Source organism: Nicotiana tabacum, chromosome 3 (genome assembly GCF_000715075.1).
Source record: "Nicotiana tabacum cultivar K326 chromosome 3, ASM71507v2, whole genome shotgun sequence".
Classification (NCBI taxonomy): domain Eukaryota; kingdom Viridiplantae; phylum Streptophyta; class Magnoliopsida; order Solanales; family Solanaceae; genus Nicotiana; species Nicotiana tabacum.
This window is the reverse complement of record NC_134082.1, coordinates 64,290,773-64,362,207: the sequence shown is the minus strand read 5'-3', so window position 1 is coordinate 64,362,207 and position 71,435 is coordinate 64,290,773. Positions and strand designations below refer to the sequence as shown.

At 36.8% G+C, this 71,435-nt stretch overlaps 4 protein-coding genes and 2 non-coding genes across 7 annotated transcripts; 4 read left to right on the top strand and 2 right to left on the bottom strand.

Moving 5' to 3' along the window:
• Positions 1-215: 215 nt before the first annotated feature.
• On the bottom strand, positions 216-288 carry TRNAE-CUC (transfer RNA glutamic acid (anticodon CUC)). Its single transcript has one exon. It is a non-coding gene; the product is annotated as a tRNA-Glu (tRNA).
• A 92-nt stretch (positions 289-380) lies between these two features.
• On the top strand, positions 381-4,865 carry LOC107823485 (protein CHAPERONE-LIKE PROTEIN OF POR1, chloroplastic). 2 transcript variants are annotated; one of them, XM_016650129.2, is made up of 5 exons: positions 381-534; positions 2,461-2,610; positions 2,721-2,824; positions 3,680-4,124; positions 4,525-4,865. In XM_016650129.2, the coding sequence occupies exons 2-5, from the start codon at positions 2,498-2,500 to the stop codon at positions 4,673-4,675; spliced, it is 813 nt and encodes a 270-aa protein (XP_016505615.1). In that variant the 5' UTR covers positions 381-534; positions 2,461-2,497; the 3' UTR covers positions 4,676-4,865. The 2 variants fall into 2 exon arrangements, with proteins under 2 accessions (XP_016505615.1, XP_016505616.1); XM_016650130.2 differs by having other exon boundaries at positions 395-534; positions 2,724-2,824.
• Positions 4,866-8,791: 3,926 nt separating this feature from the next.
• LOC107823486 (fructose-bisphosphate aldolase 1, chloroplastic) lies at positions 8,792-11,899 on the top strand. The gene is made up of 6 exons (XM_016650131.2): positions 8,792-9,214; positions 10,029-10,298; positions 10,422-10,531; positions 10,771-10,861; positions 10,960-11,229; positions 11,332-11,899. The coding sequence occupies exons 1-6, from the start codon at positions 9,047-9,049 to the stop codon at positions 11,608-11,610; spliced, it is 1,188 nt and encodes a 395-aa protein (XP_016505617.1). The 5' UTR covers positions 8,792-9,046; the 3' UTR covers positions 11,611-11,899.
• Positions 11,900-19,885: 7,986 nt separating this feature from the next.
• LOC142179725 (U5 spliceosomal RNA) lies at positions 19,886-19,996 on the top strand. Its single transcript, XR_012708265.1, has one exon. It is a non-coding gene; the product is annotated as a U5 spliceosomal RNA (small nuclear RNA).
• A 5,894-nt stretch (positions 19,997-25,890) lies between these two features.
• Positions 25,891-32,120, top strand: LOC107823487 (kinesin-like protein KIN-7F). Its single transcript, XM_016650133.2, has 13 exons — positions 25,891-26,554; positions 27,055-27,144; positions 27,242-27,342; positions 27,423-27,536; positions 27,625-27,706; positions 27,776-27,843; positions 27,924-27,989; positions 28,087-28,211; positions 28,493-28,829; positions 29,381-29,476; positions 29,566-30,666; positions 30,770-31,089; positions 31,560-32,120. Exons 1-13 carry the CDS (start codon positions 26,350-26,352, stop codon positions 31,870-31,872), a joined length of 3,018 nt encoding a protein of 1,005 aa, XP_016505619.1. The 5' UTR covers positions 25,891-26,349; the 3' UTR covers positions 31,873-32,120.
• Positions 32,121-34,163: 2,043 nt separating this feature from the next.
• LOC142179446 (uncharacterized) lies at positions 34,164-37,431 on the bottom strand. The gene is made up of 4 exons (XM_075249500.1): positions 37,059-37,431; positions 35,050-36,755; positions 34,842-34,960; positions 34,164-34,742 (listed from the first exon to the last, which is right to left on the bottom strand). The coding sequence occupies exons 2-4, from the start codon at positions 36,743-36,745 to the stop codon at positions 34,284-34,286; spliced, it is 2,274 nt and encodes a 757-aa protein (XP_075105601.1). The 5' UTR covers positions 36,746-36,755; positions 37,059-37,431; the 3' UTR covers positions 34,164-34,283.
• Between the last annotated feature and the right edge of the window lie 34,004 nt (positions 37,432-71,435).

Below are 71,435 nucleotides of genomic sequence, written 5' to 3'. Positions count from 1 at the left end.
TGGCTGATGCAAAAAGCTCCTATATAATTGCGCTTTATTTGATCCGGCACAAATCTTCCACTTTGGTCCCTAGAAGTAAGAACAAAGGAAAAAAGAGTGAGTAATTAGTAGTGGAATTTTAAAGAATAATTTCGTATTTTCGTAAGATGAGTATAGAGTATGAAGTAAAGTAAAATGGGTGCAAAACTTTATGAAATTGAAAAATAAAAAAGAATTTCCGTTGCCGGGACTTGAACCCGGGTCTCTCGGGTGAGAGCCGAGTATCCTAACCACCTAGACTACAACGGATTTGTTATTATCTTCTATAAATATTCAATAATGTCTCTGAATAGATTCACATGTACGAACAAAAATGGACCCAAAACCCTCATTCCCTGCTTCGACAATACAATTAGCCTGTTTCGTCTACTCCTATCCATTGGGGAGCTCGAAATATACTTCAAATGCCTGTCGCCTAAAGAATTAGCTGCCACAGAGTTCACTTTTTTCATTCTACAAGAACAAGAAGAACGCAGCAAAGTGTTTAACCACCAGGTAGGATTTTCTAAGCTTACTTCTATGTTATCCATTTCCATTTCTTCTTTTTCTGTTTCAATATGTTAAAATAGCTCCAATCAGTTAAAAGATTTGATCTTTAGCGAATTTTGGGTAGTGGGGTTTCATTTATGCTGTAAAACTAATGTACATCTGGAATGTGCTTTAGTCATGCGGCTGCAAAAGCTTGATATTCAATGAAAAAAATGAAAAATTGAGTAACTGAAGTAAGCATACCAGGTAGCAACTGCTCACTAGTCACTAGTCAGTAGGCATGATACTTTGTCAATTGAGATTGAGAAAAATATAATTCAAGAAAAGAGAAAAAGGGATGAACAATCAGAATGTTGAGTTGACTAACCTGTGAGGCCCATTTTACTATTGGACCAAAGTGGGCAAAACCTCACAAGTGTATAAGGATCAGACTGCTACTTGTTTTAGTATGGACTTGTAAAAAAGAAAAGCCAATAATGAATTAATTTGCTAAATGGACATACAAGAAGATTGTATCATGGGTTCAAATCCCGTTTGTTCCAACATTGAAATGAGATGGGAGGGAAAATTTATGTGAGAGAAAGAACCTATTTGTTGGAGTCCTGCTTCCTAGAGGTCAAGATAGCACTTCTTAGTGACTAGGAGCTAGAGCTCGTTGCGCCTTGTTTTTCTTTGATTGGTTCTTGAGCATGTTGGTGGATTAGGAGGCGGTTGAAAGAGCTACTTGAAAGCTTTATGAACAAGGGGAAAAAATATTATCTACTCTATTTTCTTAGTTTAGTAAAAGACTTTTCCCTTACTAGTAAAGTGGTAAGGTAGGATGCTATCTGATGAAGAAAACAGACTTTGGGACAGTGTTGTCAAAAGCGAAAAGCTCTAAAAAGCGCTCTAGGTCGATTGAGGCTTTAAGCGCAAAGCGGAACTAAAGTGCATGCTTTAGTTAAAAAAGGCGCAACTAAGGGAAAAAATAAAATTTATATGTAATTCAAGAAAGAAGAAACTGACCCATTCCTAATGTCTTTGTCAACAACTAATATACTTATTTCCTGATAATATTTGTTGTTTAGCACCACTCGATTCAAGATAGAACTCATGGGCAATGAGGCGCACACTTAGTGCTTTGCCTACATTGAAGCGCAATTTAAGCAAGGCGAAGCGCCCTCGCTGAGATTTTCTGAGCTTCAGGGCTTAAGCGCGCCTTAAATGAGCCCTTGACAACACTGCTTTGGGAAAATAGTTTAGGTAGCTCAGTTGAATACAGGTATACAACTCAAACCTACAGTCTGATAACAGGAAATAATGTTATTAAGTTGTCTTTTAGGCTCTAACTTAATGGTGCATATGGTACTATTCTTGAAACAGAATTTCTTTCTTTTCCTTAATGTTTTCTTTAGTAGATCAAGTTATTAATTGTTCTTTGACATCTAATGTCATGGCGTGAAGCCGTTGGAGTGGTAATCTAAATCACAGTTCTACTTTCTTTCCAGCTCTCATATGATTGATGCTTTCTGTAATGGTCTTAGCACAGTTGGGTACGGTGCTCTCAGATATTTAACTGTTATAGTTAGTTGAATCTGCTGAATGAAACGTTGTATAATCAATGTTTTACGATCGCAAGTTACCTTTATGTTAACTACGCGTTTGGCTGCTTTTCCAATTTCTATCTTCTTCCCTTTTCTTTCCCTCCTTACATGTGCTTCTGGCGATACGGAGTTTCACGCTATATCTTCACTACATAATTCCGTTTCAAGGGTCGGGCTTTCTTCTTCAGTATGCAACATTGGAAATTATTCTTTTTCATTGTATGATTTGATTCTTTGCAGAGAATCTGCTTCTAAGTTTTTAATTACATACATCACTTAGAATTGGATTTCTAAGGAAGATTTGTTTTAGTTGGGTCTTCTGATTTGTTCTTGCTGAAATTATATGCAGTTTCACAGTTTTTCAACAAATACCAAGGTGTGGTACAATGACAACATCAGGATTAGCTGCTAGTCCAATAAAATACTGTCTTCATTTACCTGTTCAATGTCCAAGATTGGCTGCGAAGAGAGTTTCAGCTTCTAACTTAAGGAGATCAAGGTATATGCTCTATCAAAAACAGTTTTGATAGGTTTACTTTTTGAAGGAGTTGGGTCAAATTTAGAACATTTTCTGATTGATTGCTTTCATTTTGTATGGTCATTATGAAGAAGTCTCTGGGCTGGTTCTACGCAGAAATGTCAGCCAAGAAGAATACCCTTAGTCAAATGTGCAATGGAAGCTTCTTTTGGCGATTCTGCAGATAATTCTGCTGGTAAATTAGATGGCTATTCTCATAATTTAACATTTTCGCAATTTGCAGATGCTATGCTTGAATTACATGGTTGTTGAGATGCATATAGACTGCTTTTCTGAGGTTCAACGGTGATGGCTTTTTTTTTTTGGGCATCATTCCTTTAGGTATCTTTATATTTGATGTGTTGTAAGCAAAATAAGATTTCCATTGATTATCATCAGTGATATATAAGACGTATAAGAGATATCATGTCTGGTATGTGTTTGCCACTTTGCCTCTTCTTTGCCCTTTTATTTTATGGTGGGTCCACGGAATTTTGATCACATCATTTAGCAGATCAAGATGCTGCACTTATTGCCACGATCTATTTCCTTAGGTGTATTATATTAATAGACGTATTCAATTCTGGAAAAGCCTAAATTATTGAAGATTTCTATACTAAATGGCTTTGTATGGATTCAAATTAACACAATTCCTCTAGTTAGATAACCACACCTTCAGAAAGTGTAATGTATCAGCTTTAAATAGATGACCTTTTCTCCTGGAGTTGTTTCTAACTGAAGTTCTGCAAACATCATCTTTGTATATCAGATAGAAGTATTTGCCTCTTAGCCTTGTTTTTTGTGCATTTCAAGACATTTTCTAATTATAGCTTCTTGGGGCTTCTGAAGTCTTTGGGACATTTTATATGCACACAACAGCAGAGAGCTTGCTATTACTGTCTATGGTTCTTTCTGTTCTTTTTCATACTGTATTTGCATCTGTTTCGGCTTCTTAATTGTCTTTCAGTTCAATTGCCCTGGTTTCTATTACTTTTGCTTCTGTAGTTGCTCATACATTTTGTTCTCTCTGTGCATTGCTTATCAATTGCAGCTATCTTTCCGAGAATCAATGTTGGGGACCCATACAAACGACTTGGTATTAGCAGGGAAGCTTCGGAGGATGAAATCCAAGCTGCTAGGAACTTCTTAATACAAAGATATGCTGGTCATAAACCAAGTGTGGATGCAATTGAAGCAGCTCATGATAAAATAATAATGCAGAAATTCTATGATAGGAAAAACCCAAAAATTGACTTTAAGAAGAAAGTCAGGGACATAAAACAATCTCGTGTTATGCTGGCTGTCACTAGCAGGTTCAGAACACCAGCTACAAATTTCATTGTGAAAACTTCTATCGCTTTCATAGTCCTTGGAGCTCTCACTGTTCTCTTTCCTACTGAAGAAGGTCCAACGCTTCAAGTTGCCATTTCCCTGATCACTGCCATATATTTCATTCATGATCGGTTAAAGAGCAAACTTCGAGCTTTTCTATATGGGTATGCTTTTTAATATTCCTCTCACTTGACAAAGAAAACTGAATTTTGATACCTATGTTACATAGTCTCTTAAGATGACCTTGATGTATTCATATCAAATGTGTCGGAGAATGGGAATGGTAATTTTTAAGTTCTTCAAAATACTCTGGATACCTGCAGAAGAAATTGAACATACACGGGTCTTCCATCCTCTTCATACTTGAATCTAGTACTAGTATCAGACATGTACAGCTTAATAAAGCACTTGCTCAAAATTAGTTGTAGTCACTAAAGTTAGTCATTGAATTAAGTCTCTGAGTTCTTTAATTCATAGACTTCTTAGATATATTGCTTACTATTTGATAGTCCAGGTGTTCTCGTCTTTATTGCTAAATTGTTTCTGGATTTTATTGTGGTGCAGAGCTGGTGCTTTTATTTTCTCTTGGCTTTTGGGGACATTCTTGATGGTGTCTGTGATTCCTCCTATACTTAAAGGGCCAACGAGTTTGGAGGTGACAACTTCATTGATTACGTATGTACTTTTGTGGGTTTCTTCTACTTACCTCATATAGGACCGTGGCATCATCTCAATTTTGGTAGGGAAGTACATTAGTTTCTCAATACTAAAAGGGAGGAAGATTATTGAAACTCAGGCCGAGTGCCATGATTGTCTGTTACAGCTTTTATTGCTAAGTTCTTGTGAAGTTTTTGACACGAGGAAGTGTAGATTTATGAAATAAAACCTTCTTCTCTACATAGAAATTGGTGGTTCCTAAGACTAAATGCTGTTTATTCCGAGGCCGAAGAGTAGCTATCCTTATTGTTAGCACTGCTGTTTTGGCTAAATGTACTGTTTGCTTCACATTACTTGTCACGTATCTCCCATACATCAATGCTTGATGAGGAAAAAGTTTGCCGCTGCAGGTGTTTGAACGAGACCAATAGAATGCATGCCATTCCTTTTTAAACCAAAATTTTATCACTTGACCATGATTAACTAATGCTTGAAGTTGTGACTATTGTTCCTCTTAAGGAAAAAACTGGTTTAGTGCAAACATCGAGTGAATTAGTGTAGATTACCTACAACATTCTGCGCATTGGCACGGGTGGGCTTGTCCTAAGACATATGTACACCTAGTTTTCTTTGATATACACACCACGATGTATACTCTGAATGTTGTGGTTGTACAAGATTTGCAATCTCCTTTTGCGTGGATGGGTATGCATAAGCACAATCTCAGCTGTAACAGTTGAGGAAGAAACAAAGAAAAGGAAATATGATTACAACTGTGGTGTAGTGGTCGTTTGTCATGGGGTTGTGTTCCAAGCAGTTGAGTGGCTCATGAGTGACGACATTATTTCTGAAAATTTCATGGGCCATTATTGAATTAAAGCCGTTAACCTGAAACTGGATTGATGTGATGTATGTGCTCACCTTTTCTTGATTAGAGTGGTAGATCTTTTGCGCATTAACATTGAGGGGTGTGGCGGGATAGATAAATATAATCGAACGAAGAACGCTTATCCCGTCAGTGGGCTTTAATTAACGCGAATTTAGATTAGTTAGACGATGACTAAGCAAAAACAAAAGGATCTTCAAATACTGGAGGATCTTTTCGCATGAAATGTTCACCTAGTAAGTTATCTCCATATACCTGTCACTTTATTTCTTGAGATGTCACAAGGAAAAGAGGAATAAATTCTTACGTTTGGTTAACTGCCAAATTGCTTCAGCATCTTTTTGGCATGTCAAAAGGAAAACGTTGGCATCCCTCAATTGTCCAAATAAAATCAAGTAGGTAGGACCTGCCAATATCATCACATCAACCTTTCCATGTAAGGTTGTTAATCTCCCTCTTCCAATGAAACTAAGATCGAGGACTTACAATCGACCATCCATTTTTTTTTCTGAAAAGGAGAAATTCACTGCATTAGAAATTCTATTCTTGCGCTTTAGAATTATCAGAGCCCCAAATCAACTATTGCTTGATAGTTTGTACTTTATCCCTTCTAGCAACTAGATTTTACGCTACTGCTAATATTCGAAGGAACTAATTGGTGTTATTTAGTTGCAGAGTTCCAAACAATATCTACACCTCTAATATTTAACTATACCAGTTACAAATTAGAGTGTGAATACATGACTTAACTTATAAGGGGTTGATTGGTAGGATGCATAAAAATAATGCAAAATAAGGTGTATTAGTAATGTATGGATTAGTAATACATAGGTTTTGGCCAAGCTGCAAAAATCAGCTTATTTTGAGAAGTGCTTTTTTTCAAAAGTGCTTTTCTCAAAAGTACTTTTGGTGAGAAGCAGTTTGTGTTTGGCTAATTAGTTTGAAAAACACTTCTGAGCAGCAATTAGTGTTTGACCAAGCTTTAAAAAACTGCTTCTAAGTGTATTTTTCTCAAAAGTGCTTCTCAAAAAAGTGCTTTTGGAGAGAAGCTACTTTTTTTCTGCTTCTCCAAAACTGCTTCTGCTTCTCCTCAAAAACACTTTTTTCCTTCCAAAAGCTTGGCCAAACATCTCAATTTTGTAAAAATGGCACGGGATAGCCACTATTTAAGGTGATATTTATTTTTTATCCAGCAATTCTAATGTTGAGCAAAAATAGCCACTACTCTATTAAAATTAATATGAAAAGACATTTTTACCCTTTCTTCCATTGCTTTTCTTCTCCAACCCTCGCTTCTCACTCTGCATCGAATACATGGGCTCTGGTTTCTTGATTAAGAACTAAACAAGCTGGGCGTGGCTCTTGCAGAGGAAGTTAGTTATTTAATCTATAATTTTTAGCTGGAAAATACAAGAAAAGGAAAAGGAAAACACAAACAAGTGTTTCTCTTTTCTCTGTTTGAGATATTCACAAATAAAAATTAGTGCAAATGGGGTATTTGTTGAAAGAGGTTTTGAAGACACTTTGTGGAGTGAATTAATGGTCTTACGCTATTTTTTGGAAGTGGAAGATCAGTTGCCAGAATACCAATTGAGTTTTCATATTTCAATGAATCAAATTCTCTCTTTTTTTTATGTGGGTCCTGAACTTAGAGTTAGAAGTTCTAAAATTAAGGACATTTGGTCCTTAACTTAGAGTTACAAGCATAGAAATTAAGAACAAGACAATCCTTAACTTAGAGTTACAAGTTCAAAAGTTAAGGACACTTGGTCCTGAACTTATACTAACAAGCTCAAAAGTTAAGGACTATAGGTCCTGAACTTACAGTTATAAGTTCAAAAGTTAAGGACAATAGGTCCTGAAGTTTGAGTTCCAAGTTCAAAAGTTAAGGATAATAGGTCTTTAACTTTGAATTCCAAGTTCAAAATTTAAGGACACTTGGTCCTTAACTTTGAGTTACAAGTTAAAAAGTTAAGGACACTTGGTCCTAAACTTCAAGTTTCAAGTTCAAAAGTTTAACTTTGAGTTCTAAGTTCAAAAGTTAAGGACACTTGGTCCTAAACTTTGACTTACAAGTTCCAAAAGTTAAGGACACTTAGTCCTTAACTTTGAATTCCAAGTTCAAAAGTTAAGGACACTTGGTCCAATACTTAGACTTACAAGTTTAAAAGTTAAGGACACTTGGTCCTGAACTTAGACTAACAAGTTCAAAAGTTAAGGACAGACAGTCCTTAACTTACAGTTACAAGATCAAAAGTTAAGGACAATAGGTTCTTAACTTTGACTTACAAGTTCAAAAGTTAAGGACGTTTGGTCCTGAAGTTTGAGTTCCAGGTTCAAAAGTTAAGGACATGTAGTCCTGAAATCCTGAAGTTAAGTTCAAAAGTTAATGACATGTAGTCCTAAACTTAGAGTTCTAAGTTCAAAAGTTAAGGACATATAGTCTTGAAGTCCTTAAATTAAGTTCAAAAGTTAAGGACGTGAGCAGAAGGGTATTTTCGTCCGGGCAGTTAAAGTTTATTAAAGTAGTGGCTAAAGACTAAAGACATTTTAAACAGTGGCTTAAAAGTAAATACATGTGTTATTAGTGGCTAACCGTGCACTTCCCCCCTCAATTTTTGGCCAAAAGTGCTTTTGGCCCCAAAAAGCACTTTTGGCCAAAAAGAAGCTTGGCCAAACAGGCTATTAGTAATGCAAACATTAGTTATGCAAATATTATTTCTTATCTACTGTTTGGTATAGTGTATTAAAATTGTAATGCATTGCATAATTTTTAAGAAAAATAGTTATTTACAACAATGCCATCCACATTCTCTAGCTTTAAAGGGACTTTAAGGACAATTTTGTCTTTAACCATACAATGCATGTATTAATAGCCTTGTATTACTAAATGCATGGTTTTCTTTGCATTACTTATACATAGAATAATACCAAATATGATGTATAACTAATACAAGTGTTAGTTATATACATGTTGGAAAAATGTACCAACCAAAGTATTAATAATGCATAGAGCTAATACTTGCATTATTTTCTCTAATAGCTCCTACCACCCTTAAATGTGTACAAAACTATTCATTTATTTGATGGAAATATAGGATGGACAAGTTTCTTTTTTGTTAGGCATCCATCTTTTTATTTCCATTCTCTCCATGGTTCTCCGGGTAAACATTGAAATTTGGACACGTGTCAGCTCTTCAATCTAACGGTCCACATTTGTTTGATTAAAAATTATTCTTAACCACAAATCTCCATCTCTTTAACCATCTCCAAGAGGAAGCTCTGGTTGGACACACTTCTCCTCTTGTCAGCGCAGCGTCATGCAATTCCTAGTTTTGCCCAAGCCCAGTCAGCAAGTTATCAAGCCACTTGGCACTTGTTGCTTGGTCAATGTATTATGGCCTCAAATGACATATCTCCCTTGAACTATATAAATGTACTGAGCATTGGGCTCTCTACTCTATTATTAAACACAGAAAGCAAACAACCAAAAGGATAACAAATTTGTAGCTGAGGAGAGAAAGATAAGGAAAGAAAAAAAAAATGGCATCAGCATCTCTCCTCAAGACATCACCAGCCATTGGCAAAACTGACTTCATAAAAGGTCAGGCCCTTCGCCAGTCATCAGTCTCCGTCCGGTGCCACCCTGCTCCTCCTTCCGGACTCACTGTCCGCGCCAGCTCTTACGCTGATGAGCTCGTCAAAACCGCGGTACGTGCTAAAACTGCGCTAGTGTATGTATTACTCATTCATGAATTTTGCTTTTTTACACTATCGGTGTATTTTAACGTGTTTGTAATAGGTAAATAGATTGATTTAATTCAAGTAAATTATTGCTCTAGTACTTACTAAGTTGCTTCACTTGAGTCTTGCAAGATTGCAACTTTAATTACCATATCACTGTCCTTTCCACTGCTTACTATCATCTCATCAACTTCTTTTTTACTCCTGTCAAACAATTAAAGCATGGTCTGGTTACATGTACTAGCAAATACTCTCCTGTCTCAATTTATGTGGCACCATTTGACTTGGCATTGACATTTTTGATAGAAATGATAACTTTTAAAATTTGTGGTCTAAAACGAGCCTTAAATATTTGTGTGGCTTTAAATGATCTCATCAAGTGTACAATTTGAACTTTTATGTTAAATTGTTTCTAAATATAGAAAGGTGACATTCTTATTAGAACATACTAAAAAGGAAAGAGTGTCACATAAATCAGGACAAGGGAGTAGTTTAATTCCTAACCACTAGTTGCATTCCCTATAGAAGAGTTGTATCATGTGAATGATCAAGCTGACAAAAGAAAACCCATTAAAATGTTTGTTTTTCCTCCTTTAAAAGGTTGTACTGTGATATGTCTGGTTTATGCACAAGCTTCTAGGGAAGCATGTGAATATATCATAACTGCTACTCAAGATTAATGAGAATTTTCGAATAGTATTAGTGGTTAAACCACTGTATGAAATATCCTCAAGGTGAATGAAGCATATAGCTGATATAAACTAATGGTTGATTAATGTAGAAAACCGTGGCATCTCCTGGCCGTGGAATTTTGGCCATGGATGAGTCAAATGCTACCTGTGGGAAGCGTTTAGCTTCAATCGGACTGGAGAACACTGAAGCGAATCGCCAGGCATACAGGACCCTTCTTGTTTCAGCTCCAGGACTTGGTCAGTACATTTCAGGTGCCATCCTATTTGAGGAGACACTTTACCAGTCCACCGTTGATGGAAAGAAAATCGTTGATGTACTTCATGAGCAGAACATTGTTCCTGGCATTAAGGTTGACAAGGTAAAGATCATACTATGTGAACTAGTCTTAAATTCTTGATTTAGTTAGGTGGTGAAGAAGTTTAAGAATATTTTGATTGCCATGTTTTAACAAGTTTTAATTATCGTTTAACGAAAACTACAGGGTCTGGTTCCCTTGGCTGGCTCAAACGATGAATCCTGGTGCCAAGGTCTTGATGGCCTTGCTTCGCGCTCTGCTGCTTACTACCAACAAGGCGCTCGTTTTGCTAAATGGTAGCCTACCATTCTACTCTTGTATATAAATTGAATGGTATTTAACTTTATATCCATTGACAAACTCATTGAATTTTCACACAATTCTAACCTGTTTTAGAAGGCTACTTACTTTAATTACCTTTAGTTACTTTTTAAGTGACCTGATAGTATAAAAAGGATTTTGCATTATCAGTGGAAGTTAAACTCAATGTGCTTGCTTGAAGCCCGTCTTATCTTCTTTATTATGAATCTTACAGGCGTACTGTGGTGAGCATTCCCAATGGTCCTTCTGCACTTGCAGTAAAGGAAGCAGCCTGGGGTCTCGCTCGCTATGCTGCAATTTCTCAGGTAAGTTGGCATACAGGAAATCGAGACCACAATAAATGTGATGTAATTGTCTATTCTTTTGTGGTTTCAACAGAAGAGTTTTTTGTCACTTATTGCAGGACAATGGGTTGGTACCAATTGTGGAGCCAGAGATATTGCTTGATGGTGAACACAATATCGACAGGACCTTCGAGGTTGCCCAGAAGGTGTGGGCTGAAGTTTTCTTCTACCTTGCCGAAAACAATGTCATGTTTGAAGGTATCCTCTTGAAGCCTAGCATGGTCACCCCTGGAGCCGAGTGCAAGGAAAGAGCTACCCCTGATCAAGTTGCTGATTATACCCTCAAGCTCCTCCAGCGAAGAATTCCCCCCGCTGTCCCTGGTATCATGGTAATTACCTAAACGTCCTATTATATAAAGAGTTTAACTTCTATATACAGACAGTGCCAAAATAATCTGACTACTAATTATTCATCTTTTTGCTATGTATAGTTTTTGTCAGGTGGACAATCTGAAGTGGAGGCTACTCTTAACTTGAATGCCATGAACCAATCTCCCAATCCATGGCACGTGTCGTTCTCATACGCCAGAGCCCTTCAGAACACATGCCTCAAGACATGGGGCGGAAGACCAGAAAATGTGCAGGCAGCTCAAGAAGCTTTGCTTATTAGAGCCAAGGCCAACTCTCTTGCCCAGCTTGGCAAATACACTGGCGAAGGTGAATCTGAGGAGGCCAAGAAGGGAATGTTCGTGAAGGGATACGTTTACTAAGTCATTTTCGACGAAAGCCTTCACATGTTTCATGATGAAGCTTGTGATGTGACCAAGATGAAGTGCATAAAAGCTTATAGCTCCTCAAGAATACTGTCTTGTTCATATAACATGTACCTTTAGCAATTAATGACATTCATGCTACTGAGTTCAGCTTTACGCTATTCTTCAAATTCTTCTCCAGATTAAGATGCACTGTGCCAAATGCCATACAATCAATTTCTCTGGTGCATACTTGTAAACACATTATTATTTGCCTATCTATATAATCCGAGTTTTCTACTGAAAATTTTGACTATACCGAGTTTTCTACTTATTCTAGCAAAATGTAGATGAACAGAGTTTTGAAAGATATCTTTCGAAGTAAGCTCCAAAGTAGAGCATGCAACTCTTCAGGTATACCATGAACAGAGGCAGAGCCATGATTTGAAGCTTATGAGTTTGAGATTCAAAACCTAAATTATTGGTTTCTAAACTAATAACTTTTATATATTTCAATGAATTTTTTAAGACAAGTACATGGTTTTTGAACCAAAGTTACTGGGTTCGGCCAAACCCTTAGCTAGGGGTGTACAAATGAAACCGATAAACCGCACCAACCCGAAAATCCGAGTCAAACCGAGAAAAAAAATCCGACTATAGTTTGGTTTGGTTTGATTTGGTATTGGGAAAAAAACCCGACCATAATTGGTTTGGTTTGGTTTTAACTAAAAAAAGCAAACCGAAATCAAACCAACCCGACATTATAAGTATATAAGTTTTAAATATATTTAATACATAAAGATATTTATTGTAGTGTAGTTTATAAATATTTCTTAAGTTTTTTCATAGTTTTATCTTTTAATGTATTATTTCAAGCTTGGACTTATAATTTTTGGATGCTCCAATAAGTTTCATAGTCCATAAATGTTAGTAACTCAAATAAATCCTAAACCAAAATCAAATCAATATTTTTATTTTTATTTTTTTTGGTAATTAAACTTTGTATTACCAGGGAAAATATTTACAAGTAAGTCAAAAAAATCCTTACAAGATAACCTTCTTTCCTATACTTCACCCCCTCCCCATATCCTGTTATATACACTTATATCTAACTATTACACTGGGTACCAATCTAGTCTATGTAGTATCCCCGCTGTATGTTTGGTACTTCGACAATGTATCTCTTGAATGATCTTCTTATTCATTGCTTCCCAACCTGTCACCTTTGCTTGAAAAATTCTAGTATTCCTTTCTTTCCATACATGGTATACTGTTGCTGCTACTGCCATTTTATACAACTCTGCAGCAACTGTATTTCTTTTAGTCTTCTTTTCAACCCATCGTAATACCTCATCCCAACCAGCTACAGGTCTTCTAATTCCTTGCCATGTTAACAGCGCGCTCCACAATGCTTTTGCATATGTGCATTCAAAAAACAAGTGTTGTATAGTTTCATTGGCTTGGTTGCACAATACACACTTCATAGCTCAATATTAATGCTAATAAAAGACATTCAATTCAATTGTACTATGAATGAAAATAGTGTTGGATATTTATTTTTTAGTTTTTTCATGGTTTAGATAAAATGCATCTTATTTTTCTTTTTGTATTTAGTCATGTAAATAATAGTACTTATTAGTCGTACTTATTTTAGCAACTTAGTAATTTTAAATTATGCTTGTTTTTGTTATGGCATATTAATAATGTATATTTTATGTGATTTTATTATCTTATTGTTGAATATTTTAAATAATACCATGACTCATCTCATATTTATGCATGTTATTTTATTGAAAACACATCACATAGTTTTGTCTTACTAGGATTAAAGAAATATTTGGATATGAAAAAAACTCGAAAAAAACCCTAAAATCCAAAAAAAAAAACCCGAAAAAAACGAGATTAAAAAAACCGACTTCTTAGGTTTGGTTTGGTTTTTAGATTTAATAACCCGACAATTGGTTTAGTTTGGTAATTGAAAAATTCGAACCAACCTGACTTATGTACACTCCTACCCTTAGCTTCTACTCTCCCTTCGCTCCTGCCTGTTTAGACCAAAATAGGGAAATACTTAGTGTGTCAAACTGCAACTTCTAGCATGAAATATGTGTTAGGTTTCGTGAATGGGAAATGGAAGAGGCACCTTTTGAATTGCACCTCTTCATCTCACCCTTTCACTATCTATAAATTTAGAGGCTTAGCCTCATTTTTCAAACATGGAAAATCTGAAAATTTCTCCCATCTTTTCTATATTTGTTGCATTGTTTTTCCAAAATAACATAAGTGCCAATTGTGATTTGCTCCGTTTGTTGAGTTCGCTGAAGTTGTGTGATTTGTAGTGCCGCTATCACAAAATAGTTATTCCGTTCTATCCAGGGAGGAATTAATCCAAAACCTTGGGTAACAGTGAGGGGATTAAATTCTTTAATGACACACAAGCAACTTGTGGTCTTGAAATTACTTTATATATTATTTATTAAACTAACATTTTTTACTTCTTGTAACGACCCGACCAGTCGTTTTGAACTTTAGTGATCCGTTTAGTGGTTCAGGGTCTTGAATGACTTCACATTTGTGCATTATGACTTGCGAGCATGGTCGGATTTGATTTTCAGATGATTCAAAATGAATTTGGATGAGTATTCTCAATTTAGAAGCTTAAGTTGAAAATGTTGACCGGGGTTTGACTTTTACGAAAACGACCTCAGAATGGTGTTTTGATGACTACGATAGGTTCGGATCGTAATTTTGGACTTAGGTGTATGCCCAGAATCAAATTCGGAGGTCCGTAGGTTGATTTGTGTTGTTTTGCCGAAAGTTGAAAATTTAAAGGCTTAGAATTTTTATAAATTTGACCGTAGGTTGACTTCAGAGCTATTGTATTTGGATTTCTATCTCGAGACTTGGAATAGGTCCGTTTGTCATTTGAAACTTTCTGTAAAGTTTGGCGTCATTCAGGAGTTGATTTGCTAGGAATCAGACGCGCAATTGTGTTTTTAGAAGTTCTTGAGTTTCATGTTGATTTCATGTGTTTTGGAGGTCCGATTCGTGGTTTCAGATGTTATTTTGATGATTTGATCATGCGAGTGAGTTCGCGTTATGGTTTTAGATTTGTGTTAATGTTTGGTTTGGAGCCCCGAAGGCTCGGGTGAGTTTCGGACGCGTAGCAGAGTGTTTGATAGAGTTTAAGTACTATTGGTTTTTGCACAGAAGCCTTAGGTCTCGTATTTGCGAGATATGGATTGCAATTGCGATATTAAACGTTGTCTGCTAGGTTCGCATTTACGAACACAAAGTTCGCATTTGTGATAGGGTAGCCTGGGTGAGTTGGTTCGCATTTGCGATCTCTAAGGTCGCATTTGCGAAGTGTCCCATGTTCGCAATTGTGAACTATTCATCGTATTTGCGATAATAGCAGAGACGTGAGGTTCTTCGCTTTTGTGATTGTTTCTACACATTTGTGGGGTTCGCATTTGCGACACCTGCGACTGGACAAAAAGAGGGACGAAATTTTTAGTCTCATTTCCATATTTTGGAATCCTTTAATCAGTAGGAGGCGATTTTAAAAAGGGATTTTCATCTACAATAATTGGGTAAGTGATTTTGTTCAATTCTTAATTAGTTTACATGATTATATGTGAGTTTTAATGTCAAAACTGTGAGAATCAAAGTGAAAATTTGTCAAGTTTTTTGAAAAATAAGAGTTTGAATTTTGAGAGTCGATTTAGACTCGGATTTTGAAACAAAACATATGTACAGACTCGTGGGGTTATGGGTAGCCGGAATCTACCCTTAGACCCAGGTTTTGAACAGGCGGGCCCGGGTTGACTTTTATTGACTTTTGAGAAATTGTGTAAAGATCATAGCCTTATTTATTGGAATTGATTTCTCTTGCATTATTTGATGTTATTAAGTCGATTTTGGTTAGATTTGTGCCGAGCGGAGGTGAATTGTAAAGGAAAAGCTATTTTTGAGCATTGATTGAGGGCTTTTGAGGTAAGTATCTTGCCTAACGTTGTGTGGGGGAAAATATCCCGTATGGATTGGTTTGTTTGCTCTATTTGAACTACGTGAAAGACGTATACACGAGGTAACGAGCGCGTACACAGCTTATATGTGGAAATTTGACCGACCTAGACTCTTAGGTTCTCATGTACGTTAAAATGAAGTCGTCTCATCATATTATATCCTCCATTTCTCAATTTATCCTTACATATCTTATTTGAAATTGATTTATTCATGTTTTACCCTTGTTGCCAAATATACTTTTATATGCCTTTGTTGAAGTTATTTCCTCTTTTATTACCATGTTATCTCTTCCGTAATTAGTTATCCTTAATTGAAGTTATTGTTATCTCTTCCATGGTTGACTTATCCTTATCGAAGTCATTGTTATATGGTACCTCTTCTACTATTGGCTTATCCTTATTTGAGGTCGTTGTTACATGTTATCTTTCTTATTGTTGAGTTATTCTTATTTGAAATCATTGTTACATGTTGTCTCTCTTATTGTTGAGTTACTCTTATTTGATATCATTGTTATACACTATCTCTATTATTGTTGATTTATTCTTGTTTGAAACCATTATTACTTGTTATGCGTTTCATTGTGAGCTCATTCTTCCGTTTCTTTGTGTTTTATAATTCTTGTGTTGATTTACTTGTCGTACTCTCGTGTTATTGTTGTTGTTGTTGTTGTTGTTGTTGTTGTTGTTGTTATACTCAGTGTTGCTGAGCCGAGGGCTATGTGTGGTTGTGGTATTGGAATCATTTTGAGAAAATTTTGTGGCATATGGGCACATATGGTGTGAGTTGTTATATTGTATTGTTATGTCTTTTTGGCACACGTAATATTGTTGAGAGAATTGTCGGAGTGTTCGCACGTGAGTTGTTCGTGCTATTGTTATTATTGATATTTGCACATGCGGCGTGAAGCGAGCTATATATATATATATGGGTTTGCGCATGTGGCGAGACAAGACGGGAATATTATTATGTGCGTACGACGAAACAAGGCAGGCATTTACTTTATTATTGCGCATGTGGAGAGACAAGGGGGCTATGACGGGGATGATTTGTCATGACTTGTGATAACCTGGGGACATTGTTGTTGATAATATCTGTGTAGTGGTGTGACTACTTTGTGTGAGTTATGCATTTTATGTTTTGTTGTGTTGTTTCCTATGTACCATTCATTGTCTCTAATCTTACTCGTTGATTCGAGTTGTGATAGAATACTTGCACAAGCATACACCATAGTTAGTCAGTCATACCAGTCTAAGAAGATGAACCTTGATGTTTATTGATCATTTACTTGTATTGTGTGTGGGTTGTACTATTGACACATGAGTTGTTCGTGTGGTTATGAGAATTCGAAGGTCCGTAGGTTGATTTATGTTGTTTTGCCGAAAGTTGAAAATTTAAAGTCTTAGAATTTTTATAAGTTTGACCTTAGGATGACGTCATAGCTATCGTGTTTGGATTTCTGTTTCGGGACTTGAAATAGGTCCGTTTTGTCATTTGGAACTTGTCCGCAAAATTTGGCGTCATTCCGAGTTGATTTGAAAAGAATCGGACGCACGGTTATTTTTTAGAAATTCTTGAGTTTCATGTTGATTTCATGTGTTTTGGAGGTCCTATTCATGGGTTCGGATATTATTTTGATGATTTGATCGTGCAAGAGAGTTTGTGTTATGTTTTTAGACTTGTGTTGATGTTTGGTTTGGAGCCACGAGGGCTCGGATGAGTTTCTGATGCATTGCGGAGTGTTTGATAGAGTTTAGGTACTGTTGATTCTTGCACAGAAGCCTTAGGACTCGCATTTGCGAGATATGGATCGCAATTGCGATATTAGCTATAGTGTTCTAGGTCCGTATTTGCGAACACAGAGTTCGCATTAATTTGCATGGGATGACCTGGGTGAGCTGGTTCGCATTTGCGATCTTTATGGTTGCATTTGCGAAGTGTCCCATTGTTCGCAATTGTGAACTATTCATCGCATTTGCGATGACAGCAGGGATGTGAGGTTCTTCGCTTTTGGGATTGTTTCTTTACATTTGAGGGGTTCGCATTTGCGAACCCTAGGCCACATTTCTCCTCTTACTACAACCACTATTTGAAAGTGTAGAATACAGAAATATAAATCAGCCAACATGATCAAGTTTGGCTGAGTTTAAGCATTTCAACTAGCTTGAGATTTGCCTCGACAGAATTTGGCAGGAAGGATTCTCTCATGCTGCCCTGCTGAGTATATCACACACGACATACATTTGTAGGGGGGAAAAATAAGAAGAGTCATTCTTTTATTTGTTTATATTGTTTCTTTTGATCTTCTGTATATATTAGGACTTGGAATTCATGTGAAACAAGAAACGTAGTTTCTGCTGCCATCTAGCTAGTGCACAGGTTGTGTTGTGAATCCCAGCAATGGTAAAGAGTATAGTGATTTTAAATTAACCAGGGTTTTCTAGTTTCAACTTTTTTGTGTTTTGTTATCCGTGATTTGGCCATTTGAACTATATGACTACTTTTGAGGTAACATTATGAGTCGTAGTGTTAGTTATGGAACTCAACTGTTTATTAGTTCGTTGCGGAATATTGCTAAATAGCCAAGATATAAATATAAGGAATTTTTACCTACGTGTCAGGACGAGTCAGGACGGCGCAGGATATGGCCATGGCACGAGTCAGGACATCGCAGGACATGGCAGGGCGTGACCATGCACGGGTCAGGACATGGCAGGATGTGTCAGGACGTGTCAGGACGTCGCAGGACATGGCAGGGCGTGCCCATGGCACGGATACCTTATTTAATTTAAATAAATACCCTTTTAAAAAATTATATTCAATAGTTACCTTTTGATTATTATAGCCAAATATCTATTTATGATCACCTCCTACCCTTAAGCTATAAAATACACTTTGTATTATTTTTCTCTCTCATTCTTTCAGATTTTTCTCCACCCTCTCTCTCAACGCTAATCATTCTCCATGAATTATAAATTCACAAGGAAAAAGCTTTTCTTGATTTTACAAGGTTAAAAATCAAACAAAAAGGGAGATTTTCTTGAATTGTGAAAAACACAGAGGAAGTGAAAGTGAAGTGAGGCGGCGTGTGAGGAGTTTTCATATTATTATAACTGAAGAGAGAGAAAAAGGATAGATACTATGTATATGTATGTATGATTTGTACATCACATACACACAAAACCCAATTGAAACAAACAGACCAACAACTAGAAAAGGTTGGCAGATATTTGGTAAGGGCTTATTGCGAATCGAATCAAAGCTAAGGGCTAACAAAAGCTACGATGGTACTGCCAGATGTGTCAGAAGCAATGTACAAGATGCGTGGGAACAATGAGATTCAGGGTTTTTGCTCGACGGCGGATTTACCGGAAATTAGGGTTTGTTCTTGAACAAAGACGACGGATTTTGGGGTTGAGCAACTTGATTTTCTGTTAATATATTTCAATGTATTTTCAATATATCACGCTATATTTTCATGTATTTTATTGTATTCATTGTCTTTTTTTTTCCATTGTAATTCAATGTGTTTCGTTGTATTCCATGTATTTCATTGTATTCACTGTCTTTTTTTCTTATTGTATCCCGCTGTATTCTATGTATTTCATTGTATTCACTGTCTCGCTATATGCCATGAATGTATTCATATGTTTTTTTAATTAATATAATTTATGTATTCAGATGTATTATATAATTTCTCTGAAGATTGCTATGTTTTGGGGGTACTTTTCGGTTGAGAATCTTTTTTATAACTGAAAATACAAAATTTGTGTGTTATAATTGAGTTTGTTGAGTTATATTAGGAGTCTATTATGTTAATTGATTCACTTTCCGTTTTAAAAATAGTGTAATCTCCTATTTCATGCCGTGAATACAGTCGAATACAATAATCTGTCCAGCGGTAATCCCATGTTTCACTCCATAAATACAGCCGAATACACTCGAATACAACAACTGATTAGCTGGACTTCCCTTATTCACACCGATTTTTGCTACTGTATTCATGAATATAATAGCTTAAATACATCAAATACATCTTATAACCACACAAAAAGTATCTATAATTCGTAATATAACAAATGATATCTATAGATGACTAATTACTACTAAAAGATAGTGCTTTATGAAAATTTTTCAATATAATGTGGAGTGGACACAGCCCAACAAGAAAGCCCATATTACTAACGTCCCACATTGGCTGCAAAAGCAGAAGCGAGCAGCTGGGAACAATATAAAATAAGGCCATCCTGTTCAGTTCTACTCACGCAGCCACTCGATGAGCACATAGCGAACTATTCTTTCGCCTTTTACTAAAGAATACCGTGTGCGCGTCGCAAATAGTGGCATACGCCCATTTTTGGAGGGGTAAAACCCCCTACAATACTAGTTAAAACCTTTTCCCAGTTGCTCACCGTTGTTTTGGGATTTTGTTGAACATAAAGGCTTTTCTGTTGTGAATAGTTAGGTTGTTTAGTGAATAATTCCTTGCAAACTATCTGCAGTATGGCAAGGAAATAAGTTCTATTCAATTCCATAATGAAGAGCAACCAATTATAATTAGGTGAATGCTGCACAAAGAATTTTCGTACATGGGACTGTCGAATAATGTATTATTGTACGTAATTAGTTTAATTTGTATTTCCAGCAAAGTTCTAACTTCTCAACGGTTTGGACCTTTATGTCACGTACTTAATCTTAAACTAAGTGCACGTGCGACACTTGGCAACTCACTCATCTTGCATAACTTGCTCACGTTCTTGCTATGCCGAATCAGCCCTACTACACTCATGATCGCTAAGAAATGTTAGAACACGTGAGAATTGTCAAAGGAAGCTTTTGTATTAGAGAGAACTTGATTGTTTTGCTTGGTCGATGAATTACAAATGAATGCCCCCTATTTATACTAATCACCTAGGGGCTAGTATGTAAATAATAATTGTTCTACAAGTCCTTCCATATTTATAACTAAGTCCCTTCTTTAGAATATTCTACACATCTAGATTCTTCTAAGGACTTTCCTAACAATTCTATAGGGTTCTAGGGTCTTCCTAAGGAAGCCTCTATATTTCTTTAGAACCTTCCTACAAATGCATAAATATCTAGAGCTTTTCTAAGGAAATTCTACATAGTTCTAGGATATTCCATCAAGATCTTTTCCCTAACTTATGTAACCCTTTCATATGGCAAAAATATATGCCAAGTGGCACCTACGTGGCATGATGATGTGGCGGGTCATGACACTCTCCCCCACCCAATTTTGTGCCGCCTCGGCACAAAGCATCGACACGTATACGCGCACCTCGCCTTGGCGTCGCCGGAGATCTTTGTCCATTACCCATGATGCTCTATGAAGCGGTCTGCCTTCCTATTTCACAAGGTACTGGTTACCTCTTCTTATGCCGTTTGTACTTTGGACAGCTAACAATAATGGCCTCGATCCTCCGCCTATCTGATGCCTCCCCTTTCTCTTGGCCTGAATCTCCCCATGACTCAACCAAGTCCAGAAGCTTCTCAAGTATCGGGTCTATGCTTTCACTCCCTATGTGGCTGCCCTCCGTGGTCCCATCCTTGCTAGCAAACTTGACCCCTCTGCTTCGTGCATCATCTAAGTCTGATAGTGTGCCATCATTTTGTAACTTACCATCCCCTTCAACTATGTCCGCCCAACTTTTCTTGCTACCACCATGTTCTATTTGCATGGCGCCAAGATAGGCTTCAGAATCCCCTACTTTCGGCTTAGATTCCAAGCGCATCCCTCCAATGCAGTCGGTCTCTCGTGTGTCACCCTTGTGTCCCTGAGCAAAATTCCCGATCATTGTTGCAAGCTTACCCAACTCTGGGCATTCACTTCCGTGATATGATCCTTTGCAAAAGTAGCACCCTCTCTTAGGCACGTATTCGCTATTGTTTTCCGGCCCCTTGCCGTTTCTCTTGGAACCTTGTCCATTATATGATGGCCCCTTTCCATTACCATTGTATACATCGGTTATGCCTTTCCCATTGTCCTTGTCATGGTCTCCCTCACGCCTCTCGACGTCGCCTTCTTTGGACTTGGCAGACTCCATCTTGAAGTCAACAAGTGACTCGGCTACCGCTAATGCCTCGTCCACATTGGCTACTTGATGTTTTCTTAACTCCTACTTTGCCCAATTTTGCAACCCATCCATGAAGTGAAAGAGTGAATCTTCCTTGGATAATGACGGGATTTGCAGCATTAAGGTAGTGAACTCGTGCACATACTCCCGAATTGTGGCCGTCTGTCGGAGCTCCCTTAGCTTCCGCCTAGCCTCATACACCACATTCACCGGGTAGAATTGCTTCTTCAACTCCTTCTTGAACTGCTCCCACGTCTCAATGTTGCATAGCCCCTTTTCCATGTCAGCACACTTTCGACGCCACCACAACGCATCAATCTCTGAGAGGTACAACACAACAGTGTTGATCTTAGCCTCGTCGTCTCTCACATTGCCATGCCTGAAGTAGTTCTCCAAGTGCCAAAGGAAGTTCTCTACTTCTTGTGCATCACGAACACCTTTGAACATTGGCAATTTGGGAGCCTCGATCTTGGTCTCCCTCGTCACAACAACATTACTGTTTGCCTCGGTCACGCTAGCATCAGCATGCTCCCGAGCGACTCTATCTTTGCCTTTATGGCATCGATAATACTCAATGCCTCCATAAGTCTGCACTCCAAGTAGTGATGGTTTTCCTTAGCTCCATCTCGACATGCGTACGCCCCTGCAATTCATTTCAGATGCTCTCAATTTCTTTAAGAGTTTGTCCCTCAAGAACTCTAAGGGTGACTTCCCCCTTCCCCAAGCGTTGGCCAAAGATCTCGACGGCGTCCATCCCCACATTCACCTTCATCACCCACTCTTTACCGAGCGAGACGTCCTCCGGCAGGACCTCCACTTCATCCCCGCTCGCCTCAGTGGCAGATGGTTCTTGGGATGTAAGCCTCTCGTTTGACACAACCTCGGTTGGCACCTCCTGGCTATTGTTGGTGGTATTCCTCTTTTTGTTACAGCCGCTCTTACCAACAACATCCTGGATGACGTTGGCTTGGGTGTTGGCAGCGTTAACTTCTCCGATGTTCGCCATTCCCTTAGTTTCAACCTTTGCTCTGATACCACGTTGTCACGTCCTTAGTCTTAAACTAAGTGCACGTGCGGCACTTGACAACTCACTCACGATCTTGCATAATTTGCTCATGTTCTTGTTATGCCAAGTCAGCCCTACTACACTCATGATTGCTAAGAAATGTTAGAACACATGAGAATTGCCAAAGAAAGCTTTTGTATTAGAGAGAACTTGATTGTTTTGCTTGGTTGATGAATTACAAATGAATGCCACCTATTTATACTAATCACCTAGGGGTTAGTATATAAATAATAATTGTTCTACAAGTCCTTCCATATTTACAACTAAGTCCCTTCTCTAGAATATTCTACACATCTAGATTCTTCTAAGGACTTTCCTAACAATTCTATAGGGTTCTAGGGTCTTCCTAAGGAAGCCTCTATATTTCTCTAGAACCTTCCTACAAATGCATAAATATCTAGAGTTTTTCTAAGGAAATTCTACATAGTTCTAGGATATTCTATCAAGATCTTTTCCCTAACTTATGTAATCATTCTATATGGCAAAAATATATGTCAAGTGACACCTACGTGGCATGATGATGTGGCGGGTCATGACATTTAGTTATAAAATTTGTGTTGCTCGTCATCACGCATAGACTCCACTAGAAGAAAACCAATTGTTATTGCTGAACTTATTTCGATCTAGAAAATTGTGTCATGATTTGTTTATCTGCTCATTTCTTTTTAACCTGCCAAAATTTGATTCAATTAACCTATTTTGACCCATAATTATGCAACACGTCCAATTTGTCCCAATTAGAATTGTAGGTCTTAAGTTTGAACTTGTTGGGCAACTCATCTTAGGCCCAACTTATTTTAATTAATGAAAAAATGACACTGCACAACCGTTCTCAATATTTATATCTATATTATATTGAAAGTGAGAATCCTAAAAGTTAAAAGTTAAATTACTAAATAACCTTTTTGATTTTAAATATCTTACTAATAAAAAAGAGTTGGTTATTCATAACAATAAAATTTCGAAGAGCCACAATATTTGTCGTGATGGTTCACAAACGTTGTATTTAGGACATATATAACATAAATTGCAAGTATGTTGCACCGAAATCCAGATTCGTAATTCTCTATAGGAACCTACTATCCAGTGCATAATCAAAGCCATTACATAACTGAATTAACAATTATCCATGTTAGGAGTCACACGTGGAAATAATAGGATAGATTTTTTTGGTCGTGGAAGTGAAGCTGTCATGTTATAAACATTAATCGAAGAAGAAAAAGGATCTAGCCATTGATAACAAAGTGGTAGAGTCATGCTTGAATAATCGATAAAGCCACCGTTTCGAAAGTATGACATTTTACTATTAGAAAACTTGCTCACTCATGTGAGATTACCATGGTTTGTAGCAAGATTACATCATCAAAAGATAAAATTCCAGTATTTCCGTTCTTTATGTTGAATTGAATAAACAAACCAATTGAATCTTAAAATAGGGAGGCACTTGAAGATTCTCCAGCCACATATAATCAATGGCGTTGTTTTCCACTCAAAATGAATTTCTCTAATATTTATTAATGGATGAATTGAAAAGGAAGTGGCGATAAAATCAGGTTTTACTTTCTTTACTTTACTCAATATTTATTAATTTTCTTTCCAATGTGATACATGAAATTTAGTTTCTACGATTGTTACCGTAAATGTTTATCTTGTGATAATCTCAATTTCTTTTATTTGCATCCGAAATATATAACATTTATTTAAAGGTTAAGTTTATTATTCTTTTTATCAAATAAAATAATCACTTTGTTTGTATACAATTTGGTAGCATGTATAAAATTATATACAATATAATCTTTTAGATTGTAAGATAAGAATTAGGTTTACACTAATACATTAAAATTACTATTAAGATCATGAAAGGATATGTGATATGTATATTAGCTTTGATCACTAGAGATATACATATGCTATTGTGGTGGGAACAAACTATCAAATTTTGATATGTTTTAAATGTGATAAAGGATTGGTCGAAAAGCCATAAAAAAGAAATTTACATCCTACAATATGACCGAGGAGTTGTTATCCTTTCCAATGAAGGAACAATAGTTAATTCATAAATATAGAAATTTCTAATCATAGAGCAACCCAAGATAATCCTCCAATGACTATCGATAATGTAGTAAGCCAAGATGATACTATCGTAATTGGAGTAAGAGTGAACTAACTCAGGTATGTAATATAAACAAAAAAATAAATAAAAAAATGCATCAAAAATATCATCTACAAGGAAGTATTTGGTGAGATAAGTTGAATCACATATTTCTACTTAGCTTATAAAACAAAAAAGTATTTAAAATCACTTGTATCTGAGTAAACCTTAATTGTTCATATTTGTAGGTTAAGATGATAATTATCTTGACATTGGCAACTAAATCATAGTACGAGGATTCACATTCATCATTCACAAAAATTTATACTTTATTTTTCATGTATTGTTAATTAATCAAAAAATTATTTTGATAATATTTGTATTTTCTTACAAAACGTGTATTACATAACTCAGTATACACGTGCCGAGAAACTAGTATATATATATATATACACACACACATTCTGTATGTTATATACAAAAAATATATAAATTTTATACTTTTTCGGCTACCAAATGTCAATAGTTTCTGTCGCGGGCTAAAAGTAATAATACCGCTTAATACACATTTCGGACGGATTGGATTATAAACTGTTCTCGTTCGTCCAAAGTTCAACCTACGAATTTGATAGTATGCAAATAAAAAAGGACTGCTATAAAAGTAAAATAGCCGAAAAATATATACAATTTGTATATATATATTCTGTATGTTACATACAAAAATTATACAAATTTTATATACTTTTTCGGCTACCAAATATAAATAATTTTTGACGCGGACTAAAAATGATAATACCCAATAAAAACTCACATATCAATAAGGTGAAAGGTGAATAATTAAAAACCAACTAATGATAAGAAAGCTTAAATTTTGGCTGCATAAACAAAAATATATTGATATACAACAGAAAGAAGAAAACACAAAGGAAATAAAAAAGTAACAGAAATTAGGACTGCTAAATTTTTTCATCTTTGCCAGCCTCAACCAAACGGGGAAAAATATAAAATACCTTTTTTTTTTTTTTTTTTACCTTTCTTTAATTTATGCTTTGATTCTCAAATCCAATTCTCAACTGTCTTTTATATCCATTTCTTTCTCTTTCTCTCTGATGTCTCATTTCCAAACAGAAAGAGAAAGAGAAAGAGAAAGAGAAAGAGAAAGAGAAAAAGAGTCTCTTTTTTTCTTCAAAAATATCATACATCAACTTTCTCTGAAAACAACCCAGAAAAGTAGAGGAAAAAATAAATAAATTCTTGATCCTTTTAATATTATCAACAATATTGTTACGTATAATGCATGGCAAATACTAACAAGATTGTAAATTGGACCATAGTTATCAAAAGAAAACACATCCAATAGTTTCTCCAAATGCATGTAACACAATATATTGACTCTTTTCTTCTATTTGAAGAATGAAATGCCTAGGAAATTAAATGGGATTTTTTTGATTTAACATTCTCTGAATAATTTGTGGAGAATGGAAAAAATGGAAGGTGGCGAGGAAGTAATGCAGGGGCGTGAAGAGAGGATTTTTGTATCGGTGAGGCTAAGGCCATTGAATGAGAAAGAGGAGAGAAATGATGTTTCAGACTGGGAATGTGTCAATGATACAACAATTATATACAAGAATATTAGCCTCTCGCCATCAGAACGCTTAATATATCCCTCTGCATATACGTTTGGTAAGTCTTTACATTTGATTGTTGTAAAAATGGTTCCAAATTTGTTTATTTATGTAAAAAGTATATTTTAGTGAATTTACATTGGAAGATCGTTTTCGTCAAAATAGCACGGGCTTGCCAGCCATTGAAAAATAGCCAGCGTTTGCAAAGTTATTGAAAAATAGCCACTATTTTGCTGCAACACACGGAAAGTTCCAGCATAATATACTGGAGATTGAAGTACCTGTGTATGAACTTCCAGCATATTATGCTGTAAATTCAGTATATTATACTGGAACTCCAGTATATTATGATGGAATATTTACCGAATTTTGGATAGTATTTTCGTTCAGGTTTATCTTTATATGAAAAATGGTTAAATTTCGATTACTTTTGAAACTGTGGCTATTTTTCAATTACCACTTGTAAATTTGGGTATTTTTGAATTTCACCCTCGTTTTCTGGATCATTTTTCAGTATTTTGCCATTATTGTGTTATTGGTTTATGATTTTGTTTATAGACAGGGTATTTAGCAGTGATTGCTGTACAAGACAGGTCTATGAAGAAGCAGCTAAAGAAGTTGCTCTTTCAGTTGTCAAAGGATACAATTGTGAGTGCATCTACTCTGCTTCTACTTTTTGGAATTTCTGAACAGAAGTCCATGTCCTATTGTATTATTGATCTAAAGTAATTTATGTATCAACTAGCAAGTATTTTTGCCTATGGCCAAACCAGCAGTGGAAAGACCTACACTATGACTGGAATAACTGAATATGCCATAGCAGATATCTACGAATACGTACAGAAGGTAACTACTTCATGAACAATTGTTTGTTGTCTGTTTAACCAGGAGTTTTTGCTTATCAAATTAATATTACTTGTATGTAGCACAAAGAGAGAGACTTTATTTTGAAGTTTTCTGCTATGGAGATGTACAATGAATCTGTCAGAGATCTCCTTAGTGAAGATAGCACTCCACTTAGACTTCTTGACGATCCAGAGGTTACTTACTTTACTGAACAACAAAATGTTACTGCTTGTTTTTATATATCTTTTCCCCGTCTTAAATCATGCCGATCAATTTCAACAGAGAGGGACTGTTGTTGAGAAACTCACAGAGGAAATATTGAGGGACTGGGGCCATGTGATTCAGCTACTTTCTATTTGTGAAGGTAACACAATGAATAGCTTTTTTTGGCATATAATTAACCATGGTCTTGAGTTCACAATTAATGTTGCAGCTCAGAGACAGATTGGGGAGACTGCCTTCAATGAAACAAGCTCCAGATCTCACCAAATCATCAGACTGGTAAAACAACTGAAATTTCTTGTCTACCATGCTATTGACTTTTTAATACAACTAGAAGTTTGAAGTATAATTTGTTGCAGACAATTGAAAGTTCTGCTCGTGAGCACTTAGGCGGGGACAACCTGGGTACCCTTTTAGCTACTGTGGTAAGAAAATGTATCTCTCATGAAGAGCAATTGATATATAGTGTGGTGTTGCTATTATACTAAGGTAACTGCTGAATGTTTTTCCATTGAAACACAGAATTTTGTTGATTTGGCTGGAAGTGAGGGGGCATCTCAGTCGTTGTCAGCTGGTGCAAGACTGAAAGAAGGTTGTCACATAAATCGCAGCTTGCTGACTCTGGGCACTGTTATTCGTAAGCTAAGGTCGTTTAATTTTCTTGCACTGCTAACCAAGTTTAACATGATTATTAAGCAGCTCTACAAGAAGAGCTTTGCCTTCCGTGTTACATTATATAATCTGTTGCATGAAATGTGCCTAGGTCCTCTTAGCATTATTGCATTCTTTTTTTTTTTTTTCAATTCTGTTTTATTAATTCCTATGGCCTGCAAAATTTAAAATGGAAGCCAGATTTAAGCATGACATACCTCCTCTGATCAATGCCGACGATTGTAACTAATTCAAGTTGTTGTATAACTTAATGCAGCAAGGATAGGACTGGTCACATTCCTTTCCGAGATTCAAAGCTAACCCGGATATTACAGCCATCATTGAGTGGCAACGGTAGAACTGCCATCATCTGTACAATGAGTCCTGCACGAAGTCATGTTGAGCAATCAAGAAATACTCTACTATTTGCAAGTTGTGCTAAGGAAGTAACTACTAACGCCCAAGTGAACGTAGCCATATCAGATAAAGCATTGGTGAAGCATTTACAGAGGGAGTTAGCAAGGTTAGAAAGTGAGTTAAGGTATCCAAGGGCTTGTATATTCCCTTCAGATTACGAAGCGTTACTGCAAGAGAAGGACCTTCAAATACAACAGGTAATGCATTTTGATGATGATAAAAAGTATTTGCAAAATTTGGAACCTCTTTCCTTTGTGACATCCGATTGTTTTACCTGGAAACTTTGGCTTGTTTCCTTCTTACACCAAAGGAAGTGACTAATGTATCCTTGATACAGCAATTTTTACAATAACAAGGAAAAAACATACGAAAAGCTGGCCTAACATGTTAGTGTATCAACAAAAAGTAATCTGTTATTGGGAAGGCACAATTGTGGTACAAGCACAGATAAATATCATTATATGTGAAACTAAAAACAAAATAAACTGAAGGTCCAAAATTCACTGACGGAAAAATACATATAACTAAGATTTTCAGCATGCAAGATTTGCCCTCCATTATATATCTAGGATGTTAATGGCTTTTATTCTTTTGCAAATGAAGCATTTAATATTACCCCTGACATGCTATTTTGAGGTATCTCTCATCCTTATTGACTTAAATTAAGAGTTCAATTTCCTGATTATTTTACAAAAATGCACTAATGTCCCCGTCTTGAACCCTTGGTCAATTTTCCCCTCTTCTATAGCTGGAGAAGGAGATAAAGGACTTAATTTTGCAACGCGATATTGCTCAGAGTCAAGTTAAAGATCTGTTGAAACTGCTTGGAGATGATGTAATACAGGTATATAAAAGTTTACTAGACTCTACTTGCTTCCTCATTTATATATTTGCTTATTCTATGCTAAAAGGCACTTTGTACTTATTCTATAGGTTGGTCTAGGACACTACCCAAATTTGCGCGTGAAGAGATCACCAGATTTTCAAAGCCCAATGCAACAGATTTCCATTTTGAGAGACACTCGTTACATAGATGTTGATGTTAGAACACGTTCAATTGGACATAGCAGGAGTAGCTCTGAAGATCAGATTATACACGTGCCGGAGTTTGAAGAAACCATCTTTCGCAACAATACATTTCCAATGCTATTACCTGGAAGTTCAAATTATAGCAAAAGTGATTCATGTCAGGGATGGGATGAAGTTGAAAAACAAAGTAATGAGACTTCTGAGGATCTATGCAAGGAAGTTCGTTGCATTGAAACAGAAGAATCGAGTGTGAAGGGAACACAAGAATCCAATTATTCATTTCCTGAACAAAATGGTGGCTTTCCTGCTTTAGTAACCATTGTAAATCGGGAGAGAACAAATCAGGGAACATTAGTACCTCCAGACAACGGATACAGAAGATCGGTGACACCTCCACATAAGGAAAACGGGGAACTGAAACCATTACCCTTTAAAGAAGACCAAGAATCAGTGTCATCCTCATTTTTCGCGGAAGAAAGGAAATCCAGTAGAGAAATGGTGTCACTTTTCTTAAGGGTTGATCAAGCCCTTGAATCACCAAAGTTCAAGGAAGATAAAGAATTTACTTGTGTTCATTCCTCAAATGCTCCTCCAGAAAAATTATACTCACAATGTGAATTCAATGATGATAGATCGTGCAATAGAAACTTGAAGTTATCTAAAAGTAAAAGCTGCAAAGCTAGTATAATTACTGATCGATCTTCTCCATGCTTAGAGGAATCCAACAGAAATAGAAGCACACCACCATCTGAACCAGCAAGAAGTCTCAATGCAAGACCTCAGGATTCGGAAATGGAAGTTTCTCACCTGAACTTTGGCTCTGATGTTAAGTGTTCAAGAAATGATTCCACCTTCCATGCACAGAGTGCCTTCAATGTTGAGCTTGAAGTTCCAGAAAGGAAACCTTTAACTGATGAGGATGTCAATGATGCTGATGGTGCACGGGATGCAAGGATGAATGGAATGGATCAGCTTCAATATGAAATGGATGTCAAAGATTGCCATGTGAGTATCAGTCTTTTTCCTCTCCGGTTTCACTCTGCCGTCTTATTAAGTTCCCCCTACCTCATAAATCTTCTTTAATATGTGAGTGATGTGTATGTCACAGGTTCAGGAGGCTGAACTAGAGCATGATAAACCGTCAAAAAGTGTGAGAGATGTTGGAGTGGAGCCAGTAGAAGATGATTATAAAAGTCGTTACAGCTGGCCCTTAGAATTCAAGAGACTTCAAAAAGAGATTATTGAACTTTGGCATGCTTGCAATGTCTCCTTGGCACATAGAGCCTACTTCTTCCTTCTTTTCCAAGGTGATTCCACAGATGCTATATATATGGAGGTTGAAATTAGAAGATTAACCTTCCTCAAGGACACATTTTCACGTGGAGAGAAAACCGTGGTCAATGGTCGGACTTTGTCACTGGAGGGAAGGTAATCTGCTTGCATCCATTTGAAAGTTTTCTCTATGGTCTTTCCCTGCTAATAGATGTGTGTAAGCAGACATACATGTCATATGGAAATGAATTGTTCATAAACCTCCATTTCTATCTTTATATTTACTCGCATAAAGTAAACAAAAAGCTCAACAGTTTGCTAATTGACTAAGAGTTTCTCATACTTTCATGTTCAATATACCATATACATCTATATGTTCCATGTCTGAACTTTGAAGGATGATATAGTTGATGTTTTCATGTGCACATACCCCTTAATCGTTCTGCCAATGTTACCGATATGCAGAGCACTAATGTACTTTCATGTATACAGTTTTCTAACAAATTTCTTCGACTTCTTTAGTCAATTCAGGCTTGTATTAGATCCGTGAATGTAAATGCAATTGACTGCCATAGAACATTAAAATGAAATATGGTTTCATTAAGTCTTGTTTCATTGGAAAACAGCAAGAAAGATCTGCGAGAAGAGAGAAGGATGCTGAGCAAGCAAATGCAGAAAAAGTTAAGCGAAGCAGAACGAGACAGCCTATACCTTAAGTGGGGGATTGGGATCAATAGCAAAAGAAGGAGGTTACAATTGGCTCAGCAATTATGGACCAAGACAGATGATATGAACCACATTGCAGATAGTGCATATTTGGTAGCAAAGCTGGTTGGTTTGATGGAACCAGGAAAAGGTCCTAAGGAGATGTTTGGACTTGATTTTCCAAATACAAGTAGAAATTACAGTTTCAAAACAGGCCTGAAATCTCTTTTGTAATAGTATTGAGGAAGATCTAATGAGACGAAATTACTTGGTGAAGGCTGCATCAATCTTCCAGCTCCATTTTTCTTTGATGTTCTGATTTTAATATTAGTTAAGCCAATTTTCTCCAGCTCTTCCCTTTTTTTTTTTTTTTTTTTTTTGTTTTTTTCCCCTTTTGTCATACTGATTGTAATGACTTTTAGTTTTGTACAGGAGGCCCAACTAAATATTACTTGTTGAAGAATCTTTCACTAACTAGCTAATAGTGCTCTCCCATAAACAGAACTTTTACTAATTTCATCTTATTTGATAATGTTTCCAAATCAGTGTCACTGACGATCCCAAAGTGACACCTCAACTCTCAAGGGCTAAACCAGCCATTTTGAGCTTGAAAACAGGAGGCAACTGGCCAAGTCTTCACGGTTTCGTTGTAGAGCTTGTAAATTACCTTAACCAAAATTTCGTTCGCTGACATTGCAATAGTTGATTTTAGTAAAAACACCAATCCTAATCATTCTGCCACGTCCCAAAACTTTTTCAATAGCTACTCGCTGTTGGGGCATATACTATTAACCATGCATTTGGATATAGTATATTCTAATAATTATCATGGTTAAAAGTCTAAGTGGGAGATTGTTGGGATATATACTATTAACCATGAGTTTGGTTTAGATATAGTATTTATTATGAAATAATTGTTTATTCAGTTTTAATAAAGTTTTAAATAGATCATATAATAGTCTGTGTCCTTTGCTTATATAGTAGATGATTTAGTGTATAGAGTTTAGCTTATACACGGAAGATTAAATCATCGGTTCTTATAAGTATAAAGTTTGAGTTCACAATCTAATGATGGAATTGGACAAACCATCATGAATGATTGTAGCACAAGATTAAATATAATTAATCTTGATTATGGGAATGGTTTAATTCAAACTTCTTGTGCTAGTACATTTTGTATGTATTGAACGGACCAGGTAGAGATAAGTATTTTATACTGACTTAATAAAATAAACTCTCTAGCCATTAAATGTACTTATACTCTTAATCTTGATATAATTATTATTAGCTGTGTATATTATTATTGTTTTGATTTATTAAAAGGCGAGATTCTTTCGTGAGTCAATATGCCTGGTAAATTGGATAATAATAATATACATTGGCGAAGTAATAGTTAGTTGATGGAATCCATGTCTCGGTTTAGAGATGGATGATATACCTTTATGAAAGCTTATAAGTTTTCATGTGTAAACCCGGCCGGTGGATTTTGTATCCGACACATGAAATAAGTTAAGCGAAAGTCTAAAGGAAATAATCAATAAATTAAATCGTCAGTAATTTAATTTAATTGATTCGTATCTGAATCTTAACATGGGGAGTTAAATAAGATTTAATGGATGAATTTCGAAATTGAATAAGGAGTGTAATTACAAATTTTTAGTGGAATAATTCGTAATTAATTATGGTGGATATTAATTTCGAAAATTATAAATTAATTCCATAATTGGAAGCCTTGTTAATTAAATTCTGTGGTCCCTATTGTACCTAAATAATAGGAAATAAAGGAATCCTTTTTCTGGTGGAAAAGAAAACCTAACAGGTTTTGGAAAAGGGTCTTAACCCTTAAAACTTGTGCTATAAATACATGAGGTTTTCCACCTAGAGGGATGAGTAGATGATGGCTGAAATTTTCAGCCAAGTTTTCCTAGAAATTTCGCCCACACGAAATTGCTATTTTCGGGTATTATTTGGGTAACACAGTAGAAGATCGTGGAACGTTCGAGGATCATGATTGTGCGGGTGATGGAGATTCCATTGAGAAGTTATGGAACTGAAGGCTCACGTGGTAGAAGAGATATGTTCACGCTTCAAGAGGTAACCCGTGAAATCCCGTTTATGCTAGTTGTCTAAATTACATGTGATTTTGATACTGGATTGCTTCCGCTGTATATAATAATCCATCAATTGGTATCAGAGCTCACTCACATCTAATTAGATAACTAAGTTTTTCATGAAACAAGAATATGGTGTTTATGTGCATTTTTTGAATTACATATATTTGTGGTTTTCTGAAAAACTGCACTGCTGTTTTGTGAATTAACTGTGCATAATTTATGGATTATTCTTATAATCATGAGATATATGTTTTCTTATTGATATTTGATTGAGATTATCTGAATTTTTTGGGGTAAATCCTAGAAAAACGCAAAACCTGTTTTTGACCGAATAGCCGGAATTTTCGAAAGCGAAGCGCAAAGCGAAGCGCACGCTTTATTAAAGTGAAGCGCAATTCTTAAAAAACATAATGTAAAATTATAAATAATCAAAAACTTCAATTTAAATACTTAAAAGTAGGTACTAGGTACCACCAAATCATCCACAAATCATCCACAAACCATCCACACTAGAATCAACATCTTATTCTTCTACTCTTCTTCTTCTTCTTCTTCAAGATTGTCAAAATCTTGAATTCCTCTATTATCTTCATATTGCTCGTCATCTTCTTCTTCCCCCTCCTCTTCATGATCACTTTCATCTTCATCAATTAGGGATAGAGATCGACTTGTAGTAGCCACACTTTTTCCCTTCCTAATAGAGCTTGAACTTGGAGTATATCTCCTTAAACCATAAGGATCTTCACCAACTCCACTACCAACCGCAACATCACCCCAAGTGAAATCGGAGTCGCCTTCAAATACTTCTTCACCTTCGCAATTTTCGGGGACTCCGGTTAGCCACTCATTAGCCTCATCAATATTGTCCAAAAGAATTGGATCAATTATATTGCGGTGGTTGTAGCGACGCCTCAATGCTCTATTGTATTTTATGAACACTAGATTATGGAGGTGCTTCAAGGTTAGTCGATTCCTTTTCTTTGTATGAATCTGCAAAAAAAGATGTGTCAACTAATTAGTAGGAGTTTGGACAATTGAGATATAATTTACTTTATCTCAAAATACGAAATAATTCTTTTTATTTCTCACGTGTTCAAAAACACTCCAGTTCCTTTCACATCCAGATGAGCTACAAGTTAAACTTAGAACTTTGATGGCGAAAGCCTGTAGCTCCGGAGTCTCTACACCATATTGGTCCCACCATTCAACTATAGAAGTCAAAAAAAATGTTCAAGAGTTAATAAGTATAAAGAATACATTGAAGTTAGAGCTATAAAATATAGAAACACTTGGTCACCTGGCGACTTCGTCGTTCTTTGTTTAATAGCAAGTCGGAGCTTAAAAAGTCCTTCAGCTGCCTTGTAAATAGCAAGTTGATCTACTATCTTTTCTTGCAAGTCTTCATCTGGGTTCAACTTGATAACAACCTGATGGAATCCTGTCCACACTTCTTTAGCCAATGAATTCTTCTCATGCTGCTCATAAAAGAGTGATGGGTTCAGAATAAGTCCAGCTGCATGCAAAGGTCTATGAAGTTGCTCATCCCATCTTGCATCAATGATCTGAAAGACCTTTGCATATTTCTGCTCATCACTGAATGATGCTTGAATAGTCTCCTTGGCCCTATCCATAGCTTCATAGAGGTAGCCCATTGATGGTTTTTGCTCTCCATCCACCAAACGGAGTACTTTAACCAAAGGGCCACCAATTTTAAGAGCATGAAGGACATTATTCCAAAAAGAATAAGAAAGAATAATGCGTGCAACCTCTTTCCCCGCACTTTCCTTTGCAAATTTACTCTTGCTCCATTCCTCTGAAGTGACCATCTTTCTCAAATTGTTTTTTTGACAGTGGATACTATGCAGAGTCAAGAAAGCAGTGGCGAACCTTGTCTTGCCCGGTTTCACCAAATTTTTTTGCATGGTGAATCTTCTCATCATATTCAATAACAAGGGCCGCTGAGAAATATAAGAATGTAACCTAACGCCCTGGCCAAAAACTGTAGAGAAGGGTTTTTCCCTGAAAATGTCCCCGAACATCAAGTTGATACAATGAGCCGCACATGGAGTCCAATAGACATTCTTGTACGCTCCTTCAATCATGCCACCTGCTTTCTTATTTTCACTTGCATTATCAGTGACCACTTGAACAACTTTGCTTGGACCAATCTTTTCGATGGTATTCTGAAACAAGGTGAACATTTTGATGTGGTCAGTGGATGAGTCACTAGCATCAATGGACTCAAGAAACAAGCTTCCCCGGGGAGAATTCACCAACACATTAATAATCATTTTCCCCGTTCTTGCCGTCCACTTATCCATCATAATGGAACAGCCGTACTTGTTCCACACAACTTTATGCTCCTCAACAATTTTATTAGTCTCCTCCACTTCCTTATTTAGATAAGGACCTCTTATTTCATGGTAAGTGGGAGGCTTCATTCCAGGTCCGTATTGACCAACGGCCTCAATAAAGTCTCCAAAAGTGTCATAGTTGACACAATTGAAGGGGAGCCCGGCATCATAGACCCATCGTGCAAAAGCTCTAACCGCACGATCCCTCAAAATGTCTTTAGCAATTTTTTGTACATCTTTTCCACCGCCCTTTGCTCCCGGCTTCTTTGAGAAGTAGCAATCCATAGGACCTTTAGTCGATGATCCATGGCTTGACCCATCTCTTCCCCGTTTTGTTGGAAGTGACAATTCTTCAATATCATCATCATCATCAAGATTGGCCACCATTGGTTGATGAACCATTTGATTTTTTTGCTCCTTCTTCTTCTCAACAAAATTCTTTATTTCTTCCCTCACCTCCGGTGGACATTTCGGACAACTTGTGACGTTTCTATCGCCACTAATTAGATGGTATTTAAAGCGATAAATGCCACCCGTTGTAATCTTGTTGCAAAACTTGCATACAACATTTATATTCTTCTCATTAGTTCTCTCGCCATATTGCCAAGCCGGGTCTTTCTCTTTCGAACTTTGAGACATTTTAATATCCCTATTATTTAAGATATAAGAAAAAAAACATAATCAATAAACTGAAAATACATATAATAATAATATATATAATAATTAATTATATAAACTGAAAAAAAAACATTTAAAAAATTAGTGGGTCTATTTTCTGAAAAGAAATCAGAAGAAGAAGCAACAGAAGCAGAAGCAAAAGAAAAAAAAATTCTGAAAAATAAGCAGAGAAGCAGCAGAAGCAGAAGAAGCAGAAGAAAAATAAGAAAGGAGAAGGAGAAAGGAGAAGAAGAAAGGAGAAGAAGAAATGAAGAAGAAAGGAGAAAGAAATTACCTGGACCGGTCGACTGGAGAAGCAGTGGTCGCGCTTGAGCTTGAGCTTGAGAGAGAAGGGGTCAACCCTAGGCCTTTGTCAATCTTTGATTAATTGTTTTGACGGGAGAAGCAGTGTGACTATGTAGGGGTCTATTTTGTATAATTAAAAAACAGACCCCAAGTTTTTTTTTTTATAAAAAAGGGCCAGTTATCGCTTTTTGTAAAGAAGAGATCGATTCGTCGATTTCGTCGCTTCATCGCTTCGTCGCTTCACTAGCTGAAGCGCGCGCTTTTCAAGATCGCATCGCTTCGAGAAGCCTGAAGCGATACACTGTCGCTTCGCGTCGCTTCGCGCTTTAAGCGATGAAGCGATCGCTTTTCTAAACACTGATCCTAGAAAAACGCAAAACCTGTTTTTGACCGAATAGCCGGAATTTTCGGAGGTCAGCGAACTTGACGGACTCTGATTGAGCTGAAATTTGGTGGGTCCATCGGAAACGCCGTGGTGAGAAAAACTCACTGCTTTAGCAGTGAATCATAGTATTTTTCGGCGTTTTGAGGTCGTTTGGACTGTGTTTTGGACGTATTTCTATTTTCTGGAAATTATTTCTTAATAATTTTAATTCTTTTTTAATTCAATGGTGTTGGGGATGACTCCCCATGGTCCCCATGATTAAATACTAGTCATATAATAGGTTTACACATTGACTATTAGCAAATAAACGTGTTGTTGTATTAAATTCAATAATAGAGGTGTAAGATTTTATTGACTAGGTCTTACAAGGTATAATTCATATTGTGTAATGATATAATTATTTTGTAAGAAAGTAAAATTCTCTATTTGATATCCTGGATGACTAATGATTGGAGCGTTTGGCATGTTTGTGCATAAAAAATTTCTCAAATTTAAGTTTATATTTTCATGCCCTACGTGATTACTAGTTTGGATTTTCGATGAAGAATTTTGTTCTCTGATTGGAGGTTCTAATTAAGTGAAATATGACGGTATGTTGTATGAGTTTTATAATGTTGGTATGACTTTTAAGCTATGGTCTACCATAAAATAATTTTATGAGCTAAATATATATTCACTTGTAAATTGAGAATTTTATGAGTAATAAATAGTTACCACTGAAGTGGTTTGTTTATTTGAACTCATGAAAAATTCTTAGTAAATTTGTACATGTGAAATTATATCTATTCATGGATTGAGCATTATGATTAATAAGTAGGATCCACAAAATGGTCTATTTATTTGAGTCATTGAAATATGTTTAATATACCATGTGAAAATTATCCTTGAGAAATCTACATTAATGGTGGAGGTTCATAACTAGAAAAAGAGTATTTATCTTTGGGTACTAGTGAAACTAACTCCACCCATGAGAAGAGATATTGGGGTTTTCACTGAACGGGAGAAAATATAATATCTCAGGCTCTTATGTATTTAATAAAAGGATAATTTATTGCAAAAGGAGATATTATATATCCTAGAAATAGGAAGAAAATAATATATGCCTTGAGCTCATAGTGTAATTATAAGGAGAATGAAAATCAATATCATATTTATTTTAATTCATGAAACTACTTAAAACGGTTATTCTCCGAGTTTGGTTACAGGCTAGTGGTCATGAATTTGACGGACTCCGATTAACCTGAAACTTGGTGGGTTCATCGAAAACGATCTAGTGAAAAAAAACTCCTTGCTATGCAGTGAATCATGTTGTTTTTTGGCATTTTGAGGTCGTTTAGATGAGTTTTCAAGCAGTTTATTAAATTGAATTTGTTATAAATATGAAAAATTATTCTTTATATATCGGCTATATTTGTGTTAAATCTGAAACATGATGATTTAACTTGATATGATATATAGCAAGAATGCAAATCACATGGATTTAATCCTGACTACGCCAAAAAAAATAATTTATTCGAATTTGGTCTAGTTTTTGGCGATCATGAATTTCACGATCTCCGAATGACCTGAAATTCGGTAGGATCATTGGAAACAATCATTTAAGAAGAACTCACTGCTATGCAGTGAATCACATCGTATTTTGACGATTTGGGATCGTTTAGGTGAGTTTTTTGGAGGTTTGACGGATTAAAATATGATTTACATACGAAAAGTCATTCTTTCTATCATTTTATATGTCTAATCTGGAACATGATAACACATGTTGATTTGACATGAATTGGTATATGATAAAAAAAAATGTAGGTCATATTTTAAATTCTTAAAAAAATGCTTAAAATGATAATTTTCCAAATTTGGTCGCAATTTTTGATTGATATGAAATTTGGTAGATTTATCAGAAATAGTCCAGTCAACAATAATCACCACTATACAGTGTGAAATATTAATTTTAGTATTTTAAGACTGTTTAAATGGGTATTGAGCATTTTTTTTAATATGGAACTTAATCCTCAGAGAAAAGTTCGTGGTTGTGATAAAGTGGTGATGGGAATAAACCCCTATGGTCTTCATTTTTATTTATTTATAGTGAGATAATAAATTTATGCGTTGACATTAGGTCTTCCTCCATATCGGATAAATTTATTATGAACTCACTGGCTATAGTTACTAGTTATTGATAACCAGTATTAACTCTCCATCTGAGCTTAAAGGGTTGAATCAATTTTGTAACTACAATACAATCATGATTAAGTGGTGATAGAAATATATTTCTATGGTCTTCCACTATTAATTTCAAGTGAGTAATAAATTTATGCGTTGACTTTAGGTCTTCCTCCATATCGGATAAATTTATTGTAAGCTCACTAGGTGAAATACTAGTAATTGATATCGTGTACTTACTCTCCATCTGAGTATACATGTTGGATCAATGAAACTAGAGCTATTAAAAATGATGTTCACTTGACTTAAATTAACAGTATACTCTCCATCTGAATTGGGTCTGTTTAATTATTGGAGTGAATAATCTGGCATTGCATATGTATGTTGCATGAGTAGTTCTTTCCCATCGAAATTGCTATTCAAGATGCATGACATATATGTGTAGTGTGTTTTAAAATTTTTGTATTAAAAAGTTATATACAATTGACTGAAAATAATAGTATGCTCTCCATCTGAGTTGGTTCTATTTATTTTTGGATTGTATAATTCTTGCATTATATAATATACTTTACATGAATAATTCTTTTCCCATCGAAATTTATTATTCCAGATGCATGTATGTATATAAATATTGAATGCAGTCTGAATTTTACTATTCAGTGTTTTGACTTATTATGATCTGTTTAATATTTTTATCTCAACTCCACAATGATTTTATGCAATTTGTCGTATTACTTGTTAAAATTTTCTTTTAGTGATAAGGCATTAATTTTAAGGATGCAATATATGTACTTTTGTTAGAAGGAATTTAATTCCGGTTTCTGGGCAAAATAAGAGATGGATATTTGTTTTATTTAATAAACACTTTATCTCTTGTGGTACATGAATGCATGACGTTGTTATTATATATTGATGTCTCTCCTGAACAGAACAATATTAGTCTACCTCATAAGAGAATATGTTCTTCAAAATTGAGTAAAACTTATCTGTGCACTTTTATCTAAGTCATATTAATCTGGATAGGATTTCAAGTTGGTCAAGTATGGACCTTAAGGTTCATTGAAAGTAGAGGCACTGCCAACTTGTGGATCCTGTTTGGAAGGAAATTTGACTAAAAGATGTTTCCCTTTAAAAGGAAATAAAACTAGTGATAAGCTAGAATGAATCCTTTCTGATTTGTATGGTTAAATGAACATACTCGTAAGAGATAAATTTTGAGTATTTTATGACGTTCATAAATGATTACTCAAAATATTAATATATTTATTTGATGCACTGTAAGTCTTAATGAATTAAGTAATTTAAGGTTTTTAAGACTTGAAATAGAGAAGCACCAAAGAAATATATTAAGTTACTACAATTTGATTGTAGTGGCGAGCATCTCTCTAAAGAGTTTTTTAGTTACATATCAGAATAGGGATTACATCTCAATTGACTACACCATAAACTCCATAATAGAGTCGTGTAGTAGAAAGAAGAAATAAGTCTCTTTTGGATATGGATAGACTAATGACGTGTTATTCAGATTTACCTTATTTATTTTTGGAATATTTCCTGGAAACTTCAAATTACATTCTGAATTTAGTTCCTTCTAAGCTAGTACCTGGGACATCTATAGAACTGTGGACTGAATGTAAGCTTGGTCTGTGGCATGTTCAGATATAGGATTATCCCGCATATGTGTTGAAAGGGAAAGCAGATATGTAAGTTGGAACTAAGGATGGATAGGTGCATGTTTATCGAATATCCAAGAAAACGAATGAAGCTTTATTTTATTGTCCTAAAGAAAATAAGGCAATTGTTAAAACAAATGCATTTTTCTAGATAAGGACTGTTTAATAAAATATGTTCCTAGAAGTAAACTATTTTTACAGGAACTGGGCAAAGAAATAACTAGATGTTCAAGAACATCAAAACCCACACGTCAGAATTGACGTTCCATTGCATTTAAGTAGTGGGAGAACGTTAATAGACATAATATGCCTTTATCGAGTGGGAGTGATGTTTGAACATTGAACACTATAGTAAGAAGTCACTAATATTTCAATGTCGTGAGGTAACGAAGGTAATATTAGTGGTACTTCGTCTTAGTGGGAGAAAGCTAAAGAAAATTATAGTTCGGTGTTCATTCTTGGGATAGTTTCGGTAACAGGATCTCTGAAGAGTTTAATACCAAACTAGATAATTACGACAAAGTACTACTGGACAAATATTGCATCAGATATAACTTGGCAAGATTCTTTAACAAAACCTTATTTGGTGAAGACTTTTAATAGTCATGTAAAAGAATGCCTGAGAAAGTTGTAGATGCATGGTTATGAGTCTAAGTGGGAGATTGTTGGGGCATATACTATTAACCATGCATTTGGATATAGTATATTCTAATAATTATCATGGTTAAAAGTCTAAGTGGGAGATTGTTGGGATATATACTATTAACCATGAGTTTGGTTTAGATATAGTATTTATTATGAAATAATTGTTTATTCAGTTTTAATAAAGTTTTAAATAGATCATATAATAGTCTGTGTCCTTTGCTTATATAGTAGATGATTTAGTGTATAGAGTTTAGCTTATACACGGAAGATTAAATCATCAGTTCTTATAAGTATAAAGTTTGAGTTCACAATCTAATGATGGAATTGGACAAACCATCAGGAATGATTGTAGCACAAGATTAAATATAATTAATCTTGATTATGGGAATGGTTTAATTCCAACTTCTTGTGCTAGTACATTTTGTATGTATTGAACGGACCAGGTAGAGATAAGTATTTTATACTGACTTAATAAAATAAACTCTCTAGCCATTAAATGTACTTATACTCTTAATCTTGATATAATTATTATTAGCTGTGTATATTATTATTGTTTTGATTTATTAAAAGGCGAGATTCTTTCGTGGGTCAATATGCCTGGTAAATTGGATAATAATAATATACATTGGCGAAGTAATAGTTAGTTGATGGAATCCATGTCTCGGTTTAGAGATTGATGATATACCTTTATGAAAGCTTATAAGTTTTCATGTGTAAACCCGGCCGGTGGATTTTGTATCCGACACATGAAATAAGTTAAGCGAAAGTCTAAAGGAAATAATCAATAAATTAAATCGTCAGTAATTTAATTTAATTGATTCGTATCTGAATCTTAACATGGGGAGTTAAATAAGATTTAATGGATGAATTTCGAAATTGAATAAGGAGTGTAATTACAAATTTTTAGTGGAATAATTCGTAATTAATTATGGTGGATATTAATTTCGAAAATTATAAATTAATTCCATAATTGGAAGCCTTGTTAATTAAATTCTGTGGTCCCTATTGTACCTAAATAATAGGAAATAAAGGAATCCTTTTTCTGGTGGAAAAGAAAACCTAACAGGTTTTGGAAAATGGTCTTAACCCTTAAAACTTATGCTATAAATACATGAGGTTTTCCACCTAGAGGGATGAGTAGATGATGGCTGAAATTTTCAGCCAAGTTTTCCTAGAAATTTCGCCCACACGAAATTGCTATTTTCGGGTATTATTTGGGTAACACAGTAGAAGATCGTGGAACGTTCGAGGATCACGATTGTGCGGGTGATGGAGATTCCATTGAGAAGTTATGGAACTGAAGGCTCACGTGGTAGAAGAGATATGTTCACGCTTCAAGAGGTAACCCGTGAAATCCCGTTTATGCTAGTTGTCTAAATTACATGTGATTTTGATACTGGATTGCTTCCGCTGCATATAATAATCCATCACTCGCACCATTTTCTTCTGGCTAATTATGCACAAGATTCTTTCTTTAAATTTAAGACCCATATAGACATAATAATAATTCTATAACAACTCTTTTATTTTTATAACCCTAAAGCCAAGAAGTAGCAGAGTGAAGCAGAATCAGACATAATTTTTCTTAAAAAGCTATTAAAACTATAGTGGTTAATATTAATTTTCACCTCCACAGATATTTTCAACTGAAGACGGTAGCTTGCAATACTACTGATAAAAAAAATGATAGCTTGCTATATTAAAATGATAGCCTGCAATACTGATTGGTGCCTAGGAATTACTGCTCTGCCATGTATGGAGTCACCAATAGATAAATGATGTTCAGGAAAATGCAAATAGTAGCATCATTCAGAAAAATAATGCATCAGCTTCAGTTTCAAACTTCTAAGATCTCGTAAAATTAATAATGAAATCCACACTTGAGGTTAAATTAGAGAAAATAATTAGGCGAAGAAATCACCTAGAAAAGATGCAATATATTAGGATACTATTGAAAATTCCTAGCGGCTTATATGTGCATAAGAGGCCCCAACTAGCTTGGAATTGAGGTGTTGTTATTGGGTAATGTGCAGTGGAGGAATTTTTACTACTATGTTCTCTATCAAATAACTGAAAATGTTGAGAAAGTACCTAACACCAGCATCACCAACAATTTCAATAGCCATTCCAGCGGAAAGCCCCGCGAGACCACAAGCCAGACCAGAAGAAAGGTGCATGCCCATCAAAAAGGTAATACGATTTGGTCTTAGGGTTAATTCCAGTGCTGATGATCCCTGCACTGCAATAATCAAACCATATATGATACCAATTTCTGGTATCGAAGGAAATGTAACAACGAATATGGAAGAAAAGTAAGAAGAAGGAAGAGAGAAGAAGGAAAAGAAACAAAGAGAGAGAGGGAGATGGGACGATTTTCACTTTATCATTCATAATAATGGTTTTCTATTACAATTGGTTTTTTTATCTAAGAAATTGAAGGCTAAAAAGTACAAACTGAAATTTGAACTCTTAACTTTTTTTCCCGCCAACACAAATTTGAAAACAACAACTGAAATTCAAAACAAAGCCTAAGTGGCATCCTAGTTGGTGTCCTAGCTGGCAGCAGCTGGAATGTTTGTATCAATACCCACCCCGATGAGCAACACCCTTGTCCTCAAGGGTGAAGGCAGGAAATCTGGTGCGCAAATCAGAAGCAAGCTCCCAAGTAGCTTGGGATGCATCCAAATCTTTCCATTTGATTAAGCATTGGGCCACAACTTTATTACCTTTCTTAATTAGGCGTCTGCTCAATACAACCTCAGGTTGTGGGCACAATGAACTGGTTAAGTTCTGAATTGGAGGATGAACAATTTCAGTAGGAAGCTCAAAGCAAAACTTAAGTTGAGAAATGTGGAAGGTAGGATGAATTTAAACCTCAGGAGGAAGCAATAGTTTGTAAGCCATAGCTTCTATCCTTTCCACAATAGGATAAGGTCAAAAATACTTAGAGGTAAGTTTATGGTAAGGAGAAATGGAAAGAGTAGATTGTCTGTAAGGCTGAAGTTTGACAAAGACCCAATCTCCAACTTGAAACTCCTTATCAGATCTGTGGCTATTAGCCTGAGCTTGCATGCGTTGCTATGCACGACAAAGGTGGAACTTAGCCAGCTGCAATTTAAATTCTCTAACCAGCATAATATCCTCAACATCATCAGCAGAAGAATCTCCAAGAAGATAAGGGAGGTGTAGAGGGGGAGGATAACCATATAAGAGTTCGAAAGGAGAAGTATGAATAGCAGAATGAAGGAGGAAAAAAAAAAGAATAGCAGAATGAGGTGTAGAATTGTACCACCATTCTGCTATGGATAGAAAAGCAACCCAATCAGTAGGAGAATCAGAGCAAAAGCACCGTAAACAAGTTTCTAAGCATCTGTTAAGGGCTTCACTCTGATCATCTGTTTGAGGATGGTAGGCAGTTGAAGTTTGCAGTGTGATCCCTTGAATAAACATAAACTCATTCCAAAAAAGAACTGATAAAGATGGGGTCTCTATCACTAGTAATGAAGGCAGGAAAACCATGGAGTTTGAATATAGTATCCAAGAAAACCTGAGCAAGAGATTGGGCAGTATAGGGATGAGAAAGGGCAATGAAATGACCATATTTAGTGAGTCTGTCTATAATGACCCAAATAACAGTTTTCCCTTTAGACTTGGGCAACCCCTCTATGAAATCCATGTTAATATCAGTCCAAGCTAGTGAAGGGATAGGTAAAGGTCGAAGAAGACCAGGATATGCAGAAGTGTCATATTTTGTTTCTTCGGCAAACAACACATTTGTGAATGAAATCCAATATATCCTGCCTAATACCTTTCCAGTAGAAGTTGGCCATAACTTTCCTTGTGGTGGCATCAATCCCAGAATGTCCACATGAAAGAATGGAGTGCCAAAGGGTGATGATTCTATGCCTCAAGCCAACATCATGTCCTATAACCAACTTGCCTTTCCTCCTTAGTTGGTTATTGATCCAAGTGTAGTGCTTCTAGGGAGAATGTTGTAGGGAAGCAATAAGGGAAATCAGCTCAGGATCAGAAGTTCAATTGGATATGATAGCCTACCAAAGCTAAGCTTGAACAGAAGAGACCATTAAGGACATGAGTTCAGCACCATCAACTCTAGAAATTGAATCTGCAGCCACATTTTTCTTGCCTTTTTTGTACTGTATCTCAAAGTCAAAAAGAAGCAACTTAGCTAACCATATCAATTGTGAATCAGTGTGCAACTTTTGTTCCAACAAATACTTCAAGGCCTTTTGGCCAGTCCTAACAATGAAGTGCTGACCAAGTAAATAGTGAGGCCATTTGGTGACAACAAAGACTAGTGCAAGGAGTTCTCTTTCATAAACTGAAAAAGCAAGGTTCCTAGGAGCCAAACCTTTATTGATAAAGGCAATAGGATGATCATGCTGCATTAGGACAACTCCAATACCTGTTCCACTGGCATAAGTTTTTACCGCAAAAGGAGCAGAATAGTCTGGTAAGGGTAGAACTGTGGCAGTTGCTAAAGCTAGCTTAAGTGCAGAAAAAGCTTGAGCAACACTATCAGACCATTTGAAATTATTCTTTCTGAGTAATTTAGTGAAAGGTCGACTCATAAGACCATAGCCCTTGATAAATTTCCTGTAATAACCAGCCAGACCTAGGAAACCCCTCCATTGTTTAACAGTGGCGGGGTGGGCCAATGTTGAACAACTACTATTTTCTTAGGATCTGTAGACACTCCTTCATTAGAAATGAAGTGACCTAAGTACTCCACCTTTGTAACACCAAAAATACATTTAGATTGCTTAGCTTGCAAACTGTTATACACCATAACCTCAAACACCTGCTGCAAATGTAATACATGGTCATGCAAATTCCTTCTATAGATAAGGATATCACAAAGAAAACCAAGACAAATTTCCTTATAAAGTGTTGAAATAGATAGTTCATAAGGCACTGAAAAGTAGAAGGAGCATTGGTTAAGCCAAAGGGCATAACCAAATATTCATAATGTCCCAGATGAGTCTTAAAGGTTGTTTTAGGAATGTCAGCTGTTACCATTCTTATTTGATGATAACCTGATCGAATGTCAATTTTTGAAAAGGTCACTGGCCCAACTAATTCATCCAATAAGTCATCTATGATGGGAATGTGGAATTTATCCTTGACAGTACATTGATTCAACTCCATGTAGTCCACACATAGCCTCTAAGAACCATCCTTCTTCCCTACTAACACCACAGGTGATGTAGAAGGGCTATTGCTATACTGAATCACACCCTGCTACAATATATCCTTAACCAACTGCTCAATAATATCCTTTTTCATAGAAGATTATCTATAAAGTCATATGTTGATTGGTTTAGTCCCAGGTTAGAATGGTATGTTGTGATCAAAAGCACCTCTTGGAGGGGTAAGGTGGTGGGATCTGTAAAAACCTCATGATACTGGCATAAGAGTTCCTTAATGATAGTAGGAGTTTGAGAATCCTGAGGAAGGTGCAATGCATAAAACTGGTCATTTGACTATAGAATAGGCTGATGAGCTAACACTTGCAACATGAAGAGTTGGACATCATTTCCTTTCATTTTGTTAACAGCTTTAGTACTTGAGAACTTACACTCATCAGAGACCCTTTTAAGAAGATGAAACTTGCCTTGATAAGTGAATGACATAGTCAAGGCTGTGTAATCCATGGTAACTGGGCCCAAGGGTTTCATCCATAATGCTCCCAATACTAGCTCATATTTGCCTACTGGAAACACAATAAGGTCAGAAGTATAAGCAGTACCCTGCATCAACCACTATAAGTTCCTCACCACTCCAGAGGTGGCCTCCATAGAGTTATTACCAAGGCTGATATAACCAACTTTAGTGGGAGCAATTTGGCAACCTAACCTTTTAGTAGTCTCATAGTCTATGAAATTGTGAGTACTTTCTTCATCTAATAGAATTTGCAATGGTCTCTTGTTGTTGTAGCTAGTCACATGAATAGTTTGTGCCCCTTGAATACCATTCAATGCACACAAGAAGATCATAGGAGCATCTCCTTCAGTCACAGACCACTCCTCAGTAGTGGTTTCACTATCTGTCTTTTGCACTATTTCTTCTGAACCTTCCTTCTCTCCATACTCCAAATCCAACACAAATAATTGCTTAGGGAGGTTGCACTTATTCCCAGGAGTGTATTTGTCATCACAAAAGTAGCACAAACCTTATGCTCTCTTAGCCTGCATTTCAGTAGGGGAAATGGTCCTCCTAGTCCTGGAAGCAACTGTAACTCTAGGAGCAGATAGGGATAGTTTTGGAGTAGGCACAACATTGGTGGGAGACAATTTAGCCTGAACAGATTCATAGCGAGGCTTACTCATAGTAAAAGAGGATTGACCCCCAAAGTTGGACCTTTGAGCTCTAGCATTAGCAACTAATGTTGCTTCTGCCAATCTAGCTAATCTATATGCTTTAGATATGGTTTGAGGCTCATGCATTTTCATAGGATTCACCAGCTCCTCCTCAAGTATATAGCTTGGCTAACAGATAAATCACACTGAGCTAACAACCTAGCAAAAACAAATTGAAATTCCCTCACCGACCCAGTTTGTCTCAACTGTTTGAGTTCTAACATTGGATCAGAAAACTCCACACTAAATGTTTCAACCAAAACAGCTAGGTATTCATCCTAGTTAGGCAAGTCAAGTGAATCATGACACTTCATATAAGATTGATGCCATTCCAAAGTGTCATCATCTAAATTAATTGCTACTAAGCTCACTCTTTGATTAAGAGGAGTCTTATCAACAGAATAGTATTGCTCGATCCTATACAACTAGTTTTTCAAATTTTCACCATTGAAACGAGGAAAAAACAGATTATGATTTCGATTGGAATTAGCATAGTAAGGGTAGAGACCTAGGATGCCCTGCCCTGATTGGAGCACCTTATCCCTACCATTCGAAGTAGATGCACTGTCTTTCGACTGTTGATTCAATTGCCAGCCATCAAAGGAATTTTTGAGAGAACTTACCATCTGAAGTAACTCAGCATGTCGCCTATCCATATCGTCTCGTAATTCCTGGTGTTTCTGAGCTAATTTCTCTCTGAGATCTAGCTGTTGTGCTGCTAAATCCTCGGATTGCTCTTGTAAATTAGCTGGTTAAGCTCTAGTCACCACATCAATAGCTCTTCGAGGTCCCATTATCTACGAGCTCTGATACCAATTGATAGTATTGAAGGCAATGTAACAGTGAATTTGGAAGAATAGTAAAAAGAAGGAAGAGAGAAGAAGGAGAAGAAACAGAGAGAGAGAGAGAGGGAGATAGGATCAGATTTTCACTTTATCATTCATAATAATGGTTTTCTATTACAATTGGTCTATTTATCTAATAAATTGAAGGCTAAAAAGCATAAACTGAAATTTGAACTCTTAACTACTTTTTCCGCCAACAGAAATTTAAAAACAACAACTGAAATTCAAAATTAAGCCTAAGTGGCATCCTAGTTGGCGTCCTAGCTGGCATCAGCTGGAATGTTTGTATCAATATATACCTAACACTACAGCCATAACTACCGGCATAATTGACTTCATCTCAAGCTCAGACCTTATTACTACCATAGATGCCACTCCCACCCCGCTCTTTGCTGACCCATAAGCTGCTCCCATACCTATATATCGAATTCGAATTCCATTATTCCTCATGTATGTACTAACAGAGTCAACGTTATCTATTTTTTCAAATAAACTGAAAATTGAATCCTTAATTATCTGGAAAGAGAATACAAGTTGTATGTGTTAAGCTTATAGGAGAAAATGAGCACAGCTGCGGCACCGAGGAAAGTGAAGAACGGAGTAGTTTCATCGCCGCTAAAAGTTGACGACATTTTCTCCGACGGAGTTGAATAAATGATATGCTATGAGAGTTGAGGAACTTCGCCGGCAACTTCTTCAGATCGGCGATGAGTTTTTGAGTCACGACATCTTTCTCTGTGCACTATCAATTCCAGAAGGTTAAGGGTCTGATTTATCCCTCTACTATTATAAATAGGCCTTATTTACCCATCATTTAAGTTTTCTATCAAAAATATCCCTACCGTTATACATTAAGTTCATATTTATCCCTTACACGTTAAAAATACCCTCCCATCTTTTAAATTTCATGTGGCATCCCCTTATTGGACCAACTGATCCGCCCCATTTTTTTTAATTCAAACCCGCCCCGATCCCAGCAACAGAGTAGCTACCGTCCTACTCTACATCTTTTCCCTTTTCTGTAGAGTTAAATCCACATATTAGTTTACAGAGTGTTCTAGTATCCTTTTTTCCTTGGCCAGCGAGCGAAAATTTCCCCATCTCCAAAGACAAGAGAACTAGTGCATATGCCTTATTCTTTTAGGCTGATAGCAGTGCTTATATTCCACACAGACAAAAATGCAAGAAAGTCGCAATTAAAGCAGAACCTAAACATGTTTTTCTTTGTTTTCCCCATAAGTTGAAAATTAATGCTCACTTTTTTTGCTCAGAGCTCTGGTTTAGCAAAGAATAGAAGTCGTGGGTCTCTTATGCAGAGTAAGTTACATTCCCACTAAAAAGTTCAAAATGTATAAGGCTGTAGTTTTGTTGCTGGGATCGGGATGGGTTTGAATTAAAAAAAATAGGGCGGGTCAGTTGGTCCAATAAGGGAATGCCACGTGGATTTTAAAAGATGGGAGGGTATTTTTAACGTGTAAGGGATAAATATGAACCTACTATATAATAGTAGGGATATTTTTGATAGAACACTTAAACGAGGGATAAATAAGACCTATTTATGATAGTAGAGGGGTAAATCAGACCCTTAACCGATTCCAGAATAACAACATACATACTATTGGGAACTATCAATTCCACGTTCTTTTTATTTTTTTATTTTGTATTCTTTTGTTTTTAAATCCAACATTAAATTTTGGATAAAATAGGCTTACTATTCATGGGCATGATCAGTTGGAAACGAGAAAATAAGAAATAGCCTAACTAACTACTGGTAATTGAAATCAAAATTTAGCCACTTTTTTTATGTAAATATCTAGGGGGAAAAACTCCCTTAAGAATCTGGAACTGGAAAAATTCCAGCATAATATGATGGAGTTTGAATTTTTTATATATGAGATTCTAGCATAATATGTTGGAATTTCATAATGTGTTTGAGTTCTAACATAATATGCTGGAAGTTTATACGCATGAGCTCCAAAATCCAACATATTATTTTTCAATGCCTTTGCAAACGCTGACCATTTTTCGATTACCAGTATGAAAAATGGTTAGCCCATGCTATTTTCACGTTGGAAACTAATCCATATTGGGCTTCCAAGATTTGAACTGCCAAAATGACGTCTGAAATTTGAGGTAGAAATTCAAAATAGCCAGATTTACAAGTGGTCATTCAAAAATAGCCACAGTTTCAAAAGTCATCGAAATTTAGCCACTTTTCATGTAAAGATAAATCTGAACGAAAATACTATTCAAAATCCAGAAAATACTCCAGTATAATATACTGAGTTCCAACAAAGTGTACTAGAATTCCAGTATATTATACTGGAGGTTGGAGTTCCAGTATACTTTGCTAGAACCCAAGTATATTATCCCAACAGGTTGATGATGGCGTCCATAGGATAATTTTCCATCTTTCGTTCCTCATCGCACGAAATTGATTCAGCTTGAAACATAGCTTTTTGAGTTACTTCCACGTATTTGTGTGCGCATGCGAGCACTCGGTATCAGCCCTGCATCGACGGCTTGTGATTCCATGGATTAGGTGCGAGATGTAATTTCTATGTACTGATGAAGGGCCTGTCTAGAGGAATTGAGGTCGGGTTTTTGACGGTAGCTTGAGCACGAGGATTTTGATTGTGTAAGCACGTGCTTTTGGACTTATGAGTCCGGTAGTGTCCCCATTAGTGGAATTTGTGGCTCGATGAGTGGTTGGATGGTTATATGACGAGTATGATATGATTACGGGATGTGTTCGGATGGTTCGAAGGTGTTGAGAAGAGTTTGCTTGAGATGTAAAAGGACCATTGGGTGCCTGATTTCTGTCTTGATATGACATATAGTCTCGAGTCATGAGTGTATTTAAGGACTTTTATGCTGCTTAATTGTGGAAAAAATTAGATTCTCATGTCTTGTTGATGAGTTCAGAATTAGGAAGATTTAGTGATTGCATAGTAGTTGTAACTATGGAAGGGTATAGAGAGATGTTAGTTTGAAGCAAAGCAGGCGGGTTATCTCCTGCAGGGGTCCTGAGGTTGTGTGATCCCTATGTTGTTTTGTAGAGAGTTCCCTTTTACCAGTGAATTATATGTGATGCAACTGAGTTTGGATCACTTAATGGGCTTGACTGTTACAACGGTGGAGCGAGATTTGCAGATGATTTGAGGTATTAGATGGTTTGTGTTACATAAGCTTATGAAGGATTTAGTTGAATCTAACTGCGGTATTATGGCAGTAATGGGGTACGGTTATTGTAAGTTATCAAATATTTTATTCCATGGCTTTGAGCCAAGTGGGGGGAGTCTGCTATCGACGAGTTGATTGCACAGAGTGTTGTAATGGCTTTGGTTTAAGGTGTCACGCCCCAAATCTGGGGAGGCGTGGCTGGTACCCGGTGCCGTACTGGCCCGAGCGAACCACTTTGTAACTCATTTTTTTCTTCTGCAACTATCATGGGACAACATGGCCATAACTCGTAATGTATAACTATAAGTGGGAAAATACTGTATCAATGAACCATTTTTCTAAACAAGTGAATATATATGGGTCGTCAAGGCACCTGACATACTGTACAAAATGAACCTCTGTCTACAAAGCCTCTAAGATTATTTGACAACAAATGGGACAGGGTACCGGCCTACCCATAAGTCTGTAGTAAAACTCTGGAACGATGACTCATAGACTCGACTGCACTCCGAATAAGGTGGAGTCTTACCGATCCTTCGTTGAATGCCAATCTCGTCTACTATGATGGCTCGTCTAACTGATTATCTATACTTGCAGGCATGAATGCAACGTCCCCAAAAAAAGGACGTCAGTACAAATAATGTACTGAGTATGTAAGGCAGAAACATAACATAACAATAAGTCAACATTAATTAAAGAGATATAAGAATCAAACTGGATCTCTGAAGTGCCATCGTATATACATACTTATCATACTCATATATATACAATGCTTCTCTTTGAGACTATTATCCATATCTTATGATACATGACTGCCCAACTGATCAGTGGTAACTATGAGCATGTGATTTTTGCCTATATGAATTACTCCCATAAATTCAAAACAAAAATGAATTTTTCCCATTATTTGCAAATTCTTAGATTTTTGTAGTTTTTGTTTGCATTTGTCTGTGCATGTTTAATTTTGTTTAATTCATGAAAATACAAAAAAAAACATGACATTTGCATTTAGGATCTAATTTTGTATTTTTGTGTTAATTAGTAATTTAGTTGTTTACAAAATAGAAAATTACAAAAAATAACCCATTTTTGCACTTAGCTTCGAATCTCGTAGTTTACTTTAATTTGGTAATTATTTAGTTGTTGTGAATATTATTTTTGAGTAAATAATCTAATTTGGTGGGATAATTTGGTTTGGAATTTAATTTAGGTTTTATTTTTAATTTTAATTTTGAAAAGAAAAGAAAAAAACTTGAAATTGAAAAAGAGAAAAAGATTTTGAAACAAGAGGAGCAGAGACCTAAAACCCCCAGGCCCAAACACCTTTCTCCTAAAATCTGCTCAAACCCGTCCAAAACAGCCCACGACCCGCCCCCTAAACCCGACCCACTCCCCAAATATACAGACTCACAAAGCTCTAAATCCCAAGCACAGAGACGGGAACACTGTTCCTCTTCTCTAAATCGAATCCAGCCCCATTTCAGCCCAAATCCATGACGACTGATTCCAAACCCATAACCACGCGTTCCTCCTTCTCTCCTTTTGCCGTTTCTAACGGTTTCTGATGCCAAAGATTCTCCTCTCCTCTCACTCGCTCGAATTTGAGATACATCTCACGATTGGAAGGTTCTGAGAACGATTTGCTGGATAAGTGTGAGGCATTGGATTGATTTCACTCAATCCGAGCCCCCTATTCATCAGGGGTTCGTTTTAAAAAAAGAACCTCATCCGATTTTGAGGGGAGGATTCTGGGTAAAAAAAATCAGAGAGGAAAAAGAAATTGGAGGGTTTTTGAGCTTATAATCTCTCTTCTCAGATTTTTTTTTTCTTTTCTAAAAAAAAATTCAAAGAAGCATACATATTTTTCTAAAAAATTTCTCAATCCTGATTTGAGTTCCTAAGAGTTGAAAAATGAATTGAAGCTCAAGTTTGTCGACTTGGTTTTCCTACTGTTGTCCTACTGATTTGTTGCTGAACCTCGCTAGGATTTGGAGTTAAAAGGTGTATTGTTGAGTCTATAATTATTAAAAGAAGTTTGAAATTTCAGGTTCAATCTCTTTCTCTTTTGCATCTCTGTTTTAAGGTGTTCTTAAGCTATGTGATTGTTTTCCAGAATGGTGTTTTCTCTTATTTGATCCAATCTCATAAAGAAGTCGAGCATGGTTTTATCATTTAGTCTCGATTCGTATTCGAGAACGATATTTAATATGTTATCTTGCTGATAAAATCCTTTCTCCCTGTTTCGATGTACTGAATATGGCCAGTCAATAAGAGCTGAATGAGTGATTGTTGTGTATCCTCGGTATGTTTAACTGTTATTATGGGGTTGAAGTATATTTTGAGTCAAGATTTTGTCGCTTTCAGATGAACGATGTGTTCAGTTTTGTGAATGTTAAGCGAGCATAAAACTATGACGTTTATTCTCATGATGTTTGTTTTCCGGACTTTAAGTGATTTGTTCTTGTGAAATCTTCCTCATTTACTAGAAGCTTTAAACTAGGATCACCCTATTTCTGGGACAGTTGGTTTGTTAAGTGTTGTTGGTCAGAATTTTTAGTCATTTTGTTAAGGAATGATCGTTTCATAGATGAGCTTTCCCTGTGCATCTTTGTTGCACATAGAACTGCACTGCGACCTTTGGTAAATTGGCTGCTTTTTGTCGCTGGTTCTGGGCATTCTGTTTCCTTTCTTCATTGAGATTGTAAAGGTTTAGGCCGCATATTTTAAGCTTAGAAATCATAGTTAATTGGCAACATGATCGTGTGTCTTGTTCTGCTTTGTTCGTCGATCGTCAACAACATTTAGCTAGTTTCATCCTTTAAAAATCATGCTCAGTTTCTTGTGTTACAAACTGCTTGATTACTTTCACATGTTTCTTTGGGATGTGGTGAACAAGGAATGCCCAGATTTGAACTACCTCATTTCTATGAACTTTGAGAAGAGCTTCCCATTCTGATTGTTTGTCTTGGATGTGCAAGTTGTTAATGTGTTAATTCATGGCTGCGATAGATGTTCTGTAATCTCCCTTTGAGTTCTGTTTCATTTGGTCATCGATAAATTAGACAGAGGCCCGTTTAAGCTTACTTCTGTTAGTTGGAATTCCATAACTGGTGCATTCAAGTGCAATTTTCAGAAAGTGTCCGTTTGTTTTCCACTCTTTGAAATGAGTTTATGATGGACGATTTGATATCTTTTTTGTTGGGGTCGTACATCTATCCGTCGGTGTCTGAATTTTTCTACTGTTCTTTGAAAACATATAGCAGTTTGTGCTTAGATGCTTTTGCTATCAAGAGTGAGCATATGTTCTGAGAAATGAAATAGCTAGCTTATTGTCTTTAGTGTTCCATGAGTTGCATTATTCTGTTTTGAGAGCTTCTTACACAAGTTGCTAGCAACCTTTGAGCTAACTTTGTTGTGTGAACTTGAGTCACTGCTTATTACATACGTTCTATGACCTGAATCTTCCTAAAGAGTAAGGTATAGAAGAGGTGATTTTCATGTTTGAAAGTGATACTCCCATGAAAGAGTGGTCTGCTACTGAGAGGGATTCTCTTATGATTTTACTGTATGCTTTCACCAGTTTACAATGGGCTCAGACTATTCATGTGAGTAGCTATAATAATAACAGGCCAATACAGATTCTCTTTAAGTGGTTAGGAATTTTGAATGGATGCTATATGGTACTATCTTCACATTAGTCCTTTGATGAGTTGAGGGGGACCATATTAGCCAAACGTATAATTTATGGCCCTCAAAGTTTAGTTTGAGTTTTCCTTTAAAAAATTGGAATTGAGGTGTGCCGTGCCGAATAAAATCTCAAAATGCATGGCCCTTGCTTAATTATTTTTTTTAATCTGTAGAAATCGAGGCATGCCATTTAGTTGAATTCCCATGGCCCTCGCAAACTTGAAGGTGCGTAGTTGTTTGGGCGCGCTATTTTAAAATTACCTTCCTAAACTTGGGTGTGCATTTATGTGACCCAAATCCAAGTCTCAATAACGTTAGAAAAAATGTGTCGTGGACCACGAGTGCATTTATGTGACGTGGTTCAAGATGTGTTTTAGATGACGTTGAATCTTTCTAAAGAATATTTAAATAAAAGCGTTTATAAAGTTAAAATTGAATCATAGGCTAAAACATGTATTAGAATCAGATAATGAGCCAATTATAATAATTGAGTGACCGTGCTAGAACCACGGAACTCGGAAATGCCTAACACCTTCTCCCGGGTTAACAGAATTCCTTACCCGGATTTCTGTGTTCGCGGAATGTAAAATAGAGTCAATCTTTTCCTCGATTCGGGATTTGAATCGGTGACTTGGGACATCATAAACTATCCCAAGTGGAGACTCTGAATTTTAAAATAAATAATCCCATTTCGATTATCATTTTAAGTTGGAAAAAACTCCCTTTATACTCTCTTCCCGGGGGTAGGTAAAAAGGAGGTGTGACAGCTCTGGCGACTTTGCTGGGGATCGAACCCAGAATCTCTGGTTCAGGGTTCAGAATTCGAGCTTAGATGAATTGTTATAGTTGGCTTTATTAATTATCTGATTTGGTTACATGTTTGAGCCTAATGTGCTAAGTGTTGCTTTTACCGCTTTGATATTCTGTGAACTATATATAAATTGCCACGAAGCCCTTCTTCTCTCTGAGCCTTCTAAATCATGGAGGAGTGTGCACTTCATGTGACTTCTCTTCTGTTAGAGTCATATCCCAAATTTTAGAACGAGGTTCGGACAAGTTGCAAAGCCGGTGAAGCTTCTGTATTCCCGGTACGCTGCCCCCCCTAGGCTCGAGTTATCCGCTCGGGTAAGCTAGGTCTAGAACAATAAACCCAGGTTTTAAATCTAGTATAACAAGACCTCATGCCGGATCCCTAGTAGGAATGTTTGCTTGCATCACGTGCATTTGACTTTGGAGACTCAACACAGGAGTTGGGTCTGTCTAGGACAAGTTTACCCCAAAATGAAAAGACCATCCTGATGCATCTTACTTGCTACTTGTGCATTTATTTAATTTGGATTTGCCTGCTAATCGGCTTTTGAATAATGGGAGATAGTTGGAAAAAAGAGAATAGCAATGTGAGGGTTAAGTGAGTTAAATCACCTGTTTTGGAAAACCAATGTCCAAATGGTACTGAAACTCTGTCGAATTTTTTGAGAAAAATAAAAAAAAGAATGAAAAAAACGGTTTTGTTTTGAAAATAGTTGGTTTTATTTTATTTGCCTGAACTACGCCAGTTTAATTCTCACAGGGTGTGAGATACGTAGGCAACCCCCATCGGGTCCAACTTCCTTTTGCAAATATAGCCCTAACAGAACAAAAAAATTTATGTTTATTGCAAATAAGTAAGGTGATGCCATTCTTGTTAAAAAATAGCCGAATGTCCCTCAAAAGGGCACCGAAAGGTTGTTTTTGCAAGAACAACCACCTTTAGTCATTTTTAAAGGTTTTGACTGGTTAGCCGACACAGCCTTAAAATCTTCGTTTTCGAAGTGCTGAAAGGCCGTATTGGCAAAGCCGGATACTTTTGTGAGAATTTTGAAAAACAAATGGTCATTTTTCTTGAATCAAAATGAGTCATAGTTTTCTTTTAATTAAAATCACCTTGATAAATGTGTAGGATGAGCACAAGTCAAAATGAACCTTTCTCAGTCCGTGAAGAGATCCCTTTGGAGCTACATATGTGGTGGTATGATTTGGGGGACAATAGCAGAAAAGTTGTGACAAAAACATTGGGTGGTCTTGTCGGGCTCTTAAAGGTTAAGCCGAGAAAGGACATAATCGAGTCATTGATACCATTTTGGGACCCAGCACATAATGTATTCCACTTTGCTGATTTCGAGTTAACTCCTACCCTGGAAGAGATAACAGGCTACGCCGGCCTCGAGGGGAATCTTAGAAATCAATACCCGGTAGCACCGAGAACAGTAACCCCTCACAAATTCTTGGACCTGTTAAGCATCAGTCGGGACATCCGAGACGGAAATTTGGCCAAAGGATTTTGTACCTTCTACTTTTTGTACCGACATTACGGGAATCCCCGTGGCTTCGAGACGCCAGATACCTATCTTACTCACTCGGGAAACCAAGACAAGTGGGAAGCTCGGAGAGGATTAGCTTTTATAATGGTGTTCCTGGTACTTTGATTTGCCCCAGAAAAGACGGGAACATAAAGTTGGGACTCGTGGGAATAGCCAACTTTATGATAAAAAGGGCAAATGGGACCATAGTGCCGTTGATCTTGGCAGAAATTTACCGAGTTTTGACCCTCTGTCGAGAAGGAGGAAAGTTCTATGAAGGGTGCAATATGCCGTTACAATTATGGATGGAGGAACACCTTTGCCACCGTCCTGGATACTTGAATTGTGGTATGACTGGCCTCGAGTGCATTGAAAAACAAGAAAAGCAGGTAGAGGGTTATGAGTTCCCGGACGGTACAGAAGCATGGCATGCTCATTTGAGATCTTTGACTGCAAATAAGATCAAATGGACATTCGACTGGCTCTCGGTCAGTGAAGTAATCTATATGTCGGCTGAGGAATGCTTTCTATTATTAATGGGTCTGCGGAGTATCCAGCCTTATGCCCCGCACCGAGTTCTACGTCAGTTAGCCGATACCAGACCATCCCACATGATGAGGAGTTGAGTCGACAGGTTATTGAATTGGAACCAAAAGCCGCTTTTTCAGAAGAAAGAGTACGTCGGATTTGGCATCAGTGCAGATTCTTAGAGCCTAGAACTCAAGTACGAGATCTATCCATAGGCGAGGTGGAGCCTGGTTACACTGCGTGGCATGGTAAAAGATACCGAGTTCATCAGGAGCCCGAAAGGCCCGCAAAGAAACCCCATGTCCAATAATTTACCAATGGAGCACGGGTGCAATGGGACTGGTTGACCAAAGAAAATGAGTACCAAGCCACCATAGGTAGGCTGGAAAAGCAAGTCATGGACCTTCAGTTTTAGAATGGGTTGCAAGCCGCCGCAAATGAAGGCGAGAAGAAGAAGCTGACCCAGGAAAATGAAGCCCTCAAAGCTCAAATCGAGAAGATAAAAATAGCTGCTAAAAACTCGGAAAGAAGCTGAGCAGATGAAAGACTTATAAGCAGTTTGAAAAAGAAAGCCCTTGAGTATCAAGATGACCTAGAAAAGTCTGAGGCCAGTCTAGTGAAAGTCCGGGCTCAATTGGAGGAAAATGCAAAAGGTCGGACACAGTTTGTGCAAGAAATGAAGAGAAAGTATGAAGGGACAATCACCAGCCTGAAAATAAAAGTAGATACTCTTGAGAATGAGGTAGCCAAGCAGGCTAAAGATTTCAAAGCTGATAGGGAACCCTGTTATGATTTGATGGCTCAGATGGAGGAAGAAATGCAACAGTTGCAAAATCAACATCTCCATGACACTCAGCTGTTAGAAGCCCGAAATCAATAGGTCGGGCGTTTGCTTAAAGAAAAGGGTAGAATCCGAGAGAGGATCAGAACCATTGCCGACTACATTGTTGTGAAATGCCAAGCATGCGAGGATATAACTCACACCACTTTCTTCGCGGCAGTGATGACGTTTGTCCGACAGATAATGAGTGATTTGGAGAGGCTTCAAAAGGATCTTGTACATAGGCCCATGGAGAGATCGAATGATGTCCCGCGGGCCCTAGGAGCATTTGAGGCATTAATGTATTCATGATTTTCATTAGAGTCTGTTAGTCTATTTGCGAGTCTATATTTTCTTTTATTGGAGTCTGTTAGTTGTTTTTCGAGGCTGTTGTTTTCACCTTCTGTTAGAGTTTGTTGGTCTTGTTTTGAGTCAGAGTTTGTTAATTTCCCTTTTCTAGTCTGTTAATTTTATAATGTGGTAGAATGAGTGGTTGTAATCAAAACTGTTTTATTTTATGGAAAAAATTTGAAAATCCCAAAATGTTTTGTTATTTATATTATGCACTTATCTCCAACAACTACGCTTGGTCTGATTCATGTGGTGTCATGATACGTAGGCAATCTCCATAGGATTTGACCATAACAAAAAGACAAAAAAAAGAGAGGAAAAAAACAAGAAAATAAAAGAGAGAAAAATAAGAAACCACGGGGAGGAAACAACGACAAAACAAGGGAGGGAAATGAGAGAATAAAACAAAGGGAAATCAAGCAAAAGAAAGGCAAGAATGAAAAAGAAAAAAAAGAGAGAGGGAGAAAACAAAAGTTGCAAACGAAAATAAGGAAAAGCCGGGATGATGCAAGCAGCCGATCAAATGCATAATAGAAACGGTTAACTGCTTAGGTGCATTCACTCCTCAAATGTGCGGTTGTCTATCTGTTAAGCTTTAATCACTAACAAGTTTGATGTTGACAATTCAGTACAGAAAGGTGGTTGGTTTGTGATTCCCGAAGTAGTAACTCCTTTCCACAACATAAAGTCAAAAGGCAATGGCAGACAACAATAGAACTGAGTTGGTTGATACCGGGTCCCGAAAACAGTTGTTTGAATAGGACAATGTGTTGGTTAAATAGGTAAAGATGTTGAGACAGCACATGACGGACATGTATGAGGCTTGGATAACTGGGAAGGCACCACCCCCGCCACCACCTACCTTCCTAGATGCCGCCCTTACCCAACCTCCGGACACAATGCCAGATGATCCTCCATACTCTCTAGATCCACCCGCTTATCTCCAAGCCCACAATGCCCAATATTACCCCTTAGAGGTTGCCCACCAGGTTCCCAACTCATACAAGAAGGGCCCGCAGGATGAGCCTCATATTGAAAATGAAAAGTTCACAGGAAGAAAAGGGCGAGATGGGATACCCAGGGGGCTGAAAGGCATAAAATAGTCCTTAAAGAACAAGCAAGGAATAGGAGACGAGGGTAGCATGTCTTACAAAGAATTGTCTATGTCCCTTGACGTTCGTCTGCCTGCGGGGTTTAAAGTGCCAAAGTTTAACTTGTATGATGGCTGTGGAGATCCGATAGCCCATTTGAGGGATTATTGCAGTGAAATGAAAAGTGTTGGCGAGAAAGATGATTTGTTGATGGCGTATTTCATGAGAGCCTGACTGGGGCAGCTTTGGAATGGCATAATCATCAAGATATCGGTAGGTGGCCCACATTGGGTGACATGACTCAAGATTTCGTTTGATACTTTCAATACAAATTAGGCATTACCCTAGATCGCTCCTCCCTATCTAAAATGGAAAAGAAGCCGGAGAAAAGCTTTAGGGAGTTTGGGCTCAGATGGAGGGAGCAAGCTGCTCGAGTCAGTCCCCCGATTGGTGAAGAAGAAAGGGTTGAACTTTTCCTATAAGCCCAGGGGCCCACCTACTTCAGTCATTTGACCCCGGCCTTGGGTAATCCTTTCAATGATATGTTAAAAATGGGGGAGATGGTAGAAGAGGGAATCAAGTCAGGCAAAATCATGAGTTATTCGGCATTGAAAGATACCACAGAAGACATTTGGAACATCCCAGTAAGCTTGGGTGGAAGAAAGAGAAACAGAAAAGATGATCCGATGGGTCTTCCTACTCAATACTTCCAGCCCCGACATCGTCCCCGTGGATATCCTTGTGCACCAGATGACCCTCCCTAATGCTACTTCTCTCCACAGAACTCCCAAAGTCATACATCACTTTCCCAGTACCCTGTCCACAATGCACCACCATATGCGCCTCACCCACAAGGCCCGTAATGGCCCACACTACTTCCCCAAATGTCTTACCCTCCCCCACGAGCCTACCGAAACCCTCCTGGATCAGGTTTCCAACCCAATCAAGCATTTAAGAACGAGAGGTTGCGGAAGAAGAAAACCTTCACTCTATTGGGAGAATCATATTCCAGTCTGTTCCAGAGGCTAAGGAAAGTGGACATGTTGAAGCCAATTCAGATAAAAATGCCAAACCCTCTTCCAAAGAAGTTTGATTCTTCTCAAAGGTGCACATGTTGTTCAGATGCCCCGGGTCATAACATAGAGAAGTGTTGGAATCTGAAGAATGCGATTCAGAAGCTTATTGATGCAGGCGAAATTGTCGTGCAAAATCCAGATGTAGAAGACACCAGCCAAAGTCCATCGCCTGTGCACAATGAGACGCACATGGTGGGTATGATTTATTTGGAAAGAGAATGTGAGAATTCTTCTGGGAGCCTCGAAGGTCCATGTGCTACTTGTCACACCTCCTTTTTACCTACACCCCCGAAGAGATGTATATAAAGGAGTTTTTTTCCAACTTAAAGTGACAATCGAAACGAGATTAATTTATTTAAAGATTCAGAGTTGCCACTTGGGAGATTTATGGTGTCCCAAGTCACCAGTTTTAAATCTCGAATCAAGGAAAAATTGACTCTATTTAACAGTCCGCGAACCAGAAATCCGGGTAAGTAATTCTGTTAACCCGGAAAAAGGTGTTAGGCATTCCCGAGTTCCGTGGTTCTAGCACGGTCGCTCAACTGTTACATTCGGCTTAATTATCTGATTTTAAACAATTATGAACCAGAAATCCGGGTAAGTAATTCTGTTAACCCGGGAAAAGGTGTTAGGCATTCCCGAGTTCCGTGGTTCTAGCACGGTCGCTCAACTGTTACATTCGGCTTAATTATCTGATTTTAAACAATTATGAACCTATGTGCAGATTTTAACTTTTGACCGCTTTTAATTAATTTTTAAAGAAGGTTGAACGTCATTTAAAACATGTCTTTGGATCGCGCCACATGAAATGCACCCGAAATCCTAAACACATTTTAGTCAACGTTTTAAGATTTTGATTTGGGTCGCATGAAATGCACACCCGAGTTTAGGAAGATAAATGTTATAAGAATAGCGCGCCTAGAGCAACTATGCGTTTTTAACTTTGCGAGGGCCACGAAAATTTGGTAGATGGAACGCCCTGAGTTCTAAGGATTTTAAAAGAAATAAGTATGTGAGGGCCATGCATTTAGGATTTCAATTGGCATGGCATGCCCCAATTATTCTAATAAAGGTATTTCTAAATTAGTCTTAATGTCCATAAATTATAACTCGTCTAATATGACTTGCCTCAAATTCATTTTTAGGATCTAGTTGATTAGGAAAGAAAGAAAAAGAAGAAAAAAGACTAAGAGACTCTAATTGATTGTTCGAATCGCTTAAAAGAAAAATTGCTATTACGACAAAACCAACCAAATGAAGAACTGCATTTTTTGAAAAACGAAATAGGTCCAAAAAGCGAAACAATCTATTTGCAAACACATTCAGGCTTGGGCTCAAATGAGCCCAATTCTTGATAGAAGAAAAAGGTGTCCATGACATGGCACATGCACCTGAAGTGGACTTTTAAGAATTGGGCCAGCACTAAGCCCAATCTTCAGAACTAAACAATCATGCATATTCAATTAAATTGCCCAACCAACTAAGACGAAACAAACACAGAATTAAACTGACAGTTACTTCTGAATGTTAACTAACTAACTAACTAGCTAATCATCTGGCATTTTTAATATTCACATTTATACATGTTCACAAATGAATCAGATGGAACATTCATTAGCTAAGTCAGCTGTAAGCCCAACTCTCAAAACCCAATTGAGGGTGCCAAACCAATTGGAATGCAAACTCCTCAAAACTATATGAAACCTGCCATTGGATTAACAACTTTTTTTACTTCTGCCTTTTAACGAATCGAACCCAAATTGACTAACTGAGCATTTGGAATTTCAAATACCAATTCTGAGTTTAAACATGTTCACACACCATCCGAAAGTAAATCAACGCATGCACTTACCCTTTGAAGTAACCTAGACCAATCTTTTTCTTCTTAGCATGATCTTATACACCCACAACTTAAGAGAAAACACTCAGCTACCCAATTACATGAACGCTGCCACATCCAAACACCGCAAACAGTTTAAATGAACTACAGAGCACAGAATATCTACTACACTCCACATTACGAGATTTAATATGGTCGAATGTAAAGTCTAACTACTCATTCAAATAAACAAGTTGTTCCCCAAGTTTTCATGATAATTTCAAGCTAAATATAATAGTTAAAAACCCACTTATCCAAACTAGAACTCAATTTAGGCGATATAACACATCAAGTAAAAAAAACAAATCAAGAGAAATATGAAGGAGTCGACAAAACTGATGCTATGCTTTTAACTTCTACTTTTCATTTCATTCTTCAAGTTAAACTTCACAAGCAATAGAGGTTCAGGAGCATGTACTTGGATGTAGAAGAAACAAAAGAAAAGGATAAAGGATCAGCAGCTACAGAGCAACAATCAACAACAAATTTTAACCAGTTTCAAACCCAGAAATTGAATAAAACAGCTCAAAAAGCAGTTTTGAATGCACAGTCTAACCAGCAGACCTCTAAACCAATCTCAATGACCATTTCTAAGTTCAAATAATCAAGAAATCGATTCAGAGAGAAGAGAATTTCAGTTTTCAAAACTAAAGCCCAATGAAACAGTGTTTTCTACAAAAAAAATTAAGTTGTTTAGTTGTTTTCCGGATTTTTCCTCTATTTCCCCCAAGAATCTGACTTGAACCTCAAGTAAGGATGCCCTTATAGGCTAGGTCTTTAGTGCAACAGAGAATGAGTTCAGTTTTGCACTTGAACCCTTTTTGAATTTTTATTTTTGCTCTCATGTCCTTAGTTTTGAAATCAGTATTTCATATAAGTCCCAATCCCAGCTTCTAGAAAACTTCCCTATTCAGTTACAAGAGATTCCCCCTCCTAAATTTCCTATACTAACCCCTAGACCCTCTGTTTTTACTTTGGGAACCAAATGGGTCATATTGACCCAATAGCTCAAACAGACATGGGCTCAGATTCGACTCAAGAACCCAAAAAACCCCCTTGAGGTGAGGTCTAAACTGGCCTCAAAGCCCAAGCAGCAAATACAACCCAAACCAAATCAGTATTTCATAGCAGGCAAAAGAAAACACTCAAACAATTCGCAAAACCCAAAACCTAAACTAAGTGACTGACTAATTAACAAAATAGGCAGGGATTCAAAATGACCTAATTAAATTAAACTATGCGACTAAACAAAAGACGAAATGAGAAGTTTAAGTATGGCACTAATAAAAACTAAACAGACCACAAACTTAAGATTTGAAAAAGAAAACTGAAAAGCCAACGGAACAGATACGAACACAAAATCAATCTAGAGGGAACCTAGGTTCAAACCCTTGCTCGAATTTCAATCAAAGTAAAAAGAAATCTAACTAAAGAAAGGGAGAAGAAAAGAAGAGGAATAAAAGGTGAAACACAGACAGAAAAGAAAAAGGAAGAAAACTTACCCAGTAAACTCGAAATAACACTGGACATCTTGATTTAAACGAAACTGATACTAATCACTTGTTCTTTGTCAAGAACAAATGAGCATCATCAATTCGCGTTGAATCAAACTTCAAACTCGAACAAATCGGAAGCCTATGGTCATGCATGCCAACAGATTCAACGGAAATTGATTTTGGGCTTTTAGGGTTCGAACTCAGATTTGAAATTCGAGGAGTTCTGGGATGATTTGAGGGAATTTGTATGGAGATTTAGGACGGGGAGGTGGATAGGATTCAAGGGTGTGATTTTGGCGAGGATTGGTGGTGGCGCCGCCGGGCTGAGGCGGTGGAAATTGGGGCGACGGGCTAGGGTTCTGAAGAGAGTCTCTGAAGGTTAAGCGAATGAGGGAGCTAGGTTAGGGGGTGGGGATGGTTCAGACATTTAAATACTAAAACGACCCCACTTCCCAACCGTTAGATGAGCCGGGGATGGAGGGCCAAGATTAACTTAAATAAAAAAGGCCTCGAAACGACATAGTGTCCTGACCGTACTACGTCGTTTTAGGGGTCATAATTGGACCAGGCGTGGGCAGTGGTTCGGACTGGGCTGAGGCGGGTTTAGCACTGGGCTGAAACGAAAATGGCCCAGCATTAAAATCAACTCCCTTCTCTTTTTTTCTTTTTTTTCCTTTTGATTTCTTTTCCTAAAAAAAAATTAAATTGAAAATTTAAAAACCTAAATTAATTCCTAATCAAATTATCCTATCAAATTGAATTAACTAACTCTTAAATAATAATTATCACCACTAATTAAATACCAAGTTAAAGAAAAACCACTAAAATTCAAAACTAAAACTAAAGAATGCAAGATAAACTATTTTTGTGATTTTTTTATTTTTATAAAATAACTAAATTACTTAATTAATGCAAAATTATATCCTAAATGCAAGTGCAGAATATTTTTGTATTTTCATGAATTAAATAAAATAAACATACACATACAAATGCAGACAATTATCAGGAAATGCCACGAATCCACAAGAATTGCAAATAATGAAAGAAGTTATTTTGTTTTGAATTTATGGGAGTAATTCATATAGGGCAAAAATCACGTGCTCACACTACTAAGCTTTCAGCGCTATCAGAGTTTGATCTTAAGAACGAGCCGGCAAAAGGAACCCAAAAGCAATTTGTTAAAAACAATGTGATGAAGGCATGTGAAGGTCCTAGTATTGTTGATGCAGAATTCAGTAGCTAAGATACCGTGCTTGGTAATTGGAAAGACGCTCCATTTCTTTGTCTGCCGGAGAAGAGTTTTGGTGGTTTAGTTTGTTGTCATTTCTGTTGTGCGGGTTATTTTAGGGTTGTAATCCGGATATTATCTTGTGACTCAAACCCTTCTATCCTTTTATTTTGTCTAGTTCCTTTAGTCGTAGTATCTCATTTAGTGTTATATAGGTTTGTTTTAGGGTTGTACCCCAGTTTATTTTGCTTGTTTTGTTGTTCAAACCCTTTCACCATCTGTCTAATGCAATTCTCTGTTTTCTGCTATTTCTAGTCTTTTTTTAATTCTCTTCTCCTTTTACAGTTCTTTTCATGATGGTTCTAGTGACATGACATGCACATCATAATTCTCAGCCTGATCTTTAAAAGTCAGCTTAGTCAGGAAGCAATGAAACAATTTTGAAGATGATGGGGACATTTGAGGGAAATAAGTAAAGGCATTGTGAGATCATTTCAAGCCCAAATCGTGTGAAATTGGGGCTGATAGAACATAAAGAAACCTTATTAAAATGCACCATGCCGCATCAGGTTGAAGCTAAAGGCAAGTTTGCCCAAATTGACAGAGGCCGTTTGTGGTAATGAGAGTGAGGGTGTTGGCCAAAGGTGCTTTATAGTTAACAGATGCAGAAGGCGAATGTGTGGATATGGTTATCAAATTTGGTACAATCAAAAGATGTTACAAATGTTTTCCATGGTTTGTTTAATTGTGTAGTTTGCACTTGGCATGCTTTGGAGATTGGAGTGACGAAGGCATTTTCTTCTGCTATCTAAACACTTGATCCTTCGTTACCCCTTTGAGCCTTATTTATTTTCTTTCATACCCCTCTTTCGGAATCAGTAGCAAAGATTAGAAACGCAAGCGTGAAAGATAAGTAAAGGAAAAAGAGAAAAGAAAAAGAAGAAAAAGAAAGAAAAAGAAGAAGAAAAGAAAAAAAAGAAGAAAAAGAGAAGAAAAAGAAAAAGAAAGAAAGAAAAAAACAACAAAACAACAAAACAACAAAAAGAGAAAAAGAAGAAAGAAAAGCAAAGAGGAGAAAGAGGAAGAAAAAGGAAAGAAAAATCACAACAACAAAGTAATTCCTATGACATGAACTACGTTCGACCTGATTCCTTTTGAGGATACGTAGGCAGCCTCACGGTCTGCCCATCAAAAATAAAAATCCAAAAGTCTCCAAGCAAGAAACTGGGGTAGAAGCTGTGGTTCTTGTAAGAAATCTGATTCCGAAAGTTGTAATCTTGAACCCAAATGAGTTGTTTTGAGCCTTTTGATAACCTTTCTTTCTAACTCCATCCAAAAGCTAACGTTACGGTCCAAAGAAAGACCTTCCAATCAGTCTTCGAGAGATGCCAAGGCGAGAAAGTAGAGGTGAATCATATCAGGGGCAACACTCCAATCCAAACAAGGGAGATGAAAAACGATAGAATCTTATTGATGAAAACCCTCACGGGTACCGCAAGGCGATGAAAGCTGAGAAAAATCAAAATGAGAGAGTCTTATGGGTGAAAACCTTCACAGGCACCTTAAGGCGACTATAAGTTGAGAGAAAGAACAAAATGAGAGAGGCTTGATGGTGAAAACCCTTCGGGCACTACAAGTCGAATAAGGATTGTGAGTCAAATTGGATAATCGAAATATTGAAGCCCAGTTTCACGGTTTAAGGGTACAACAAGAGTTGAATATCAGACTTGCTTAACAGAATAGGCCTCAGGTGCATGTCATGGTCATTAGAGTTGGTATCCACATCTGATAGGTTTCTATTTTGTAGTTTTCTTGTTAGGAATCATCTCTTTCCATTATCCTTTACTCTGTCCTTTTTTTCTTGTTTACTTCCTCTTCATGAGTCTGTTTGGTCAGAACAAGTAAGAAATAACTTCAAAATCTGCCACAAATTTTCCAAAACGAAATCTGGTTAGCACGTCACAGTGTCATAAGTCAGGAAAGAACGACAAGTGCGCAGAGTTGGTAGCGATCAACATACTTTGGGGTACATAAGAAATACAAAGGTCTAGTATATTTCAATTCGTGAATAATGCAACAAATAGAGGATGTTGGGTGAACGGGTCAAAGGTATTCTCTATGATGAGATCAACAAAGAAAATGGTTAACCAGTGTCAAGCGAGGTCTTCCAAGCAGAAATCAAAGTTATCATGACTAGTGAGGGAACAATAGACTTCAAGGCCAAGACCAGTGATTTAAGTCAGGAAAGAACAGCATGCGCACTAAGTGGATAGCCATTAATGTGCTTTGGAATTCATGAGAAACACAAAGGTGCAGTACATGTCAACATAAGAGCATGATGCAACAGATGGAGGGTGTTAGGAGGACGGATCAAAGGTATTTTCGGTGAAACACAAAGGTTGGTAAATGTCAGTTCATGAGCAATGCAACAAATAGAGAATTGGATCTGAACGGAGAAGGGGTATTTTCTGTGATAAGGACGACAGAGAAAATGGCTAGCCCATAAACAAGCAATGTCCTCAAGTGGAAATCAGTTATCATGGGAAGTGAAGGAGAAATCGCCCTCAAAGTCAAGGCCACAAACCAACCACCACATTTTAAACTGACAAGATTTTTCTTTGATTGAAACAGGGGCAGAAAATTTCGTTTGTTTCGGAAAAACCCACCGTAAGGAAAGGCAAGCGCCATACAGGTTTGACTGTAAATTTTCAGGACCCTCCTGGAAAATGAGACCTAGTTTAAAAATTAAAACAATCATGAGTAGTAAAACCTGGCATAAATGTACCCCAAAAGAACATAAGTTGGTTACAAAGTTTGCATGTGTAAGATAGGATTTGATTAGAAGTTTTTAGGACCCTCCTGGATAATGGGGCTTAGCTTTAAGACTTCCATTAGATAACAAGATTTAGTGTAAGCTCTGTTGTAGGGTAGTGTAATTCAGCTGTAAAAATTGTCACCCTTAGGATAATACTTGATTTTTGACTTTTAGGACCCTCCTGGATAATGGGATGTAGCTTTAATATTTTCTTACCTTCAGAAGATATAGCTTAGATTTAAAATTATCGTTTAATTAAGAGTTGTCAGGACCCTCCTGGATAATAGGGTGTAGTCTAAAGATCGGTTTAGATAACAAGATGTAGCGAAAGTAATACCTTTAGGAGATATAATTTAGATTTAAAACTGTCGTTTAACTAGGAGTTGTCAGGACCCTCCTGGATAACGGGACCTAGCTTTCAAATTCTTATTAATATTTGGTAATATGAGTCACTCACATATGTTCCCAGCTACCAAACTAGGGCAGAAAATTTTTCTTTGTTTTGTCTATTTTTGTTGAAATCAGGTACCCACTTGGAGAACAGGGAGAAGCAGTTCAAGTTCAGAAATCAAGCGCCCACCTGGAGAGCACGGGAATACAATTCAAGTTTAGAAATCAGGCGCCCACCTGGAGAGCACGGGAATACAATTTAAGTTCAGCAGTTAGGCGCCCACCTGGAAAGCACAGGAATACAATTCAAGTTCAGCAGTCAGGCGCCCACCTGGAGAGCATGAGAATACATTTCAAGTTCAGCAATCAAGCGCCCACATGGAGAGCACAAGAATACATTTCAAGTTCAGCAATCAAGTGCCCACCTGGAGAGCACGGGAATACAGTTTAAGATCAGCAGTCAGGCGCCCACCTGGAGAGTACGGGAATACAGTTCAAAGTTCAGCAATCAGGCGTCCACTTGGAGAAAAGGGAAAACATCTCAGATTACAATCCAAATCGGCAACAAAGGGACTTCACTGGGAGAATACAAGTCAACAAGGCAACAAGAACCACAAGATCAAGTTTGAAGATATAGACAAGATTTTTGTAATATGTCATAGTTTAGTCTAGCTTCTTTATATTTTGACATGGTGTAATAAGGGATTCATTAAGCAGTAGCAGCAGCAACAACAGTGAAATCATCAGCTTCATGGTAGTCCCAGCTACCAAAACTTCCCGAACTATATTGACCTGATTCCTTTATAGCCAAGTGTAGGCAAACCTCAGAAGTAGGGTGCAGTCAAAATATTCAAAAACAATGCTTCCCATGGAGTATTCAAACAGGCAAAAATCGCTCGAATCTGCTCACTTTATCTTTGCACAAAACTCTTCGTGTTTTCGAGCAAAGAGGGGCAGCTGTGAGTATGTGATTTTTGCCTATATGAATTACTCCCATAAATTCCAAACAAAAATAAATTTTTCCCATTATTTGCAAATTCGTAGATTTTTGTAGTTTTTGTTTGCATTTGTCCGTGCATATTTAATTTTGTTTAATTCATGAAAATACAAAAAAACACATGGCATTTGCATTTAGGATCTAATTTTGCATTTTTGTGTTAATTAGTAATTTAGTTGTTTACAAAAATAGAAAATTACAAAAAATAACTCATATTTACACTTAGCTTCGAATCTTGTAGTTTACTTTCATTTGGTAATTAATTAGTTGTTGTGAATATTATTTTTGAGTAAATAATCTAATTTGGTGGGATAATTTAGTTTGGGATTTAATTTAGGTTTTATTTTTAATTTTAATTTTGAAAAGAAAAGAAAAAAAAAACTTGAAATTGAAAAACA

Excerpts from the sequence above, each read along its gene's own strand:
- LOC107823486 (XM_016650131.2), top strand. The coding sequence starts at position 9,047 with ATGGCATCAGCATCTCTCCTCAAGACATCACCAGCCATTGGCAAAACT. Across the intron at positions 10,862-10,959 it reads GCTATGCTGCAATTTCTCAG|GACAATGGGTTGGTACCAAT; the intron begins GTAAGTTGGCAT and ends CACTTATTGCAG. Across the intron at positions 11,230-11,331 it reads CCGCTGTCCCTGGTATCATG|TTTTTGTCAGGTGGACAATC; the intron begins GTAATTACCTAA and ends TGCTATGTATAG.
- LOC142179446 (XM_075249500.1), bottom strand. The coding sequence starts at position 36,745 with ATGTCTCAAAGTTCGAAAGAGAAAGACCCGGCTTGGCAATATGGCGAG. Across the intron at positions 34,961-35,049 it reads AAGAACGACGAAGTCGCCAG|TTGAATGGTGGGACCAATAT; the intron begins GTGACCAAGTGT and ends TGACTTCTATAG. Across the intron at positions 34,743-34,841 it reads ACTGGAGTGTTTTTGAACAC|ATTCATACAAAGAAAAGGAA; the intron begins GTGAGAAATAAA and ends CTTTTTTTGCAG.
- LOC107823487 (XM_016650133.2), top strand. The coding sequence starts at position 26,350 with ATGGAAAAAATGGAAGGTGGCGAGGAAGTAATGCAGGGGCGTGAAGAG. Across the intron at positions 26,555-27,054 it reads TCCCTCTGCATATACGTTTG|ACAGGGTATTTAGCAGTGAT; the intron begins GTAAGTCTTTAC and ends TTTTGTTTATAG. Across the intron at positions 27,343-27,422 it reads TCTACGAATACGTACAGAAG|CACAAAGAGAGAGACTTTAT; the intron begins GTAACTACTTCA and ends ACTTGTATGTAG.
- LOC107823485 (XM_016650129.2), top strand. The coding sequence starts at position 2,498 with ATGACAACATCAGGATTAGCTGCTAGTCCAATAAAATACTGTCTTCAT. Across the intron at positions 2,611-2,720 it reads TCTAACTTAAGGAGATCAAG|AAGTCTCTGGGCTGGTTCTA; the intron begins GTATATGCTCTA and ends GTCATTATGAAG. Across the intron at positions 2,825-3,679 it reads TTCTGCAGATAATTCTGCTG|CTATCTTTCCGAGAATCAAT; the intron begins GTAAATTAGATG and ends TATCAATTGCAG.